Source organism: Lytechinus variegatus, chromosome 1 (assembly GCF_018143015.1).
Source record: "Lytechinus variegatus isolate NC3 chromosome 1, Lvar_3.0, whole genome shotgun sequence".
NCBI lineage: Eukaryota > Metazoa > Echinodermata > Echinoidea > Temnopleuroida > Toxopneustidae > Lytechinus > Lytechinus variegatus.
This window is the reverse complement of record NC_054740.1, coordinates 41,913,374-41,974,213: the sequence shown is the minus strand read 5'-3', so window position 1 is coordinate 41,974,213 and position 60,840 is coordinate 41,913,374. Positions and strand designations below refer to the sequence as shown.

General features: G+C 36.1%; 2 protein-coding genes and 1 pseudogene across 2 annotated transcripts; all 3 read right to left on the bottom strand.

Annotated features, from left to right (window-relative positions):
* Positions 1-3,254: 3,254 nt before the first annotated feature.
* On the bottom strand, positions 3,255-17,570 carry LOC121414310 (aqualysin-1-like). The gene is made up of 9 exons (XM_041607446.1): positions 17,466-17,570; positions 11,393-11,538; positions 9,911-10,051; positions 9,245-9,377; positions 8,388-8,500; positions 7,758-7,899; positions 6,697-6,881; positions 5,879-6,050; positions 3,255-3,449 (listed from the first exon to the last, which is right to left on the bottom strand). The coding sequence occupies exons 2-9, from the start codon at positions 11,498-11,500 to the stop codon at positions 3,319-3,321; spliced, it is 1,125 nt and encodes a 374-aa protein (XP_041463380.1). The 5' UTR covers positions 11,501-11,538; positions 17,466-17,570; the 3' UTR covers positions 3,255-3,318.
* A 5,212-nt stretch (positions 17,571-22,782) lies between these two features.
* Positions 22,783-29,661, bottom strand: LOC121414318 (annotated as a pseudogene).
* Positions 29,662-33,082: 3,421 nt separating this feature from the next.
* On the bottom strand, positions 33,083-56,858 carry LOC121414301. Its single transcript, XM_041607434.1, has 2 exons — positions 56,309-56,858; positions 33,083-37,206 (listed from the first exon to the last, which is right to left on the bottom strand). Exons 1-2 carry the CDS (start codon positions 56,491-56,493, stop codon positions 36,249-36,251), a joined length of 1,143 nt encoding a protein of 380 aa, XP_041463368.1. The 5' UTR covers positions 56,494-56,858; the 3' UTR covers positions 33,083-36,248.
* Positions 56,859-60,840: the final 3,982 nt, after the last annotated feature.

Below are 60,840 nucleotides of genomic sequence, written 5' to 3'. Positions count from 1 at the left end.
TATATTATACAATATGGTCATTGAAGAGAATAGATTACAATAGGATTAAATATTCAATAATTATACAGCATGGCATAAAACCATGCAATTTATGGAAAGGTGTATCTAACAACAACATACAGTATACAAGGCAATTTGATCACGATATATTGTTTTACTCAATGTGCTGTTATCGTTATGCAATCCTAATTGTGATCAAAGTAAACTAATCATGCCACAATTTTTCATATTTTAGACCTATATCACTACGTATTTCATTTTGTGCAAATTGAATTTAAATATGATTCAGACTTAACTTACCTCTGCAATATTGTTCTCCCAAAGTCGTCTGATAAGCCACAAAATGTATTTTATCAATAATCGTGACGAAATATAATTGGGAATGAAATCGAACGTTTTACTTGTACTTTGTTCCGCTGTGATAAAATCAATAATTTTGAGTCCCTCCTGCAAAAGATTACATGTTACTGATAACACAGTGATTATCATAATTTGTTTGGAAAGGTGAATTTGAGGTCCGATGATTAGTATGCATAAGTGACTAAGGGCATTTTCACACGTGAATCTTGAATCATTATCGTAATGTTGATCGAAAATCGTCTTTAGAATCATCGGGCCTTTCACACGTCACTTGAAAACTGTGATTTTAATTCGAATTCCCGAGCGAAGGCCGTGTTCTTGTTGACTTGTCAATCAAATCAATGCATCGCAAGTGCAAACTACGATGAGTGCATGACAGTTGTATTATAATACGGAAGTGCTTGAAAGGTCACGTAAGCTCCGACCAAAAAGATGTTTTGGAGGTCAAGCCTTTCACACGTAAAATTCGTACCGCTATTTGCGTGAAACTTAACTGGAATTCACCTTCGGAGTAGAATTTGAATTCGTGATTGTGATTAGCGTTCTTGATTCTAATCATGCTCTAATATGGTTTCGTCATGAGTCTATTTTTTCACTGGAATATTCATTCAAATTAAGATTATTTTTTACAATGTGAAAGGGCGGAATATGAATTCGTTGGCGTATATAATGTAAACCAAAGCTATATTCGAATAACGTTATGACAGAATAATATTATACTTAAGCAGTTTCAGTAGTTATTTAGGCCGGGAGGTGGCTGCCGAGGGGTGGGGGGGGGGGCTGTTATAATGATTACTCTAATATAAACTACTGTAATCGTCATAACTTGTGCATTGTAGTTATGAAAGCTGATGTTGTCTCGAGTTTAGAGCTTGCATGTATAGCCAGTTAAACAACGTCCAACATAAAAGTGCGAAATCGGGGCATCGCCAGGACGGAGGGAGGGGGGGGGGCGGGGCAAAGCGACCTAGAGGTGACGTCACTTTTCCTCAGCTAAAATGGGTATTATTAAACTGTTATTCAGCCCAGGCATCTCTCATCTGCACCATTTTTTTTCTTTCTTTCTCCCTCATTTTTTTATTCTTTAAAATAGTCATAGGGGCCATTGCTCCTGCCCCCTCCCCAAACACTGTCCCTGATGTAGAATAAATAAATCTGGTACTTACATTGAATTGGCTTATCATAGAAAATTGATAGGATTGTTTTCATGATTTCGCGATGGTTCTGGAATAGAAAGGCTCAATATAGTAACTCTCTAAACCCAACATAAATCTTACATTTTCTAAAATCTTGGAATGTTTGAATTACAAATCTAGGATTTTAAGAGTCAAGTAAGAAGTCCCTGCGAACCATATTTCTTCAGAACTCTTTCGAAAATTAACAAAAGTAACGCATCCATGACTGAAGATTAGGGGGAGGGGCGCTGTTTTTTTTTTTTACAGACAATGTGGATAATCACTACAATCACACCCAGTGTTTGGGTTTTTTCCCACACATTTCTATATTTGTTTTCTCTAATGTTGTTACCCTTCACATACCCCCGGGAGCGGGGGGGGGGGGGTGTTTCCAAGTATTCCCCACTGGAAAATTCCTACATCCATTCTGTTAATGTGATTTTACATTTTTTTTTGTTTTCAAGTAAGTATCAAGCAGTCAACTACATAGGTCAAAAATCATACACAAACAAAACTTGAAGTTACAACAAAATTAGGAATAGTGAGAGATAGGCAGATATATTTTACTCCAAGTTTTAATTTCACATGATTAATTTGTTATCTATTTTTGAGGGGCCCACATTGTACAAGCATTGCTTTTTAGTGGGTCCCTCCATTTCCATTTTAATTTAATTTCTATTGAAAAATAGTATACTTATTTAAAACCTCCAATGTGTTGCCCAAATCGTGTGAGTTTTTTTTTCACAACATATGTATTATTATTTTTGTTTCTTTGCAATGGATACAAATACTTATTTTTTATAAATATGGTATACAATTTGTTTTTGTTTGATGGAAGTGAAATAAATAAAATTGAATTGAATTGAATTGAATTTGACACTTTAATTTATTTGACAATTGCAGTGATTTAAAAGTAACAGACAGATACCCGTGAAACAAAACACCAAAAGTGCAATTCCACCTTTATCTTACTAAAAATCGAATAGAGTACAATGAATAGTGATAAAGCCTGATTCAAAATGGTAGGCATATCAAGTCCGACTTAGATCATAATTTCTGAAACAAATGATATATGGTTATCTCTTTTGGTGATTTTCAGTGTGATTATTGTCAGTTTAGATTTGATGATTCGTAGATTAAGGTTTTAAGCAAATGTATGATTCAAAGGGTAAGGTTTCATGCGAATGTAACGAACTAGATTTCGATTAATGATGCGATATGCTGACGACTGATGGAGATTTTATAGACGTTCTCATTGATTCATTGTTTGCTACAACTACATGAAATAAGCTTTAAAGATAAATTATGACACTTTGGCCGTAATCTGAAGTCAGGTTTAACTTAGACCATGGTCTAACTCTGTGCTAAAATTATGGGAAGCCAAAAGTGTCAAAATTTTTATTAAGTTGTATGTTTCTAATTTTTCACTGTGCTCTTTCCTGATTCATCGATGGTGATGACAATCATCTATTTATACTTCCTAGACAATTATGAATAATTTGAGAGCCGAATGAGCTGATTATGTTATATTTACCATTAGTGATTTATGTAGCAATTGGCTTTCCATACTTAAACCACAACTTTAAACTTGAGTTTAAATCAAACCCGACTTCAGAATACGGGCCTTTGAATACAGATTGAGCAAAGCCGCTGACATGATTGATATTCCGTTTCAACGTTAGTATATAGATGTATACAGATTGTCCCATTCTTTCTTGATACATTGAAGTATTGAATTACTGTGCATCATCTGTTCTTGCTTCCAACTTGAATATCATTTCCTTTAGTTCAGATAAAGAAGTCTATTAGGAGAGAGTTCGTTGTTGTGGATGACATTTTTAGTAGCATCTTGAAGGAGATGGGTAAGGACTTCTGTGGGAGGAACTCCATTACCGAGATGAACGGCGGCAGCACCTGATGAAAGATCAACGAAAATCACAAGAGCAAATTTACTGTAGTTCTTGTACATGTGACGGCATAATCTCACTGCGCCCTCCCTCAGAGGATATATATATATGAATAGTGTAAAACGAGTTGTCAGAGATGCGTCAGCTGTGCACAGATCACGTATGCAAGGCAATGGCTAAATAGCTTTTATGATTGCGGGGTGATGACGTGCATGCATAAGGCTTGGACGTAACATGTTATTCGCATTCATGTTTATTAACTGAGCTTTTTCATGTTATTGATCAGACTTAAAATCTGTGAAATTATTCAATATCAATATTCCAGAAGAGGTACATCACTCAGTTATTTGTTTAGCTATTCGCATCATGATCATGATGATACTGATCATTATCATCATAGCATCATCATCATAATAACATCATCATCATCATCGCCACTATCACCACCACCATCATCATCAGCAGCAGCATCATCACCATCATCATTATCACTCTCATCATCATCATCACCACCATCATCATCATCAGCATTATCATCATCGCCACTATCACCACCACCATCATCATCAGCAGCAGCATCATCACCATCATCGTCATCATTATCATTCTCATCATCATCATCACCACCATCATCATCATCAGCATTATCAACATCACCACCATCATCAGCATTATCACCATCATCATCATAAGCATCATCATCATCAGCATCATCATCATCTCATCATCATCAACATTTTAAGTCCGTTTTCCCACTTTGTGGGGTTAGACTATTTAATTCCTTGATGGCTCGCTTCCATGCTGTCCTATCATTGAGTTCAAAGTGGGTGATGTTTGGCACTTTTTTGTCTTCTTTGATAGTTAAGAATTAAGTTATTTTATTCACTTGTTCATATTTTGCAAGATTTGTTTAAACAGGACTGAGTTTATAATTAGTGTAAATTATCTGAGCATGAGAGAAGTTAAGCCAAGTGTAAGCATAAAATGGACACAATCGATGTGTTTATGGGGGTGTTGGGCTGCAACCCAAATCTGGTATTTCTTGAATAGCACGTTCGATCCATTCGGAATTTTTTCTTTTAAATGTGAGAGTCTGATAAAATTGATTTTTTTTGTCGTGATCATTAGCTCCGACACTTCTGCCATATTTCTATTATCGACTCGATGCAGGAAAGATCGAATCAATGCACACTGTGAAAAAAAGAGTAAATTTACGTTGGTCATTTTTTTGTTGGGTAATATATACGTTGGTTATTGTTTTGTTGGGCATTATGTGCCCAATACTTAGGCAAATTTTTACTCTGCCGCTGCCAAAATACAGATGTCCAATTGTTGGGCTAGTAATTGCCCTGCTGAGTGGTAAATGTTGCGAAACTTTACGATCACGAGTTGCGCTTGCAGCATGCTACACACGGTCGATAAGATATGGAGGAGCTTCTAGATGACTGGGGGCTGGGGAGCCTCGCTGAATCTTTCATAGATGAGTTGCTTAAACGTTTTTTTAATTTTTTTATTTTGGACTTTACGTTAAGCATAATTTGTAAGGAATTTGTCAGAATAGGCCTACATACATGACATATATCTGACGCTGTTTTGTTTTTGCTTCACTCACTTGAGATATGCACTTGCACTTGTATGCAGCGTTATTGTGCATGCAAAGCACTTTCGGATAAGGTCTCCGGATCGACACGGACCAGGTACACGAAGTGAGTGTAGGCCTTGCCCAGATGTTGGGTAAATAACTTTATTAAAAAGTTGGGCAAATTAATGTCCCCCAAAATGTAGTTCAAAATATTACCCAACAGTTGGGCACATTAATGCCCCAACAACGTTGGGTAAAATATTGCCCAGTAGTTGGTAGGGTTGACTATCGGCCCAACGTTGGGCAAAATATTGGGTAAAATATTGCCCAATTTTTTCACAGTGCAGGAACGAGCAAGATCCGTTGTCTGTAAATATGATTATACGTTCAATTAATAAACTTATAACTATATACTTAAAACCCCCCAAAAAACAAAAAAAAAGTGTTGTGGTTGACTTGTTGATGTATACTTTCCTTTACCCCCCCCCCATTTGTTTTCCCCTTAATTGTTTTGTATTGTACTCCGTTTGTTATTATCATTTGTTTTAGCGTCACCTGAGTCTAGGAGGCGAAAAGCGATGGTGGACCACTACACCAAGGTTTCCCCTACTCTTATACGAATATTGCAGTGGGTTCTTAACGTGCAAAGAAAAGTTAAATAAGTTTTCCATGTATTATGTACTTATTCTCTATGTCACGGTGCAATCATCACAATCTATGCTTTCTGAGTTGCTACCTCGATTGTTTTGTTCAAAGTCTTAAAAATGTATTAATGCTTTTATCGTTGGAAATAAATGTACTCTCATTAATTAATTAATTAATTCATTCATACTTGACAACATAATGACACTTACCGGCAACGTGAGGTGCAGCCATACTGGTACCACTCCATATAGCAATGGCACTATCAGAGGCAGGCGAAGAGCTGATGATGTCAACACCGGGAGCGTAAATATCTAAACAAGAGCCAAAATTAGAGAAACTCGCCCTGTGGTCAGCAATATCAGTAGCGCCAACAGTGATTGCCTGCAAAAGGGGGAAGAGAAGTAGTAACAGGAATAAATGTTTTCATCAATTCTATTCCTTCAAGCAACCCTAATTTCTCTTTCAAATTTTCTGTCTTCAGGCAAGAAGGCCATTTAAAATAATCTCTTAAAAATATTATGAGAGACTTGTCTAAGTGAGAATGAAATTACTCATCACATATATTTTTTCCTCCAGGTTTCATTATGTAGACATTTCTGTCAATCGCAATTTTTATTTTTATTTGTTTAATCTAAAGTGTTTCGTCATGTAATTAAAAAGGTATGACAATTGAGTAGACCTATAATCTGCTAAGATTTCATAAAACTGGTAACTGTAGATTTTCAAGTTGCTCTTTACTGTATACTAATCCATCTGTACTTATGATATTTAAAGCAAAAAAAAATATGTGTTTGAATATTGAACTTTTAAAACTTTTTGTTAAGCGGGCACGAACCTTTATTTGTCAAGTGAACGCCAACAGCAAGCAATCGTGGCCATAACGTAAAAGCGTGTTTTGAAAACAAACAATCACGACTTTGCATTTCCAAACGCGTTGTGAAAAGAACCAATCTGTAATAGAAGTAATAAGTTGTGGAATATTCACAACTCGTTATGGCAATACGTTATGGTCTCAAACGTCACTCACCTTAGGTTCTCCTGCAGGGGAATACAAACAGGCCTCGGTGTTGTCGTTACCAGCTGCAGCTACGGCAACGATTCCGACGTCGACGGCCCGAGCGACAGCGTCGTCAACTGCCTGATTTCTCAGAGACCCAAACGACATTGACATGACGGCGGGGTGGACTGCAGTTTCAGTTACTTCATCAATGCCTGTGACGTATAAATCATATTTAATATTTATTTCGACACTGCTACGTTGATACGTCTTAATAAATTAACTCAGTTTGTTTTGCTTAAAGCACCGCGATCTAACAGAGAGCATGCTGTTTTTTGTGGGGTCCATGTTGTTCTCATGAACAGATGCTTCGAGGTCTCTCCATTTAATTTGTGTCTCTCAAGGATGGGAATAACCAACGAAAGGTAACTTCTCGGAGATTTGCTGAAGACTGCTACCAAATCCTCAGCATGAATTCGGAACAGATAAAGCCAAAATGGCTGGTGGGAGGACCCCGACTGGGAATCAACCTCTTATGGAGGATATCAGCCTATTTCTGCAATCACTAGGCGGACGCTTTTTACCACACACCAATTCATTTGAAAAAAAAATTAAGTAAGATCACAAAGTTGAGAGGTTTTTGTCGAAAGTTGGTGGGCCGGGACAGCAAATCGTCCGAAGATTCGGACCGGGTGAAAAATTACAAAAATGTCGTTTGTCTAGAGTCTAGGACGACACCGCTGATGTGATTCACCAATTTTCGACAAAGACTGTTTTGTCTTGAAGGGCTTTTGACAATAGATTATCTTCGTTATAGAAAGCGTCTGCATAGTAATTGCGAAAATGCCCTGTTTACTCTGCATCAGATATGTATTTTGATCATCTCATCTAGCAGTCTAATTGTCTTGGACATTCATCTAAAATTACCTAATGTCCATGGGAAGACTTTGGCCTTGTTAACCATTCATACAATCGATTTTGTTATTGTTTAAACTTCTTTGATGATAAGTATTTATTCTGAAATGGCTTCATGCTATATCACCTTGTCAGAAATAATTCATAAATCTTATAAACCGCCCTCTGCGTCTCACCTGCAATCATGGCGGATGTCGAACCCCTGCCGGCGCAGTCGAACAACCTGATGGATACGATATCAGCTTTCCTGGCAATGCCATGGATACCCCCCGCTGCAGTACCTGCACAATGTGTTCCGTGTCCATGACAATCTATGTTCTTTCCAATAGAAAAAAAAGAGAAATACATTTCTATAAAGGTCTATCATTCGACACATAACTGCAGAATATGTAAATGAGAAGCACTGTAGAGATGAAATGGTGGAGTTCACTAAGTGATTTTTTTGTATTTTATTTCATTTTTTTCCTTTTGTGATTTGATTTGATTTCCATATCCTCCAAATGCAACGATGAGAAGATACTTAGGTGGGGAATCGTTGGCTTATGATGATCCTCATTTCTTTTTTAAGAAAAAAAAGTGAGAGACGAAAGCAGCAGAAAGGCAATATGAAATATATCCCGATGGACGCAATAGTGTTGCATACCTCCCATTTTGATACTTTTTTAACCTTCTTTTTTATTCCTCAATCCCCTTCTGTTTTCTTAGCTCATGGCGGGACGATTGCACCTTGCCCAGCGTAGCACCAAACTTGAAGCCCAATCTTACAAAATGTGATTTTAATCTGAGAGAGGGTGTACACTACTTACGTTCCATCCGTCTCCGACGTAATCTCCACCGTGACTCACTCGACCTCCGAACTCATCATGAGTATCTCGAACTCCAGTATCCAACACGTAAACAGTCACACCCTCACCATCACCTAGATATCATTAGGCAAATGACCTGTTGCATTAAGAGCGTTTACTTAACTAATTCGAATTCATTTTAAATAGACGCAATCACAAAAGGAAACCATAACTTCGATGTGGGCACATACAATGGTAAATTGCCAATTCGTCTACTGCCAACTCGTCAACTAACCACATGGTCTACTTTTATCTAGTCTAATGCCATTCCGTCCATCAACATTTCGTCTAACAACCATTTGGTCCAATCATCACTTCGTCTATGACCATTTCGTCTCATAACTTGTTGGTCTAATATCCATTTCATTTTCATTCATTTTGCACAATTTAACACTTAGTCCAATTAGATCAAATGGTATATGGACTAAATGGCAGACCATGTGGTGAGTGGACGAACTGATGGTAGAGTTAATGATAGTAGTCGAGTTGGCAATTGGACGAATTGGCATTAATAAACCCATACAATTACACCAACACCACAGCCATCTTCCGTACGACAATGAACAATTAAAATGCTATTAACAGCAACACCACAATCACCATTTTCATCAACAGCAAAACCACCACAAAACAACACCCCTCAATACTTTTAACAATAGTAACAATAAACTGCCATCACAACACCATAACCATAATCAACACCAACACCATCATCAACAACAGTAATTAAGGGATCATCAACATTAACAGCACGTTTTGACCACCATCAACAGCGACAATAACAATAGACCAGTGGCATTCATTTATCCCGCATGTACCTTCGATGTTGAAATTGTTATCGAGGGGAAGGTTATGCTGGTCGATGCGGTCAAGTCCCCACGACGAAGAAGCGACATCAACGATTGCGATTGAATCCTGTTCGATGTACTTTACAGCGGGTAATTCGAGTACCTATATACGGACAACAACAAAATAAATATGTAATTATTTTCCCCCGTCATGTTCGTAAAGAATCAAATTATTTGGAAAAGACAGATCTGATTGACTTACTATTAAATGATCTGTTTGTCCATCTCCTTTTCCTCCTCCTCCTCCCCTCATCGTTATCATCATCATCTCATTCTTATCATCGTCATCATCACCGTCATCTCATTATTATCATCGTCATCATCATCATCGTCATCATCATCATCATCATCATCATCTCATTACTATCATCGTCATCATCATCATCATCGTCATCATCATCTCATTTATTATCATCATCATCATCATCATCATATTATTATTATTATCATCATCATCATCATTGTCGCCATCATCATCATCTCATTATTATCATCGTCAATATCATCATCATCATCATCATCATCATCATCACCGCCATCATTATTATCATCATCATCATCATATCATCATCTATATTATTAACTAGAGTCTCCTTATTTCATTAAAAATAGTATCAACCTTTAATTCATGCCTACCCTTTGAGCGACGTCTTCTGACATCTCAACAGCGAATCCATTCAGTGCTTTGCGATATTTCCTAAACACAGAAAACTTGCCCGAGAGAGGAACCATATTTTGCTCTATTTGGTTGAGCAAAGAGTCCAATTCCTCGCCATCCTATAGAAAAGGAATATTGATCGAGAGAATAAAGAGCTAATAAGAAATTAAAGATGTCAGGCCATTTCATTGGACTTTGTTTGAGCTAAGTATATTGTATCCGAACTTGCATAAAATAATAGCCTAAACTATTTGATTGATGTCCCTGTAGACGCAGCCAAGCAAAAAAAATAAAAAAGGTCTTCAACCACAAATAAAGGACATTTCGTACCAGAAAAAAAAAATTGACAAGCAAAAAAAAATAAAAAAGGTCTTCAACCACAAATAAAGGACATTTCGTACCAGAAAAAAATTGACAAGCAAAAAAAAGGTCTTCAACTGCAAATAAAGGACACTTCGTACCAGAAAAAAAAAATGACAAGCAAAAAAAAGGTCTTCAACCGCAAATAAAGGACACTTCGTACCAGAAAAAAAAATTGACAAGGTCATCAACTTCAAAAGAGGGCCCACACGTCTGTTTTCATTGCATTTTTACAATACAAATTATTGATTTGCTTCTCAAAAGGGGGGTACGTCCCCTGGATAAGTTATGACTTGTCGGGGGGGGGGGGGGGGGCAGGGATACGTCCCCTGCATTAGTTGTGACTCGTCGGGGAGGGAGGCAGTCTGCCTCCCCTGCCCCCCCTTAGGTACGCTAGTGTGTCAGGCATATCATAAAGTGTCTGATAATACTTTCATTAATTGTATTTTGCAAACAAGGGGGGGGGGGGAGATGAAACCTTTCAAATTTAGCTAATATTAGAATATTGAAAAAGAAAATACGTTTCACAAGATAATACAATGGTTATGATTATCATGATCAGACAAAGTGGAGTAATGAGCCCAAAAATTGCGAAGATGCCAGACTTGGCGTATCGGGCAAAGTTTTTAAGTAGCTGCGAACGAGCGAAGCGAAAGAGCAATTTTTTGTTCAAACTATCTAATATAGGAAATTGATCGTGAATTATTTTCTTTGGGGATCCATAGCCCCAACGCGCCCATATCTGTACACCAGGTGGTACCACGTCATAAAACATTCTTAAGGTTGAAGCATCGTATATGTTTCTCAATCTAAAAAAAGTTAATATACTACACTCAACTGCTCAATTGCATGCATTACGCGTTATACAGAGCCGAACATCTTGTATAAAGGCCATGATTGTTCTGCTCATTTCTCAGCAATATCATTTTTTTTTCTCCAATAATTATTTGGCATACAGTTTGTGTATCTTCACATATTGGCAGTGTTGGGCATTCATTTCATTGGACTTTGTTTGAGCTAAGTATATTGTATCCGAACTTGCATAAAATAATAGCCTAAACTATTTGATTGATGTCCCTGTAGACGCAGCCATTACTTACATTGAGGACCACGATATACTTGTCGGGGATGGTCTTTAGTCTGCTATCGATACATTGGACCACGCCCATTGCCGATAAGAACAGGCCAATGGTTATCAAGATCCTCATTTTCTAGAAAATCGTCTTGAAATTAAAGAACGACAAAGCTGTAGAGCAAAGGAAAATAATTTATTGAGTGCATTGTAATAATAATGATTTAACGTTATGACTTGCGATATTCATGACGATAAAATATGGGTACCATATCAAGTATATCAAAATTGTAAAACTTGATGATTCGATGGATATGTTTGATAAATAATAATGATAACAATAATAAACATTTATAAAGCGCTTAATACGCATATATTCTAAGAGCTGGATACATAGACAAGAATAAGTACATGTACATGTAAGTTGAAGAGTTGCATAGAATTGACGAAATTTATAATAGTAACACTATAGTCCTCTAGATATAGAATAGCAAGTACAGTAAAGCAAATCAGATTAATAATAAATAATTATAATATGGATTAATACTGCGCCATCTATCTAGAAATGATCTATTCCGAGGCGCATTGTTATAATGTTTACCCCAGCTTTTGCTCAAGCAACCTTCTAGCGCTCAGTGCATTTGAAGGAATAAATCCTACCGGGTACCCATTAACCTCACCTGGGTCGAGTGCAGCACAATGTGTGTAAATTTCTTGCTGAAGGAAAACACGTCATGGCTAGGATTTGAAACCACGACCCTCTGATTGAGAGACGAGAGTTGGAACCACTTGACCACGACGCCCCCACTATGATTGATATAAACGACATACTGTAGTTTGATAAGGAACGTTTAGAATATATATAATTTTCTAGTCACTATAATAATCACGTTCAGGTGCCCAGCTAATAATGGAAAATATGAACAAGTTGGATGATACAGCGTATCTGCATATCAGATACATGTATGCCATTTCCAACCGTTTTCGTTCACGTTTCAGTTTGTCTATCGTTTTCAATGATCACTTGGGCTAATTATATATCATTTCGGTCTCATTATGTTTTTGAAGTATCCTTTTGTCCTAGCCAAAGTTTAAAATTAGTCCAATAAACTATATGACTAAGTGTGATATCATAAACTAGATATTGACGAACTGATTATTAGGCTATATATAAGCGCAGAAAAAATACAAAATGGTGAGCAATTAACTGAAGGTTTTAGATAAGTGGCCATACACTAAGCAAAAGTTTGTTTGTTTGTTTGCTTGAAATTTATTTCTGCGTTCCACATGTTCAACATAATACAACATAATCAATTATTACATAGATTTTACATATATATACATTTAGACATACGTATCATTTACAATCTCTTTCTGAATATAAAAAAGTATATGAAAAATATTATTTAACCGAATTTCAGAACGCAGGAGACCGTCGTCATGAGCGACCTGCTTGATGTTGACGACGGCCTCAAGGTAAAAAAAAAGCGACATGTAAAACTTACACTTTTTTAACAAGAGGTCATGAGGGTGTAGTGCAAGTGCAAGTGTAGTGCAAGTACATTAGAGGAGGAGGAGTCAAAATTCATCATTAAAAAAAGTACAAGTATAGTCAATGTGGCGGATTTGAATACAATGATATTAGGTTGTGTTTCATAGTGGCTTTAAAGGAATAAAGTGAGGAACACAATTTTGTAATTGCGGGTAAATTGTTCCATAAGTCAGGGCCATGGTGTCTAATTGATTTATGAGTTATTAATAACTTTGGGTTTGTTAGGTGAAAATTTCCAGAAATACGGGTAGGGTATGTGTGAATTGTACTGTTTAAATTAAATAAATTTTGAGATGAGGAGGGAAGTTGGTTGTTTTTGTATTTGAACATGCAACTTGCATGACATTCAAGTCATAAACTTTCAATGTTTTGAGCTTACAGAATAGTGGATCAGAATGAGAAAAATAAGACGATCCTGTACAGATACGAAGAGCCCGCTTTTGTGAGGTGAGAATAGGGTTGAGTTTGGTAGTTCCACAATTGGCCCAAACAATATTACAATATGTTATGTAAGGAAGTATTAGTGTATTGTATAGTAAAAACAGAGTTACTCGTGGTAACATAAACTTTAACTTATAAATAATTCCCACGCCTCGAGAAATACATAGTGTAGAATGATTTATGTGATTATTCCAAGTTAAATTCTCGTCAATAATGACACCCAGGAATTTCGAACTCTTCTTTTCTTCAATTGTATTGTTGTCAATGTTAATATTAATTGGATTATTATTCACATGGATATTGTTATGCTTGAAATGTATAAAATGGGTTTTCTGAATATTGAGAAAGTTTATTGCATTTGAACCATTTCGAAATTTTTATTAATTCGGCATTCAAGATATTTTCTAGAGACTTAAGGCTCTTATGAGAATGAAATATGTTAGTGTCATCTGCAAATAGGACAAAAGATAACAGTGATGATGTATTGATTATGTCATTGACGTATAATAAAAACAGAAGTGGACCCAGGATAGATCCCTGGGGACTACACCACATTTGATTAGAAGAGACCGTGAATTAATACCATTAAAAGTCACATACTGTTTTCGGTTGCTTAAATAACTTTTAAACCATACGAGCGCTGAGCCCCGAACACCAAAGGAATACAATTTCGAAAACAATATATCATGATAAAGAGTGTCGAATGCTTTACTAAGGCCTAAGAAAATGCCAATAATGTGTTCTTTTTTGGCCATGGCTTCTGTAATTTTATCATATATCTGAACCAGAGCTAGATCCGTGGAATGATTTTTTCTAAAACCATACTGGTTTGGATTTAATATTTTATGGAAGTTTAGAAAATTATATAATCTAGTATAAACGATTTTTTCTAAATTTTTTGATATACTAGGGAGAATGGAAATAGGACGGTAATTAGTGATTTCATGTTGGTCATTTTTTTTGAAAATTGGGGATACATTGGCTATTTTTATCAAGTCTGGGAAAATACCGGATTGTAAAGACTGGTTAAATATGTGTGTTAGTGGATCAGCAATGAACAGAAATGGATTATTTCCTTTAAAAGTGATGTATTAATTGTATCATGACCTTTGGATTTCGAAGAATTTAATGATTTAGCAATATTAATGATTTCATTCGGGTTTGTCGGTCTTAAAAATAAAGAGTCTTGAATCGGTTCTGAAAAGAATTCAGTAAAATGGCATTATTCGTAGTAGTAATTTGGGTAGCAAGTTGAGGACCAATATTAGTAAAGAAAGAATTAAAGCAATCGGCATAGTCGTTAGAACCTGTGATTTTGTTACCATTGAAAGTAAGGTTATCTTTAGGTATAGTCTCATTTTTTGTTCCCATAATTTCTTTTATAACTTTCCATGTGGCTCCTTAGTTGGATTTTACCTTTTGTAATTTGTTTGAGAAGTGTAACTTGCGAGGAAAACGAATTAACTTTGTTACTTTGTTACGATACGTTTTGTACACAACTTGTATCCGTAGGGTTCCTCAAATGTTGTTTATAAAGTCGGTTTCTTGTTTTTATAGATTTAAGTATACCTTTCGTTATCCATGGGTTTGTGGGTGTATTACGTTTACGTTTATTTCTTACAAGTGGAATGTTTTATTGTAATAGAATTGTAGCTTTGAATTAAAATTTTCATAAGCAGGATTCACATCATTTGTATTCAGGATATCATTCAATTCTTCGAATAGTAAATCTTGTGTTAACATTTCAATATTACGAGGGGTTTCTTTCCGATACATCAAATGCTGTGGTGGTTTAAAACGAGTCAGTGATTTTCCACACACAGTAAATATAGGCAAGTGATCAGATACTTCGGAATACAGCAATCCTCCAGCTATCTTTTAGTCGTGTATATTAGAAAATATGTTATCAATTAAGGTTGAGGAGTGTATGTTAATTCTCGTTGGCCTGTTGATAAAAGAATAAAATCCATATGAATTCATCAGTTGCAGAAACCTATTAGAGAGATTATTCTGACATGTCTGATGCAATGGAAGAAGGTTAACATTAAAATCACCGAGAAAATATATCTGCTTATTTTCGTCTGCTAATTTGCTAACGCATTGCTCGAAATCATCATAAAATAGATCAAAGTGAGTATCAGGAGCTCTATATATTACACCTAAAATTAAGTTTTTGCATTGAAGATTGTCAATTTCAATAAAGATACTTCTGTTTGATCAAATTTAATATAATTTCGAATTTTGAAATTTAAATGATTGGCTACATAAAATACGACGCCACCGCCTCTCTTACCTATACGATCAGCTCTGACCAAATTATAGTTAGGTAAATTAAACAATGGTGGGGAAGATTGGTGTAACCAGGTTTCACTTATTCCAATTGCAGTGAATCTAAAATGTTTTGATGAATCGAGAAGATTGTGAAGATCATCAAAATTCCTGTTTAAGCTTCTAGCATTCATATGCAATAATTTAACATCTTCTATGTCATCTTGAAATGTTTCACTGAACTTTAGTAGGAGTATAATATTTGCTCTCAAAAGGATATTCATTTATAGCAATGAAAAAAATAAAAGGATTGTTATTCATCGCCATGATAAATTATTGAAACCCCAGAAGGGAAATATAGATAAGAAAACATGTGTAGGCGTTTGTGCAGTTGCGCGCAGGTGCATATGCGAATATGAAAAGCAAATATACAGAGTTATCTGTGAATGGATAACACCTGTCATGACCCACATAGGACGAGCTTGACTGAGCGGAGCCCAACCGTTATCAACTTAAAAATAACGTAAAATGGGAATGGCTACATTCCTAAACGAGATTTTAGGAGAAAAAAGGAAAGAGTGAAACAAATAAAGGGTGAAATTCATGCATATACTTCATAACTAGCGGCATTTATTGTATGACGTTTCGAGCTTATCATGAAAGGGAAAAAGAAGAGATAAAGAGATTATCAAGAAAATAGATTTACGAGGTAAAATCAGAAAAAGAAATAACAATGCAGGAAAACATGGTCTGTCGATATTGGCGTGTGAATAAACCATCCCCGCTGTGTGTTTAAGAACAAAATAAAAGAAAACTCAGTCAGATCAGGACAAACTGAGCAATCGCGTGTGTCATAACACACACACACCATACTACACATAGGTATAGCCTATATTGAACAAAAGACCGGTTAATTAATAGGTGATTTGTCATATAGACAGACCACCTAATAATATATGAAAGTGAAATTCAGGACTGGTCATTTATGGTTTAGGAAACATAAGGGAAAAACTGCTCTCATCTAGAGGGTGGATAGATGGAATGAGTGCAATATATGTTACGGTACATGAGTGCTTATGTACGAGCGTATTATTCTGCGAGCGTTACATAATCACTGATAATAGGTATTTCTACCTGCTTGGATATTGCCAAGTTTTGCTATTAATAACATTCAAGATTGAAAAAGCGAAGTGAATGGTGAACTTGCATGAATACGTAAGGAAGGGTATTTCTGATGTATACAAGATTGAGACAATTCAATTTGTCATGAATGGTTAACGAATACATCACTGAGAAAGTAAATGTTATTTTGATTAGATTTGAATAACAAAGAGCAGCTACAAGAAAAGAGCATCCCTTGCACGTTTAAGTGTACAGTAGCTTGCTTAGTGAACCCCATTACCTAACGACATACGTAGCATTATCAATTTAATTTAATTCAGTTATTTCACTTAAAAATAATACATGCAAGTTATGGGAAAATTATTAATTGGAAAGAAGACAATGCTAAGTAAAGAAAATGTCAATACTGTTAAAATAGACGTCGAGAGTGGACTGAAATCATAGAGTTGAGAGATCTTGGTATGCGTAGAAGGGATAGTAAAGGGATACAAAATAGGACAAACAAAGAAAAACACATACAAATTGAAAACAATTCTAAATAAAATGGAAGCATCCATAGCGGTGGTTATTTTACACTGAAGTCATGTAACATAACAAAAAGAAAAAAAATTAACAATTAAAAGACATGTTCAAATATGAGTTTCATCAATAAGTTTCAGATTAAGAATGTTTACAACAAATTAAGAAATAGAAAATAATAAAATTGCTTTTTTCTTACCACGTTATGTGCACTGACCGTTTTTCTTCGGTGATTCTGATATCTGTGCTTATATCAACTATTTCCTTATGATAAAATCCCAATTAGGAGACTGTAGGAAACTGGTGGTAGATGATCTGGACTTTGCACGATATCATCTATTAGCTATTGTAGATAAGGCAAATCATCATTTAAGATAATTAGACGTGCAGATGTGACCAAAAAGTAGGACAGTTTTTTTTCTATTATAGAGTCATGATGATGATCGTACAAATATCATTTTGCCAGAGTTACGGCATGTTAGTTCGGAAGAGGCTTTAGATTCCAAAATCTTCGAGACTGTTCAGTGAAAAGCATGACCATTAAGACTTAGCCATGTCAGCAAAATCATGTCCTCTTTTCGCAGTATACTATCGGAACAAAAACTATTTAAAAATGTACCGGGTCTTAATCATCTTACCTCCAAGAAATAGGAATAGTGTCACATATATTCTATACTTCGAAATACATGACAAATATGTGTTGAAAGAACAACTCTTATAGAACAACAACAACAACAACAACAATAATAATAATAGCTGGATTTAAAAGCGCCTTTTGCCTTAGGATATATACAAGCGTTGCTATTATTATCCGGATTAAGCTTTCCTGCCATATAAATGTAAGCGCTGAGGCATTCAAGGAATTTCTTCCTACCGGGTACCCATTCACCACACCTGGGTTGAGTGCAGCACAAAGTAGGTAAATTTCTTGCAGAAGGAAAACACACCTTGGCTTGGAATCGAACCCACGTCCCTCAGACTGAAAGTCGAGAGTCATACCCACTAGACTGACGCCCTACACAGGTATGGTCTTATGCAGAAATTTTCTCATGGACGGCGGGGCGGGGGGGGGGGGCAAAAAGCGACAAAATTTTCGAAGAAACTCGGAAGCAAGGGATTGAGCTTGTTATGGAGGCGTTTTTGCAACTGCAACGATGTCGTTGTCTTAAGTCAAAAGATTCCGATGCTGTCCCGGGTAGAGTTTCATCAACATTTTTATCCGACAACTTTCCTTGCTTCTGATTGGCTGAGAAACAATATTACTATGGTAACCATCGGATAAAACAGGACTTGTCAGATAAAATATACGACAAGTCCTTTCATAAAATGCCCCCCAGGTCCACCAACTTTCAACAAAAACGTCTCTCAGCTCTCTATTGTGATTTGACGTGCGTTTTCAAAGGGATTGGTGCGTTGTAGAGAGTATATCAGTAGTAAATGCGAAAAGTCCGGACTGATGCAGACGTAACTAACACATCTGACACGTCTGACGCATTTGAATAGAAAGGAGTCATACAATAATGGTTGCATTTGCCCCAACATGAATACCGGACATCTATTGGATGAGATTATAAGAGTGTATTGATCCATTATACCCACCTACTTGATTTGACACATTTAGGTCAAGAATGAGGTACTACAGACGGAAGGTGTTCCCGACCTTTCGTTAGAGAACGCGAACGCTTTTTTACGACGGTAGTTGATTTTGAAAAAGACTTTTGGGCCCGTCGTAAAAGGCTGTCCTGTAATTTAAATTATGTGACGTGACAATTTTGTTTAGCTTTTGCATCTGCAACGGAAACATCAATCTGCGGTTCGGGTGCAAAGTACTACGGTAACAGCGACATATCCGATTTAGGACGACTTTCCAGAGCCACATTTGGTTCCTCCCAGCTCAAACTCGAGAGGACGCCCGTGGGGGGCGGGGGCACTTTCATTGATGAGTGGATACCAGGCGCGAGCACGCGTAAAAAGGGAAAGAGTGGGCAGGTACGTTACGTATAGGCCTATATGTAACGTTTAGGGTATCAAAAACGATGTTTCAAATACTGAAAAAGGGATTCATTTCCAATACAAGTATTGTAGGGTTTTACAAGCCAAATTCTTGTTAAGGGATGCGTTTTCATATTCTGGAGAAGACTTGCTTCCCTTGTTTAGGGTGCTTTTCGAAACCCCATGGTCGCGCCTGGTATCCACTCGTCAATGGAAGTGGTTCCCCCGAAAATTTGAATCTAATCACCCATTTCGGGGGAAAGTAATACATAACGCCCATCATATTGTGTGCTAGAGGCATATCGTTTGTGTAGGAGGAGCAGGGAAAGGGGAAAACCCCGGGGGGGGGGGGCACTCAGTATATAATGCATAGTGGGTATGTGCCGCGGAGGGGACCCCCATTTTTACACTCAAATTTCCGTTCCAAGGCATAGTATTCATGGTATTTTTGCTTTGTTGAGAAAAAGAACAAAGAAAGCCGCTCCAAGGCATTGCATTTTCTTCTTATCGAGAAAAAAGAAGAGAGAAATCCGCTCCAAAGCTTCGCATATTTTTCGTTACGCCGCTCCGATCGCGTTGAATGAGCTGCAATTTTGGTGAAAAGCGGCCGCAGAGCTCCCCGGCGGAGGCCGCGCTAACTGCATCATGCACGCATGACCGTTCCGTAAGGATGCATACGCTGGCGATCCGTTCCAAGGACCCCCGTTTTCACAAACATTTGTCGTTCCGAAGCCCGTTCCGAGGACCCTCCTTTTTACAATAAGCCCGCTCCAAGGCCCCCGTTTTTTGTCTCGCCCGCGGCACACCCCCACCACTTTGTGGTCGAGTGCCCCCCCCCCCCCCGGGAAAAAACGCAAAGTTGGGTGGGTTTCAGACGAAAAAGCCTAATGCGTGCTGTGTACATGGGGTACATATCAGCGCATGCGAAATGGTTCAGCTGGAGAGGTGATATGATCCATGCAATCAATTGCCAGTGATCCACCAATAATCCACATTAGATGCAACATCGATTCGATGGACCATAATGATTTCTTTCTATTAAAGTCTGAATTCAGTAAGTTTTTCCTTACTCAGTATGTACTCGATTTGTTTGAAAAAAAAAATTTCTTATCCATGTCAAAATCTACATTTCGCATGTCTCCAGCCAGCTGTCATGATAGCACAGTCCCGCCGCGAGCTCAGGCAGGCAAATGGCATGGCATGCTGGTATCGTATATTACACGACCAAGAGCACACTCTTTGATTCTTACCTTCTTCTTCTTCAAACGAGTTGTGACAAAAATAGTGCATCACTATGTTCTTGTTTAAAGGGATGGTCCAGACTGGAGACATTTATATCTCAAGAAATAAAGTAAAATTCACAAAGCAAAAGGCTGACAATTTGATCAAAGTCGGATAACAAGTAACAAAGTTATTGAATTTTAAAGATTTGCATTATTCCGGTGAAACAGTTCTAGGCATGTCTTTATGAATATTCATTAGGTAGGATGATGATGTCACATCCCCTCTTGTTCTTTTGTATTTTATGATATGAAATTAGGTTTATTCAAAAATTTTCTACCGAGAACTAAAACAATTGGGATTGTCAACGATTAAGTGCATTAGTTATTCATTGCCACAACTTTTTTCATCATTTACACATGTATGAAAAAATGAAACATTTATGATTTCATGTAATAACTTAAGAAAAAGGAAAGTGGGGATGTGACATCATCAGCCCACCTAATGAATATTCATGACGATATGCATATAACTGTTTTCACGAAATATTGACAAATTTTAAGATTCAATAACTTCGTTATTTGTTATCCGATTTTGATGAACTTTTTAGCATATTGCTCTGTGAATTTTACTCTATTTATCTAGATATAAATATTTTCAGCTCGGACCATCCCTTTAAGAAATAATTGGAAATATACACGTAATTGCTATATTATGCCGCTATGACTTTCAGTACGTTTAGGATGTATTTTTATAATAATAAATAATAATATGTGAGCAAAAAAAAAAAAAAACTGACAGCTCACTAATCCTAAATTCATGGAAGAAATATGTCATGATTACATAACTATTATACATGGCAAGAAAAAGCATGTTCTCCAAAGAATTTGATAACATAATTATGTCACGTGGGAGTGACTTTTTTAAATCATTTACTGCTGCTTGACATCAAATAAGGAATACGTAATACTGATAAATACAGTTATCAAAAGATTTAATCAAATCTCTTTTCTGTTGTTTTCTTTTGATTGGTTTCACAATAATTGTACATGAATATATACATGAATATTGATAACTAAAATATAACTAAACAATTATAGTTGACTCGAGCCCTCATCATCTCTTCTGGCTTGACATGCCCCACTCGGCCCTGGTGGTCGGTCCAGTTCTTGGCCTCTGCAGCTTGCGATGTCTCTTCCCCTCGGCCTCGGCCTCCGCAGGCTTTGACGAGTTAGTGGACGAGATCGAGCCCCCGATGATTACATGAATTGACGTAGTCCCTCAGTTTTAACTTCGACTGCCTACATGAACATCTGTGGTCTATTCTAGCTTAGGTTGAATTACTGAAATTAGCCTCCTAACATATCCTACCGTTACAAGGACTAACTGTAAAATTTCTATAAAGGAATTCAAAGAATTTCAATAACAGATGAGTGCATAAAAGCATTACATTCTTTATAACAAAAGACAATTCCTGTGCACTTGCACGAGTATATTTATTGAAGAGAACTGTTTATAACTATTTAAAACACTTGTACAAAACATGACATCCACCTGATCTTGTACGTCCCTGAAGGGGGGGGGGGTCAAACGTTTCTGACATTTGCTTTTGAAATATTTAAAACATAATGTACATTCTTGTCTATAGACCTACCCTAACCTGGACCAAGTAAATATTTTAAACACATGTTTAGACTCTTATTGAACCATGTGAAACATAACTATATAATTGTCTTAAATTTCTTTCCTGACATCATATTAGGGTGGAACGTGTAAACGCTTGGATGGTCAGGAGGTAATTTTTTTGTAAATTTTATTTTGCACCAAAGTGTGGCATGACTGTAAGATGCCAATGATGTCATAATCCTGCAAGGGTTGCTTTTAAATCCATTCCAAAATACATTTTTAATTTACATTATACTTGTTTGATAAACACTTTTTAGTATCAATTCTCACTTTAATTTCATTGAAAAGGGATTTGCAAGTATGTTTACTAACTCATGTAGGATTATGACATCACTGACATCTCGATTTATTCAATATATTAATGCCATACTTGGGCGCAAATAAAAATTTACGACACAGTAAAGAGTACCTCCTTATTATCCAAGCGTGAAGACAAACCACATAAATATGGTATCAAATTATCTGGGAGAATATACTCCCTCCAGGTGATGTGATCTACTGACGACTGATCATGATTTTATAGACTTTTTCAATGAACCATTGTTTGCTACAACTACATTAAATAAGCTTTAAAAATAATACTTGATACTTGATTTTGCGATTCCGCTGACATTCTGCTGATCGTTTGTTGATATATTCAAATACTGAATTACAGTTCTTGTTTCCAATTTGAATATCATCCCCTTTAGTTCAGATAAAGAAGTCTGTTCGGAGAGAGTTCGTTGTTGTAGATGACATTTTGAGAAGCGTCTTGAAGGAGATGGGCTAGGACTTCAGTGGGAGGAACTCCATTACCGAGATGAACGGCGGCAGCACCTGATGAAAGAACATAAAAAATCACGAAATTTTCTGTAGTTCTTATGCATGTGACGTCATAATCTCACAGTACCCTCCCTCGGAGAATACATGAATAAATAGAGTAGTCAAAATTCGGAGTGGATGGTATTATGTCGAATTTCGTGTAAATTAAACTTTCTAATTGATTTAATTAACCTCAAATGCACTTTAAAGGAACAGGAAATATATAGATATATATATTTTAAATCAAGCTACACGTTTACAGGTCTACACTGCCAATGCTTTGTTAAATATCTAAGACAAAGTTATGCCTTTTAAAAATCGTCTAAACCCTGTCAATGCAAGAAAGACCCATTGTCTAAGAACATGAATACTTGCAATGTAGCGAAATAACTTTGATACTTGGAAACCCAACAAATAAAAAAATGAGTATTGTGATTCAACTGTTGATGAATACTTGGACAAATGGACACTTACCGGCAACATGTGGTGTAGCCATACTGGTACCACTCCATATAGCAATGGCACTATCCGAGGCAGGCGAAGAGCTGATGATGTCAACACCGGGAGCGTAAATATCTAAACAAGATCCAAAATTAGAGAAACTCGCCCTGTGGTCAGCCCTATATCCGTAGCCCCAACAGTGATTGCCTATAGATTAAAAAGGATGAAGAATAGTAAAAACGTGAATGGACGTCAAAATAAATTCAAGTTTTCATCAATTTCACCCCCAAGCCTTCCGTTCTACCTTCGGGCAAGAAGGCCATATAAAATGCAAGCTCACAAAATGCATTACAATAAGAAACTTGTCTAAATCAGAATTGAATTATTAAACAAATGTTTTTTTTTTCACTCGTTCAATTTCCATTGTAATATGTAAAAAATGTCTGTCCATCGCCACATTTTTTAGTCTTTTTCCTAAAGAGTTTTCTCATGTCATTATTTTTTTAATATAGTTAACCTGTAATCTGCTAAAATTTCAATTGTACCGACGCGTGGTGGCAAAACGATACGGTCCTAATTATCATGATAAAGTGGCTCTCTACAATTAAGGACAATTACCTTTGGTTCCCGAGCAGGGGAATACAAGCAGGCGTCAGAGTTTTCGTTACCAGCTGCAGCTACGGCAACGATCCCGGCGTCGACGGCACGGGCGACGGCTGCGTCAACTGCCTGATTCCGAAGAGTCCGGAACGACATCGACATGACAGCGGGGTGCACTGCGGTTTCGGTTACTTCGTCGATACCTGTCGTATAAACCATATTTTAATTCTAACTTTTTTTTTGTTTTTTGATAATGCTACGTTGGTGAGTCATGAGAAATTAGAAAGTTTTCGTTCAGCGACGTGGAATGAATCGTACAACACAGCAAATGAATATAAAATGCGAATCAAATCACAATGAAGTCTTTGTCGAGGGTAGGTCAATTTGAGCAGCAGTTTCGTCCAACGTTTCATAGCTGTCTAAAAAATCGCAAATATGTCCTTTGTCCAGAGTTACGGGTTACACTGTTCTTTGGATTCACCGACCCTCGAAAAGGCTTTCATTGTCATGAAGGGCATTTGACAGTAAATTTTCTGCGTTTCAGAAAGCGCCAGCTTAGCTTTTGCGAATACTCCCTGCTACCTACTTTGCGTTTACGGCATACAAGGTCGTAGCGCACTAGCGCTGCACCTCCTATCCCAGTGAAAGGCGCCATTTTGGGGGTAAATATATTCCGTCTCACGAATAGTATATGTCTTGCAACAGTAGTGGAGTTTGGGCATGCGCAGCGCCTCGCATTGTGTTTCTAATAGACCAGTTAATACTCCTCCGAATTAGTGCGCAAATTATGAACAAAATGCGAAGTATTACCGAGGAAGCATTTCAAGAGCCGTTAATGTCCGTGGTAAGACGGGGTCTGACGTTAATGAAACATCGAACAACCTTCTTACGTTTTCGGATTAGTTATTTTCATCTTCATGGTGTGATTATTTTTCATCATGAAACGGCTTCATGAATTCACACTGTGTCAGAAAAAATAACAATAATAATGATTGAATATAATCATTTAAACGCAGAAATAAAAGCAAACAATCATAACAAAACAAAATAAATTACAATCTCATAAGACGCCCTCTACGTCTCACCTCCGATCATGGCTGATGCTGTACCGCTGCCAGCGCAGTTGAACATCCTGATGGATACGATATCAGCTTTCCTGGCAATGCCATGGATACCTCCCGCTGCAGTACCTGCACAATGTGTCCCGTGTCCATGACAATCTATGCTCTTCAAACATTAAAAGAAAGAAAAATGCCGTTTTGTTATTATTTTGGTAATATCATAATCAAGATCTGTCAATTGAGACTCGGCACCCCCTTAAAAACGCTCCAAGGCCCCGTTTATGGTACATGATCTGTACATGGGAAGAACCACGGGGATGCATTCCTGGATTTGATTTGATTTGATTCTTATACCCTTTAATTACAGTGACAATAAGATAATTTGAGGGGAATCGTTGGATCGGGATGATAACATAACCACTACTTTGGCGGTAATCTATTGAAGCTTAAAAGTGCCACCAAGATGTTCGGATGATCATCTCGTCATGTCTGCACCTCTTAGGGGAAGAAAAATGAGAAGATTATGTCATCTGATCATATCCGTTACAAGATGCAGACATATATTTATTTAAGAGACGTAAACACAACGGGGAGTTCTTGCCTTGTGTTAAAGTCAATGGCAGAAATCAGAATAACCTTAGTTTTCAGTTTTTACCAGAGTTTTCTCAGGTACAAAGTTTTATGCAACAGACGTACCCTTGATGGCACTTTTAAGCTTCCATAGTAATCTCAAAGCCAATATTCACATTTCTTCGAAAATGATTTCATAAAATAATTTATTTACCATAACTGGTCGGCAAAGCTATATAAAAAAGCATACATTAAACTACATCGTCTTGTTAATCTTTGTGTTTTTGCCGGGCGGGAGGGGGTCATAGTATTGGTTTTTAGGTTGAGAATGGGTATAATCTTACGTTCCAATCGTCTTCGACGTAATCTCCACCGTGCCTCAGTCGGCCTCCAAACTCATCATGAGTTTCTCGAGCCCCAGTATCCAACACATACACCGTCACACCCTCGCCGTCACCTAAGTATCGTTATGATAACAATAAATAATGCTACGTTTAGCGCTTAATTCAAATTCATTCTAAACAGACACAACTTAAACATTACACGCTGAAGATGATGAAGGCAAAATGAACGCAACATAAACGCAGCCCCAACTATCTCCCTTCAGTGGCGTACCTGGGATTTTCCACAGGGGGGGGGGCGAAACCGGTCGAAAAATTTGACAAGCAAAATAAAAAAAGTTTTCAAGCTCGTCAGGGGGGGGGGCAGGGATATGTCTTTTGTATGGGTTGTGACTCGTCAGGAGGGGCAGACTGCCCCCCCCCGTAGGTACGCTAGTGTCTCCCTTACGTCCATGAACAACAACTAGCCACCACCACCAACAAAAACACCACTATCATGACTATCATCATCAAGAACTGCACCGACAACACCTCCCTCATCATTATTAAATAAGCAACAAGTAGCCGCCACCGAAGCCATCATTATCGCCCCCCAGAAAAAAATTACCATCAATAACCCTATCATCACCACCAAAAACAGAAAACACCAATCAACAATCGTCCCCAGTCAATGAGTAGTCTCTATAAAGCCAGAAAAAATACCTTCGATGTCGAAATCGTTATCGAGGGGGAGGTCGTGCTGGTCGATGCGGTCAAGTCCCCACGATGAAGAAGCGACATCAACGATAGCGATAGAATCCTGTTCGATATACTTCACAGCAGGTAATTCGAGTACCTATATGAACAAAAGCAAAAAAAAAATGCAATTATTTTTATTTCGTCATGTTCGTTAGATTCTTAATTATTTGGAAAAGACAGATCTGATTGCTTTATTATTCTATGATCTGCTTTTAGTCATCCTCCGTCTCATCTTTATTGCCACCACCACCAACACCACTACCACCATCATCATCATCATCATCACCATCGTCATCATCGTCATCATCATCATCATCGTCATCATCATCATCATCATCACTGTCATCATCATCATCACTGGCGGCGGAAGTCAAAAATTTTAGGAGGGGACAACCAAAAATTTTTTGACAAGCAAAAAAAAAAAGTTCTCAACCCAAACATTTTAGGTGGGATGTAGGAAAAAAAAGGGTCATCAACAACAAATTTAGGGGGGGGGGTGGACCGTCCCCCCTCCTCAAATTTAGGGGGGACACGTCCCCCCCGTCCCCCCATTCCCCGCTTCCGCCGCCTATGATCATCATCCTTCTCCTTTATGCCTACCCTTTGAGCGACGTCTTCCGACATCTCAACAGCGAATCCATTAAGTGCTTTGCGATATTTCCTAAACACAGAAAACTTGCCCGAGAGAGGAACCATATTTTGCTCTATTCGGTTGAGTAACGAGTCCACCACCTCGCCATCCTAGAAAATGAGAAGTAAATGAGATGATTAAACGCTAAGATTTCGCATATAAACAATAATTTAATAAGTTTTTCAAGAATTTGAAGATGTTAAGCATGTTATCAAATTGTTATGAGTTGATAATAATTTCTTAAATTGTATTGTTCCAGTTAAAAAAAAACAAATGATGAAACATTTCTATTTCACTGTTAATTAGAATATTAAAAGTAAAAAAGAAGAACTTTACTATAGACATAATCAGTTATTATGGTTAGATAAGACAGGTTAAGCTCCGCAACCGTTTCTCAATCACAAACAGAGCTGTATTACATTCAATAATGCATTGTGTGTTAGGCATACACAATATCTTGCAGGAATGCCATACTTATTTTGCTCATTTCTTACCAATATCAATTTTGTCTCCAAGGCTTATTTGGCACATATTGTTTTGTATCTTCGAATAGGCAGAGTTGGGCAGTCATTTTCTTGGGGTTTGTTTGAACTAATTTTGAGATTGTTGCAACAACTAGCATCTATGTATATAGTATCCGAACTTTTTCAAATTGCATAAAGTATTTGACTGTCGTCACTTTAGCCATGACATGGCTAAAATTTGTATCACTCAATCTAAAAAAATCGAGTAAAAAATTATCAAATATTGGGTAGAAATGGAACACGCATGTTTGCTGGGTATTTTCTCCAGGGTATTTTTCCTCCAATATTGGGCAAAATGAATGTTTTTAGGGTAAATTCCAACGCAACACTGCGTAAAATTTAAAAAAGTATCTCTTTAGCCAACAAGCTTGTTATCCTAAATTGGGGATTCTTTTTTTAAGAGGGTACAACGATATAGCTATGTAAGTAGATAATGTTTATCGATTGGAAATAAATTGAATTCAAGTACGTTGTAACGATCATGCCTGCTCCGAAAGTGGGAGTGTCCCTTTATCACCATAGCAACTGTACTTACATTGAGGACCACGATGTACTTGTCGGGGATGGTCTTTAGTCTGCTATCGATACAATGGACCACGCCCATTGCCGATAAGAACAGACCAATGGTTATCAAGATCTTCATTCTCTAAGAGATTGTCTTGAACTAAAGGAACGTCAAAGCTGTAAATAATGATTTGATGTTACGATATATGATATTCATAATAAACATATAAAATATATCAAACTTGTAAAATTTAATTATTCGATGACTATGTTAGGTAGTGGTAATACAACTCCTCATTATGCAGAATAGCAAATCAGATGAATATATCCGATATCATTTGATAAGGAACGTTTATAATTTCTAAGATTTTCTGATAACTATTCCTTCATAAACAACCGATTTTTTTTCTAAGATTTTCTAATAACTATTCCTTTATAAACACGTTCAGGTGCACAGCTAATTGCGAAATATGACCGAGTTGAATGATGCAGCGTTCTCAGAACGGTTTCCGACTGCATGTCAGATATGCTATTTTTAACCATTCACGGTTCAGTTTGTCTATCGTTTTTACTAATCACTTGGGCTAATTATTTATCATTTGGTCTCATTATTAATTTGTCGAAGTATCCTATCGTCCTAGCCAAATTTTAAAATTAGTCAAATAATCTGTGACTACATGGAGATTCATAAACTGATTATTAGGCTAAGTACAAAAAGACGACTTGGTGACTAGACGAACTGGTCATAGTCAACTGAATTTTTTTATATTTAGAAAAGTGGTCTTACACTAAGCAGCAGGTAATGAACAAAATGTTTATAAAATATATCTAAATCTAAGCTTCTAACGAAGGCAAATTTTTAGTTTGCCACTAAGCATTATGCATATTAGGTCTATATATTCTTTATTGATGAATATCGAAATTAACACAATCAATTCGAATCAAACTGTCATTATCATATTGCTTCCTCTATCGACACATTTGTATGCAAAATAGAAATAATCAACGCAGACATGGCAGAGGTTGTTTTTCACTGCAGGCATGGGACATAATGAAATAAAATGACAATTGATAGACTTGTGAAAAAAGGAGTACAGTGCATTTTACTGATCAACAAACGTAATAAATATGAACAAAAAAGTGAAATATACGACATCAATACGAATAAAAAATAGAAAATTGTTATTTTCTCACCACGGTGTGTGGACTGGCCGTTCGGCTTTGATAATTCTGATATTTGTGATTATACCCACTATACAATCACAATAATGAGACTGTAGGAGACTGGTGGTAGGTGATCATAATACTGGACTTTGCACGATATCATCTATAAAGCTAATATTGAGGCTGTTTAAGATAACGCAAGCCTTCATTTAAGATAATTAGCCTATGTGATCAAAACAGTTGGACTGTTTTTATGGAGTCATGATGATCATGCAAATATTAATTTTACAAAAGTTATGGGTAGCGGCATAGATGGCATGTGGGTTTAGAAGAGGCTTTAAGTTCCACAGTCTTCCTAGTTCGTTCAGTAAAAGTCCTTGATGACTTAGCCATGTTAGCAATTCAATATTGTGTTATCTTTTTCTCAGTGTTCAGTACAATATCGGAACAAAAAGTGCTTTAAGTTTAAATACTATACATGGCTTTATAAAAAAAACCTAACCGGATCTTAGGTCGCTTATCTCCCAGAAAACGTCAAGATTATTAAAGTAATATTGTCGCATTATTTCTATACTTTGAAAAAACATTAATATGTTTATAATGCAATCTAGGTTCTAGAAGAATGATACATGGCATTAATTAACGGGGGTGGGGGGGGGGCAAGACGCGAAAATTTTTCGAAGAAACTTGAAAGGATGGGAGTGAAGCGACCGAGCTTGTCATGGGGGCGTTTTTGCGTTTTCTAAATGAAAATTAAAGCATTTCGTGCTCTTATTGGGTGATTTAAAAAATATAGGTCTTCAACATTTCTGGGGCAACTGTTCCCCTGCGCAATTGGGCCTGACCCATTACTGACGCAGACGTGACTCATCTGAAATGTCTGACGCATTTCAATAGTAACGAATCGCACAATAAGGATGCACCCCCCCCCCCGACATCAATACTGGTAATAAATTGGATTGGTGTATTGAAGAATTGTACTCAGGCAAGAATGAATATTGATCGACTGGACTGTTCGTCGACTTGAATGACGAATTTGACACATAAATTAAATTACAGGAGTAACACGACCGAGACCACTTTTGAATACTCACTTTCACTTTTTCTTGTTTTCACTTCTTAAAAAAATTAAGGGGTGAATCGACGCCCTTTGCTCCCCATAGCACCGCCCTTGCGTTTGGATATGCGGTTCCAAACTTACGCATTTCATCGTCACATGTCGGACCAATTATTGCTCGAATACATGATTTCATTTACATTAACAATTCAAATATCAAGTGTGTTTCCAGCTAAAATTCATAAATTTTTAATTCATTTACATCTTATGACTAAAATTATCAAATTTTAAGATGGTTATGATAAGAATAAGGGCACCATTGGTTGTTTCAGAAATAATTGGTTTTTTGAACAGTTGAATGTAATTTTTTATCATTTTCATGTCGTTTCGGAAGCATTTTTGGTATTTTGTTCGTTTATTTGTTTGTGTACTACTTTGCACTTGAATCTTAGGCGCAGTATTCTGAAACTTTAAAGGACAAGTCCTCCCCAACATAAAGTTAATTTTAATAAAAAGATAAAAATCCAACAAGCATAACCCTGAAAATTTCGTCAAAATCGGATGTAAAATATGAAAGTTATGATGTTTTTAAGTTTCGCTTGATTTCATAAAACAGTTATATGCACATCCTGGTCGGTATGCAAATGAGGGAGCTGATGACATCACTCACTCACTATTTCTTTTGTATTTTATTATATGAATTATGAAATATTCAAATTTTCTGCTCATTGTCCTGTGAAACAAAGCTTTATTTCTCCCTGAACATGCAGGAATGGCTATTGTTTAATATTTTATGATTCAGTCAAGGCGGTCCTTATCGTCAAATCTGTAAAAATTGAAAAATTGTATTATTTAAACAATAAAAATCAAAAGAAATAATGAATGATGGACATTCGATTTTCTCATTTGCATGTGACTAAATTGTGCATATAATTATTTTGTAAAAAATAAGCGAAAACTTCAAAATGTCGTAACTTTCTTATTTTGCATCCAATATTGATGATATTTTCCAGCATTATGCTTGTCTGGTTCTTCTCTATTTATTCAAATCAACATTTTTCTAAGGTGGACTTGACCTTTAAGATCATTACCTGCAATCGCATCCGACGCCAATCCCTCGACGTCACAGCCGAAAAGCCGGAACTGCCTCCACGTCGAGCAAAAAAATGAATAGCGCCAGCTGCCGTCCGCACACAGTAAGTGTCATACCCAAAGGCAATCCTTTCCTTGTTCATGTTGTCATGGACCTATTATTGTAATAGCTCAATGATATTGTTAAGGAAAACCTGAAATGGGCTGAATTTGGGTATGTCAATTTTAAGTCTCTTAATCTGTGAAGTATTTACGAAGATCAGCTGCCCGGCTCACCAATTTTCGACAAAGGCCTCTCTTGACAAAGACCTCTCAGCTGTTCATTGTGATTTGGCGGGTATTTTATAATAGATTAACTATGTTGCAGAATCTGTCCACGATGCAATTGCGAAAACTCGCTAATCTATTTCTTATCTATTCGACGTGTAGATGGGGGAGGGGGGGGGGTAAACAAGAACAGGGGTATTCTGTGACGTCGGCCCGAAAATTAGTTAACATAATTGTAGAGACTAAAAAAAATCCAAAATAACAAATGGCATTTAGAACCTGTTGAAAGTGTGCGTTTATGAGCACCAAGTTATTCGTTTCAGTTGCAGGCTTGTGTTGTATTGTTTTGTATTTCCTCTTGCCAAGTGGGCCTGTAGGGAAGGCGGGGTGGATAAACATCGATTTGTCACTTTCTTGATTGATTCTTTTCTTGGGGGAGCAGGGGTGGCTGCCCCCGCGCTTCCGGTGCTTATAAAAACATAAAGATTGCATGATGCCCTGCGTTAAGCTACCTACAGTATATCCGTCTTGTTCAAGGCCTATCTATCTATCTATCTATCTATCTCTCACATTCTTGTTTTTCTTCTTTTCTCTTTATACTTCCTTCCCTCTTTCTCTTCCTTCTTTCTCGATCTTAAATCTTTCTATATTCTACTCTCCCAGTTCACTCTCTCTGCATGTCGCCCCTTTGTCTCTCCCCTTCTATCTCTTTCTTCTCTCCCCTCTCTCTCTCTCTCCCTCTATGTACCTGTCCCCCTCTCATCAACCACTCTCCTCAGTTTTATGTACCCCTCATACAAGCTTCTTTCACACAAGTACAGTAGCGTATGCAGAGGGGGGGGGGTCTTAAATTTGTTTGATACCCACCCCCCCCTCCCCCAGAATTCAACCCCTCCCCCTAAAAAAAAATAAAGACCTTATTTTTCCTTGTCCAATTTTACTGTGTCACGAAACGACCTAAAATTTCAGGCGAAGACCTTTTTTTTGGTTGCTAACATTTCATTCAGCTTGAACCCCCCCCCCCGCCCTTTCAAAATCCTGCATACGATACTGCACAAGCATCAACCACCAACACGCCCTTAGATTCCTTTTAAAATGAATGAATATTTCTTGCAGCCTGCAATCATATGTTTCAATCGATTTTATTATCAAACATCAAAAGTGTAATAAACAAGATGGCAAAGATCTGAATAGGTGGTGGTGGGGGGGGGGGTAAATGTTTGGCATTTAAAGAGAGCTGTCGACCGTGTTGATACACATATATGAAAGGGGGACAGATAAAGAAATAGATAGATTGACAAATCTAGAGGGGGAGGGAGATGGGGAAAGGATGGGGGGGGGGGTAAGAGAAAGTGAAAGGGTGTATCTTCTGGTTGCTAGTTTGGTGCATGCATGCATGCATGTAATTTCCGACAGAATGAAGAGAATAATTACAATAAATGGTACAAAATCCTTTACAGAAACTTTTCATACAAAAGGATGAACGCTCCAATAATATGAAAACTCTTATCTGTTCTAAAATGAAAATGGTGAAAAGGAAATAACTTTATAGCATAAACTGTATATGAACATTGAAAGCAATTCTATCTGAGTAAGGCAGATTGAGTTTTAAATACCTAACGTAACACTGAGAAAAACTGTAAATAAAATGAAAGAGAACCTTGAATTACAAAAGCAAGAAACTGCATCTTAAATAATTATCAGGAAAAACATAAATGACGTATTAAAACATATCACTGGCAAAGGTAATGAATTCGATATACCAACGAATGGTAATAAAATGGTAAATAAACTGAAAGAGAATTTGAAAAGTTAAGAAAAGACGAATACAATAAGTCTTTAGTAGATTACTAGGGTGTAAAATTGAAAGGTCAAGCCTACAGTATCAAAGACATAATTTGAATAAAGAAAAAAAACAAATGTAACACTGAAAAAATCTAATAGAATATGCATGTAAATCGGAAGTCAAATAAGATTTGAAAAAATGATATTTTGTTTCGCTTTTCATTATTTTTTTTTCTTTTTTTTTACAAAACAGTATACACAAATCCTCCAATCATGGGAATGCTTCTTATGAAATTTCTTGTCAGACATATTTATCCGACAGTCACCATGGGAACCATGCTTCTTAACCAATCAAAAACAAAGAAAGCTGACAGACCTGATAAAATGTCAGACAAAATTTTCGATGGAGGCTCGATTCAAGGGAGCCGGTGATACATACATACTCCATTTTTTCTTTTGAATTCGATTATATCTGTTAATTATGTATTTTTATTGGATTTTTTTAAATAAAGATTTTTCTTTTCATCAATACATCTGAAATTAGCGTCAGGGGGCGGGCGAGTCCTCCTCTCACTAAAATGCACTACTTTTCTTTAAAAATTGGCATATATTTCCACAGTTGATCTCATACAATGAGGCTATCAAACGGAAATTGCATTGCAATCACCATGCAGTTACACTAAAAGCATACTAAACACGGAAAAGTGCTATATAATAAACATATATAAACAATGCAATAGAGATTCCGCCATTCGGGAATTGAAAAGTTTGGTGATGCTCTTATAGTACATTTGTTTTAAGGCCAGCCTCAGTTCTCGTATCAATTCTTCAGAGCAGAAGACATACAAGTGCTTAAAATGATATATTGCATAATTATGTTTGTTAATAATAATGATACAATAACAATCCTCCATGTTTTGTAAACCGAATTTGATTCTATTATGAGAAACCGAATCCGTGCTGGAGAGAATACAGTATCCTTCATTGAATTCTACAGTGTGTTCATAGTATGTTCACAGTGTGGACCACAGTATGTGCACAGCGTGGATCACAGTATGATCATAGTGTGGAGCACAGTATGCTACAAAGTGTGTTCCACAATATGTTCAGAGTGTGTTCAAACTGTGGTACAGTGTTCCACAGTGTATCACACGGTATTTTCCATAGAATATTCCACAGTATGTTCCACAGTTTGTCACACAGTGTGCTCCACAGCGTATTCCACAGTATGTTTCACAGTGTGGAACCACAGTATGTTAATGGTATGGAGCACAGTATGTTAATAGTGTGGACCATAGTATGTTCATAATATGTTCACCGTGTGTTCCAGTGTTCCACAGCGTATCCCTTGGTATTTTCCACAGAGTATTCCACAGTATGTTCCAAAGTTTGTTACACAGTGTGCTCCACAATGTATTCCATAGTATCTTCCACAGTTTGTTCTACCGTGTGTTCACAGTGTGGATAACAATGTGTTCATAGTGTGGAGCACAGTATGATTCACAGTGTGTAGCACAGTATGTTTCACATTACATTACACAGTGTGTTCCACAGTGTGTTCACATTTTGGAGCACAGTGTGAGATCATCCTGGTCATTCGGACAGTGTGAATCTCATCTTCACATAGTCCACAATGTGAACACATTGGGAATACTCACACTATTGAGGTCTTCACAGTGTGGAACTGTCTTCATCATTTTAGATTTGAATATTTTACAGAGGAAATCGTATCATCAAACCGTCAACTATGTGAACACGCTGTAAATTATGTAAACACATTGTAAGGCACCGTGTGATTTCTAGAGGGAAAGACAAACATATTTTACCTAGTTTCATTTGCAGTGTTTGCATACTTCATAGGGGGCAGCAACATTTCAGTTATCCTGTTTTAGCTCCACTAAGATGTCCTTCCTAATTGATGAATATTCAAGAATTATCAATAAATTATCAAAGAAATTCTTGACACGTTATTGTGCTCTACATAATATTCCACATGTTATTTCCCTGAAATATTTTGTTCGGTGTGATAAAGCTTTGTAGCTTTCCCATCGGTTATCTCTTGATAGAATTGTCTCCATTTCTAATGCTATCACTTCGTTTGTCTTTTGTGCGCAGTTTGTTTTCAGTAGCCACGATCTAATTAGATTATTTGAAACCAACAAACTGAATGCATTGAAGCTGGGTCAGGAAAGATTCGTCTAATGATAAAAAAGCTTCACATTTCAGTACTGGTTGATATTAAAAGATTTCAAAAAAAAAAGATTGAAGTGATTGTTTCTGTATCCAATCAATACAGTACTTCCGTTTAACATGCACGCGCTTGCATGATCCATGATGATACACTTCACATTACCACAGCGAGCTATACGAAATCAACATCTTCACGACTTTCGTGGTCGATTGCGAATTTCAAATGCTGGTCAAAAATTGCAAGATAGTTCCTTCTTATACGTACTCCTCTTTCACAATACAACAATAAATAAATAATGGGCTTTTTCACACATTGCTCATGCTAGAGAGCTTAGTTCAGTATCTGTGGTCATCACCGAATCTCTTTGCCTGTCGAAGTCTGAAGCTCTTAACCCGTATGTTGAAAAGTTCATCATGTCCGAGGTATCACTGTTTCCTGCAGCAAGAGCAACATGTATTAGGGAATCATTTATAAAGTCATCTGCCATTGGATTTGTAAAGGTGAGACCAGAGGCAGTTAGGTCTTCTGAGGCAGCCGGAGAAGCAGTCGTGGTGGCATCTTCAGCAGCAAAGACGTCGTTGTAGGATGGTGGCATTTCGATGTTGGCACTGATGGACGAAGCCATTTCGTCTGGTTTAGGTCCTGAGCTGTTGCCCCGCTCGTCGGACATGCTGGCGTAAGGAACCACCTCGATGATCCTTTCCTCCTTCCGGCAAATGCGGGCTATAGCTGAATTGATCCTCCAGGTATTGATGGCTCCACATGCGACAAGCCCGACGAAGAACACTGTCGTCGCTGAGATTGACATTTTCAAGGGACTTCCCTCCAGAAGAGCCATTGCAAGGTATCCAAGAGGAATGAGAGCTCGGGACAGGACGGTCGCAAAGGCTCCTACGTATATAATGACACGGTACCTCCTGGTGCCCTTGAGACGAATGACCTTGTGAAGCTTTCCAACGTTCGCAAACAGCATGTCTGTCTCACTCACCAGCAAGATCATGCCCATCGGAGCATCCTCCTTGGTAATAAGAACTGCCACAATCGTCAGGATCACCATGAACTGCATCAACATGATGGTGTATTTCACGATGCAGCTATTGCCGAGAAATGCCACTCTGAAGAAGGCCACGACATGGAATCCCAAGGATGCTGCAAGAAGGAATTGAGCGGGACGAGGTAACTGGGTCTCGAAGGAAAGAACAGTCTCGTGACAGATCAATGTTATGATGATGGCTGCTATACCTTGGGCAGAATAGAAGACACTCTCAAGGTAACTGTAAAGATTGAAAACAAAATTGAGAGTGAAAATTACTTTTATGTTTGAGGGTTTAGTGTTATTTTAATTGTGTTTTATTCAATCAAAAACAATCAGGAATTACGAAAATTGTGACAACTATCACAAAGTAAAAGTAATAACAACAGCAACACATCAAAGCAATATTAACTCTATAAGAATTATCTTCTTTAAAGTAGAAAATTATAGAAGATAATTGTTCCGAAATGTTCGTATAGAGTGTGAATGACTCTGAATGCAGTATGTTTGGTGACGGTTTGATTGAAATCATTATTAGCGACAGTTAGTATCCTAGCAACCCTGACATTGGAATAGCAATTTCCAGAATTTTAACTCTCATGAACATATATCCTTGGTATAATCAAATTGTAATATTTCATGTCAAGTTATGTCCATGTTCATATTATCATTATTATTATTATTATTATCATTATTATTATTATCATTATCATCATCATCATCATCATTATTATCATCATCATTATTATTATTATCATTATTATTATTATTATCATTATCGTCATCATCATTATTATCATCATCATTATTATTATTATTATTATTATTATAATCATCAGCATCATCATCATCATCATTATTATTATTATTATTATTTACTTGATAATTAATAGATTGCAGTTTGAAGTTGATACCGACGAGATGGGTAATATGATCAACCAACTGCCATAGAGGATGTGCTTTATATTATTATGGGTATGTCCAAGGAGATATCACCTCTGATATCTCCTTGGTATGTCCATTCCCCCAAAAGGTCGGTTCGCCTACATAGAAAAAAGGGCACTGTCCTCCTAATTGTAGGGTCTTGTTCGGAAATAAAGGGGTGACTCCATTGTTTTAGATTTTTCTTCTTTTCATTTGGTAATCACACATTCATTCCATTTATTACTTACCCATTATAGATTTGAACTTTAACATCGAGAAGATTCCGCATATTCGTTTTAAAGATAAATACAAAAGGGGTAATTCAATTCATTCAGTTAATCCAACATCCATTAACAAAACAAGATAAAAATTTTAACAAAGTAACACCCCCCCAAAAAAAAATACACAGATGGCTCGGAGACTCTAGAGAAGTAAATGAAGGCTCATGAAGAGGGGCCACCATAATTCGTTCATACATTCAAACAGAATAGAAATAACACTATTTTAGAATAAAGACATAACAAAACGAAATATGATTAGATCAAATTATTACAAAGTTTGACAAGTCTAAATTTATAAAAATTAAATACGAAGTTTGAAATTTATGATGAGAAGAGAAAAAATGAGAAGTCAGAAGGATGAAAGAGAGAAGGAAGGGGGAGGGCTAACGGACAGTGGATACAAATTGGTAGTAAGATTCTGAGTGTCAGCGAGAGTACAGTGTATGCGTTAAAAAGTTGTTTTCTCTCTCTAAAAAAAAGAACCACTAACGATTTCGATTTGGTCGGGGGAAAATTATCAAAAGATATTCTCTAACAACGTGCCATTAAACAATGAAAAAATGATAATCTGCAACATTTCAATTGTCATAATGGAGATAAAGCTTGAGGCGTTGGAAAATTGCTTTATCCTGTAACCGGTGAGAGGCACGGTTTTCCCATCACAACACTGAAGGGAATATAGGAAACGCCCGAGTCATGCTAGTGTAATACCAATCAACCGCTACTATTAAAAGATTAACCTCAGCAATCGTTCATTAAAGGGATGCTCCGGGCTGAAAATATCTATGTCTAAAGAAATAGAGTAAAATTCACAAAGCAAAAAGCTGAAAATTTCATCAAAATCTGATAACATATAGCGATATTTATAAGACGGGCTGAAGATGTCACATCCCCACTTTTCTTTTTTCTTGAAAAAGGAGAGTAATGAAATTATCATTTTTAAAATTTTTACTGAAAGGTCTGAATGATATGTTTCCCTCGTAATAAAACAAAGTGCAGCAATAAATATATATAAAGCACTTAATCGGTTGTCATTCAAATATTTTTGGTTCTTTGTATAAACCTAATTTCATATAGTAAAATACAAAATAACAAGTGGGGATATGATATCATCAGTTGCTCATTGAATATTCATGAAGACATGCCTAGAACTGTTCCACCGGAAAATGCAACTCTTTAAAATGCCATAAATTTGCTATTCCTTGCCCGATTTTGATCAAATTTTCAGTGTTTTGTTTGTCTGATTTTTCTTGATGTGTTGAAATCAAATTATTTTCAGCCTGAAGTATCCCTTTAATATTGCCAAGCAAACTGAATACCTCAGTCACTCTAACAAAACCGACTCAAAGCTGACCGATCATAAAAACACCATTACACTCTATATAACAGGGATTTAGAATCTGTGGAATGTAGATAGGGATCAATCGAATTTGGGATTTACTTTCAATCCTAAAAGATTATTTTCAATTCTCACTGGATTAAGATTTGAATCCTTTGAGATTTAAAAATAAATCTTCAGGATTAAAACTTAATCCTGAATTTGATTGGTCCATAACTACAGTCCACCTGGGTTTATTTTTAAATCCCTGCAAAGAGTGTAGATATAACTTAACTGCTTTGATTGGTCTGGAGTCAGGACGGGCGCTTGCGTTTACTGTTCTTATGTATCTAAATAGAGATGAGTATCAGCAATCCATATGCCACATTTTCTTAACAAGTTGTCGTAGTGACCCTAATGCATGTAGTTAAAAGTGAAATGATATTTATGCGAGAAAGAGAAGTGTGACTTACAGGTCTATACAATTATCAAAGCCGATATGCCACAATCATATCATAGAGCGCCATCTTGTGATCTAAACTATCCTCACATGGACCATGACCTTGATCAAGGATGCCACAAGGTATCATGTAGTCTAATACTCTAATATGACATATACCCACTATAATGATGAATGATTTCTTTCTAATCTATGCAACATTAATACCACAACATTTGACAAATAACATGCATTGAATAAACATCACTCTTTTTTCATGTTTTTCAATAGAGATTAATGATCGTAATTTTCGAACAGGACATTTTTTTTTCTGATGGTTTGATGGAAGGTTCAGGACTGACCTAATGTCCAATGGTTTAATACACCACACACACAATGTGCAATATTTTTAGAGACTACTGGACAGCAAGAGAGAGAAGGGAGGGAGGGGGCAGTCCGGGAATTTCCCCACATAGAAGCATTTTCCATAGGAGGCTTTACTCCGTGCGTCCAAGTCTTGTTACTTTCCCTGATATTTGTCACGATCATTATATTTATAATGATGTCACGTGGGGAATATTACGTACGACATGGTCGTGTCGCCGACGAGTCTGGGTTTCAGGATATTCATGTTAAAACATATCGCGCCCATTACTGAAAGTCCTTTCAATAAAGCTCATACAAACCGTGTTCACACAATTTGACTATACTCTGATGGCCGTGTTGATATTGGCACCAAGAGTTAATTTCTTAAAACCATCGTAAATCTGACTTCGGGACAGGGGCTGACTAAAGCCGGGACTTTCTCGACCCGTGCACAAGCTTAGACAGAAATGTGCATTAATATCTTTAAGTGCCCACGTTTGGCAAGAAAACAGTCCACCTCCCACCCTTTTTTTATAGAAAGGATGATATGCAGGAATCTCCCCCGTTCGCTCTGCCTGTCAGAGAATTACTAATTTTGGTCAAAGCAAAGCTGCCCTTTCCACTTTTTTTTAAAGATTAAGAGACTTTGCGTTAAGAAATCATAGAGTGTCGTTAGACCCTATACTTTTAAACTCCTTGATCCACCCGTTTGCCGATATTCATATTAATCGTGTTGGTCTGCAGGTACAGACCGTGATTGAAGCTTTGATCAGCAAGTTTGTCTCCATACAAAGACTAGCACGTACAAAACTTGCTTTTCCTGAGCGAGGGGGCCTTCAGTACACAGGACATGAGTAGGCTGCACATTCAGACCCTTAACTCAAGTGAAGGGTTTGCACAGCTGCAGACTACAATCGTTTTGCATTGAATCGAGCCGTTCTCAGATGTTATGTCGGGGGGGGGGGAGTTGCCTAAAATTTGACATGATATACATTAACTTTCACTCAGGTCATATTGGTACCTTAAACATAAAGACGGGTAGCTCAAACTTAAGTAAAATGTATCAATAAATGTTTTTTTATGAATACGATACCGGTAAAGTACCAGTATTTATGATTTTAATTGATACATGGAAACACGAGACGCGACGAATGAAGCACTTCACTTTTACTTATCGCTAATCCTTGCATGCCGTGTGTTACCCTAATTGCTCCCGATCAATTTTTCCTTCGACACACCTGGATTTCTCAATATTCGCCTTGTCCGCATCTAACTCACTAATTATGAAAATGCTAAGAATAAACCACGAATTCTATCAGAAGAACGCAATTAATGGAAGTGTGTTGATTGAAAAGTGTAGGAGGGAGTATTTCTGTACTAACGTCAGTGTGAAACCTGTTTAAAGTCGATGTGCATATTTAGTAAGGATTGATGACGTCAAAATGAACAAGCTTATCGGACCACACTCGTTTCGCTTCCACGGCGCATGACAAATTCAAGAACACAGAAGATTGGCAAATGCACTTCATGACAATGAACAACCAATAAGGCTTTGTCGAAAATCGGTGAAGCAGAATAAATTATTCGTCCTGAACTGAGCTCCGAATCTCAAGGACAAAATTGCTGTTCAGATTCATTAATTTTCGACAAAGACCTCCCAACTGTTCATTGTAATATGACGGGCATTTTCAATACATTAACTGTGTTCTTAAATCCATCTTGCGCCCCATAGCGAAAACACCTATCGGCTTATACACTGTAAAAACACCGGTGTTAATCTAACACCAGCCTGATATCGATATTGGTCCACACCAGAGAAGCGTTGACACAACACCAGCTAAGAATCAAACCGACATTGGTTTGACACTAATTGGTGTTGGCCTAACGCCAAACCGGTGTTGTTTCAACACCTATCTGGTGTGGACCGATATAGATACCAGGCTGGTGTCAAATTAACACCGGCGTTTTTGCAGTGTAAAATGCATATAACAATATATTCAAGTGTATGGTGCTTCGTTTTATTTGACACATTCCGTGAGTAACGTACATGTAGGTTCAACCAAATCTAAAACAAAATGGCGCAACGATGTATCAAAATAATAATCATCTTATGCTGCTATATATACGCCATTGATTTTTTTTTGGCTTAGTTCACCTAGATGGAGATGCAATTAGGATATCGGCAACTTTTGCGGAGTTGGTGTTTAAAATGCACGTTTTACATATCCGATGCATTTGCGAGTTTTCGCATCGCTACACAGAACGAATTTTAGAACATGGTAAATGTATTGAAAATGCCTGTCAAATGGAAGTCTTTTGTGAATAGAAACATCAGTTCATCCTCAGTTTTGGAGCTCAGTATTGAAAAATCGCAGGTCGTTTGTCCAAGACGAAACTGCTATTTTGATTCATCAATTTTCGACAACGACTTCTTGGTTGCTTATTGTCATGAATATAGCAGTGACAATGCATTTTCTATGTTCTCGAAAGCGTTATGCGTAGCGCTGCAAAATCTCGCTATAGTTGCCGTTTGAAAAACGAAAAAAATACTGCACTCGAATAACCATATGTCATGTATGCGCCATCATTGTGTACGTCCAGCTGTAGCCCTATAATACATTGTGGATAATTTATGAAAAGGAAAGTTTGATTAGCATTTTTACTTTTACAAACAGACAAAGTCATTATCTACAGGAAATCAACGATGTCTGACATTGTCTGTAATTACCTTCATTACGGAAGCCATTCAAAGACAATGGATTAGTTAGTAAATTTCGAGTTATAATTAGTTTCGAGCGAGGACCTTATGATCAAACTGTTTTGACACGAACCGCCCATAATTACCCCCAATCTGGTTCGAATTGCTATTTTTATACTTTTGGCCATGTTGGAGGGTTACTATAATCGTCCTTTTCAGTTTATGTAAATTTGTATTGTTACGTAGTGTGCGATTTTGTTTACGTTTTGACTAAATACCCTTTGTACTTTTGACGGTTTCTTGTAATTGTTACTTATGCCTAATGGTTGTTGACTGGAAAAGATACTTTGAATATATATTTTTATAGTAACCCGTCTCTGCTTATAATGATTTGATATTAAAGTTTCTAGATACAGACGTCCGTTCACCTTGTTTTGATTAACCAGAACATATATTCATTCATCATTCAGATATAATTAATCATTAATCATTAGGGGAAGTGGGTAATTTGCGTTTATATACTCATCATGCTAATCGGTCAATAAACATCGTATACACGTGCGAGGGCTGTATAGTATCAAATGTACATGACAGTCATGTTTGTCACGATTATAATTTATGGCTGGCTGCGGGCGTGGAGCTCTTTAAGATGCAAGGGGGGGGGGGGCTGACAGTAATACAGTAATTCCCCATCCCCCCGACCAAGTCCCAAGAACCAAGAAAAGAAAGAAGGGAAAGAAAGAAAAGGAAAGGAAATGAGTGAAATACTCTTTATATCATTTCTTAATAACATGCCAAAATCTATAGGTTTAAAGGAAAAGTTCACCCCAACAAAAACTTGATTTTAATAAAAAGAGAAAGATTCAACAAGCATGACACTGAAAGTTTCATCAAAATCGGATGTAAAATAAGAAAGTTATGGCATTTTAAAGTTTCGCTTCATTTCACAAAACAGTTATATGCACATCTCCGTCGGTATGCAAATGAGGAACTGATCACTCACTATTTCTTTTTTATTTTTTAATATACAATATATTTTCATTTTCTCGTCATTGTCATGTAAAATGAAGTTTCATTCCTCCCTGAACACGTGAAATTCCAGTATTTTAACATTTTGCGCTTCAGAAAAGGAGGTCCTAATCGTCAAATTCGTAAAAATTGAAATACTGTATAATTCAAACAATAAAAACAAAAGAAATAATGAGTGAGTCACATCATCAACTCTCTCATTTGGATGTAACTGGCTCGTTCATATAACTTTTTTGTTAAAAATAAGCGAAACTTTGAAATGTCATGATTTTCTTATTTTACATCCGATTTTGATGAAATTTTCAGTGATATGTTTGTTGGATTTTTCTCTTTTTATTCAAATCAAGTTTTTGTTGGGGTGGACTTGTCCTTTAAAAAGAAGATTTTTTGCTTACAACAGGTCAAATTTTAAAAGCAGAATATTGTGTTTACAATTGGTACCCCATTATCATGATTGTTTCGAAACATCCACTATTTCCTGGACCGAACACAGCAAAAACTGTGGTGTTAACCGGTGTACATAGAGGATCACACCAGTTATTTTACACCGGTGTTAAATTGGTGGTGTTAGTTTTACACCTATATGTGCTATTACAACACCTTTGGTTGTTACATTTACACTCTTTGGTGTTATGTTCAATCTTTAGGGTGTAATTTTAACACCTCAGGGTGTGGTCCTCTATCAACACCAGTTGGAGTCAGTTTTAACACCACAGTTTTTACAGTGTATGGTATATATTTCGAACCATGCCCTTCTGTGTGTGTTTTGGTGAGTCAGGGTTTTATCGCTTTGATATGGTTTTATGTCGAAAATCTAATATGCATAGTTCAGTGCCGTACATCCCCCTAAGTATCCCCCAAATATTTATTTGAATTCCACTCTCGAATAGAATGTGAATGTCTAAAAATTCCACTCTATAGGCCTATATAGAGAATCTCTTCCATAGCGACAGTTAAATTTGAAGTTTGGAGATATGATGGTTAGGGTGGCTGATATAGGGAAGCAAACAGATGCACGCATGTAGCACGAACAAGATAAGATTATGCGACGTGTTGCCGATTTGATCCCATCCCTGATTCTCCCTCCCGCCTCCGGCTACTATGGTTACCAACTAGCCAGACTTTATTACCTATAAAGCACGTGTGAAGAATGATAACAAAATTTATAAAAGGATCTGGAAAACGGTATGAACTAAAAAATGACTCGTTTTCTGAACTCGGGTTGAATTCAAACTCTGTAGTACATTTATCTCTCTCTAGTACATTTATGGATAACACATAATAATGTGAAACAAACTGATAACGGTACAAGTTCAGTTAATCAGCTTATTTGACCAACATTTATCCATCAGTGAGGAATGAAAAGATAAGAAATGACCAAAACTTTTGACATATTCATGAGTCTCATATTTCAAGGCATTTTTTAGTTACACCATACTCATGATGCAGAATGCGGGCCATGGAGGTCAAAGATGCGCTACCTTGACATTATTTGTACCCTGGCATCTTGCCTTTTAATGGGGAGACATAAAGAAAAGATCAGGTGATGAGATATTAATGATTCAACTTGTCCAATGGTCCTTTGTCACCTGAATGGAGGAATGTATATTTATTTGTTTTATTCGTCATTCCCCATCCAACTTAGGCCAAGGTAAATGCCCTATATTTTAATTTGAAATTCTCATACGGATATTGCAGCTGTTTGCTGATAAGTAGCATCATCATTGCAAATGGAATAAATCACGAGTTTGTTCTTCATTTCATTCATCTGTATCAAGAGATGAAAATACCTTGAACTCGGAAAAGAGGGCCATATATCAAATGCAGGTATTGTTTTAAAGGAAATAGAACACAACAAAAATATTCGTCGCACTTAATTGTGCAGAACTTTCGTTCGAATTTTATCATGTTTAACACTATTTTTTCTTTGTGCAAATCAATGCCAAAGTTTGCTGTTAACTATGATCAATGAATAAGGCGTAACAACTCATTATTTTCAAAGTACTGAATTATTTTTTTAGAGGAATGGGCTAGCTCGAACAGAAGAAATATTTTAAATATGAATAAAATATTCATTTCGCAAGCCTCTGTTTCGCAAGAATTTCCGTGTTAATCTGAAAATACACGATCAAAATGTTTAACTCATTAGTTTTAGTTCAGAGGGCAGGCGACAAGTTGCAACAACGGTATCGGTTGCGCTATCGGATATATCGAGGTTTTAGTCTATGGTGTTTTTTTATGATGGCTAAAGTCCACTGAATTAGTCATTGAGGTGGCGTGAATCAGTTTAAGATAAAAAGAAACCGAGGACATAACCATGTAAATAACCCTAACAACAATCATTTTAATTGTTTCCGACTACATTGCTTTGTAAATAAAAATACACCATCCTATCAATGATTCGATTGATTTCGAATGACAAGTACGTAAACAGAATGCAGTCAATGACGAAATATTTCCTGAAAAAGTGGGATATTCATTCCACCTCTGGGTGACTCAAGTTCATACGTAGGTGTTTTATTGTGTTTGCAAATTCATACACTTTTATCATACAACAGGCATCATGAGTTCTTGAGCAAGGTGGTGTATGATAACATAACTGATACATGCGACGTACGTCAGGAGCGGTGAATCATGTGCCATGCGTGCCTTCTTGTGAATGTCCGTGTACATGTGTGGACATGGGGGCTTTGATATGCTTTCCCCCACCAAGGGCTCCCCAAAATAAACACCAACCCAGACCGAAAATACTGGCTAAATATAAGTTAGAAAGACTTCAGGGATAAAAAGGTGGAGCGGAAAACGCCCAAGTTCCCGTAAAGGTCCTTGATGTCATAAAGTCATTATCATAATAATGCCATATACAATGTCGGAGGACAGAAAATAGAATTCAAGGAGGGGAAATCAAATAATTGTGATTTCTAAAAGCGTCAACGAGATAGCCTAATCAAACCATTCGATCAATTCATCATTGGTTTATCGTTTATCACATTTTGTTTATTTTATTGAAAAAAAGGACATGCTATCTTTTGCCCTCGTTGCACTGCAATTCATCATTGTCAAAAATATATCAGAAACAATGAAGTCATGTGCAATGTGTAATCTTGAAATTCAAGAACATCTTGTCGACCTGTTCTAATTTTGGTTGAAATTGCACCACAAAATGTCAGGGATGGTTCTGGAAAATGAAAAAAAAATCATCCTAAAAAGAATTGCAAAATGTCGAGAAGGTGACATTCTGAATTTTCCAAAATGTGTATATTTCAAAACAATGTGAATCGTTGACGTAAAAGATTTCTAAATGTGCTAAGAGAATTTCATTAACATGATAAATATTATTGTATGATTTCTTTTTATAACCATATTTCCAAAACAGTTTTTTCCTTTCAAAATTTATTTGAAACTGGATTTGTTGGAGTAATTCCATTTTTGTTTAATCAAACAGTGTCCTGATCTTGTTATCCTGTTTAAGGAATGAATAAATAAATAAAAATATAATCAAAATTGAATGCGACTGATAAGCGAACGGCATATACCTCCTTAGAATAATAAATCAGTTTGCGATGATTGATGAATTTACCGAAAATACTAGTCATCAAGTAACATACAACATGCACATTCAAACGCACGAATACCTCCCTGCATTCGTCCATCTTTAATGAACTTCATCTAGAAAGTTAAGTGATCTTTCATCGGGAAGCCGCTTTCTCATGTCACATGACAAACTTGTAATTGGCGGGAAATGAAATGGAATTTACCTCCGTGGAGACGCATGTTGCATGCGATGGAGGAAAAGCCAGGAATAGGGGAGTGTATGAAGCGTCACGGTCATGGCTCCTTTAGGCGCAATCAGAGGGAAAACATGTCTTTATCTACACTAATCATCTTTCTCTCCTGTATATCATCGTGCTTAAGGAATCAGGGTGGCATTTACCCCTACATCTTCGATGTTTAAAACTGTTGGGTGATGTTGAAACATTGTACATAATAAAAATCTGGAAAAAGTTGGCAATTCTCTTCTTCTTTGTTTTTTATTTTGTCCATAAATTTATTTTCTAATGTTTGACAAATTATACATCAAGGTAAAAAGTAACCATGATTAATTACCATGATTATGGAGATTTTTCGTTTACGGTGGTACTGTTTTGAAATTGTTGATCTCATTATCAGTTCTAGAATAAAGACCAGCGATTGAAATTAGAAAATACAATAATTTAAATAAATATTTTTTAAAATATATATTTTACCTCAAAGCTCTCACAATATTTTTTCTTGGATATCATTCACGAGCGGATGAGGTCTTTCTAGAAAAGTGGTATGTGTTCATTTCATTCTTATTTTCAAAAGATGATCGTAGTAGCCTCATATCAGCAAACTCTTCTGACGAGCGTAATAGGATGGTTGAATAAAACGGGTCGTTTCAATTCAAGAACAGGCTTCGATGTATGGAAAATATCAAAATATACATATATATTAAACGAGAACTGACATGATGGCAAATCAGTGATAAAATTAATGAATGCGTTAGTATGTACTGTATACTTATGTAAATTATCCGGCTCTACTCCTATTATTATATTCATCTTCATCATTTGCACCCTGTTATAAGTTCAATTTTTGTATTCGTATAATTATGTTCAAAACCATGTGCGATCGTGCTTTAATCTGCTTTAATCTGTTCATTGTATTTAAAAGCGTCCCCATATTGTTTTGAAATGAAGGACCCCAGCAAAAAATAAGCATGTTCGTTGATTGGACTGAGCCTTTTAACACGTGCCAAAAGATCATGAAAGTGCATGATTAAAATGCGTTGTGATGACAAAGTGCTAATAGCACATACACTTAAGAATCTATACTTAAGACAAACCCCCAAATATTACCACCCCCAAAGAAAAAACACAGAAAGAGGGATGTTATCAACCAGGTTCATAAAATGAACTTAAAGGTCAAGTCCACCTCAGAAATATGTTGATTTGAATCAATAGAGAAAAATCAGACAAGCACAATGCAGAAAATTTCATCAAAATTGGATGTAAAATAAGAAAGTTATGACATTTCAAAGTTTCGCTTGTTTTTAACAAAATTGTTTTTAACAAAATAGTTATGAACGAGCCAGTTACATCCAAATGAGAGTGTCGATGATGTCATTCACTCACTATTTCTTTTGTTTTTATTGTTTGAATTTTACAAAATTTCAATTTTTATGAATTTGACGATTAGGACCTCCTTGCCTGAAGCACAAAATGTTAAAATAATGGAATTCCACATGTTCAGGAAGGAATGAAACTTAATTTCTAATTTTACATCCGATTTTGATAAAATTTTCAGTGTTATGCTTGTTGAATTTTTCTCTTTTTATTCAAATCAAGTTTTTGTTGGAGTGGACTTGTCCTTTAAGAAAGAAATTAGAAGCACAGGTAATTAATTCAGACTTTGTCCTGTTAGTATTTTACAACATATATAATACAAATGTGACATTTAAATACCAATTGTAAAGAAACGTTTTTTACTGTATGTGACAAAATATGGATTAAAACTAAAAGTTCAACTTTGGTGACGTGAAAGATGTAACGATTTAAGGTGTGCCGCGGCATGAAAACTTTTGACTTTGAACCTTGGAAACCTTGGAACTTTCGAAAGGTTAAAGATGATACATCAATGGGGTACAATATTACCCCTCTGCTGACTCTAAATCTTTTAGATGCATCCTATTGGGTTAGGATTGCACCCATAAAAGTGAGACTCAAGGGACAAATTAAAAATGAACTTCGGCTGCATGGGTGGGTTCGACTAGGTAGTTTCAAACCAATGTGGACATCACTTGCAGTAGAATGATTCTAATAATATAATTAAGGGCGGCGAGCGGGGGGAGGGGGTCTTATTGACATCGATCCAATACCCCTGGAAGCCTGTGAGACCTCAAAGAATTATATCATCTGTCATGAGGGGGAAAGAGAAGGAGAAATAAAAATTAGCATCCTGCCGAAGTGGAAATCCCCGCGTCAGCATCATAAACCACAAGAGTATGGGCAAGATTAGTTATCCCCGCTCAGCTAATTTACCTCGTTATGAAAAATCATAGCTGTGAGCCAGAAGTTTTATGTGGTCTTTTAAGGTTGAGTGTTAATCCGATGTTTAACATGCTTGGGGGAACGAAACACGACTTTTCAAGTCCTGATATTTTGGGTTATGAATAAATTATGATTGATAGCCCCTCGGTATATTGGAGCGTGGAGCAGTGGTCTCGTAAAAACAAACCCCGAGGTCCTGGGTTCGAAACCAAATCGATACGCTCTGCAACTTATCAATCCCCCATCGCTTATAAAATGCTCAAATGATAGTGAATCCTCCAGTGAATTTCTGTTGTGCCATCAAATCAGATTATCATTATTCTTGTATAGGCTCGGCTGTTTTGTTGCTGCTTTTGTTTACTTTATTAATGTTTATCATATTATTGATTTCTACTTAAAATGTGTGAAATTAATCAGTATGTTATTTTACTCACATCACTCGTTTTTTCTTCTTTTTAATGTATTTTCCTATAATTATGTTGTTATATGTTTTTTAATGTCAATACATGACCGTGTAGGAAAACAGTAACAGTGAATCTGAATGTGTTATCCAATAAAAGATAAAATAATGAGTAAATGAATACATAATTTATCTTCATATGTTATTAAAAAAAAATTGTCCATCGATCAGTTGGTATTAAAACATTTCTTCTTGATCTTTTACAATGCAGATTTAAATGTGTTAGTCAGAGTATATCAAATAAAACTGTATTTTTCTCGATAATTTTTGCGGGGTGCAAAATATCTGCGTATTTATTTTCTTGATCATGTTGATAGCATTTCTCAAGCATGGGGTGGGTTAAAGATTTCAAGACATATGGTAATCTATGTCCGTTACTTTCTTATTTCAAATCAGGAAATCTGTGAAATCGACGTGTGTATCTATTATTAAACCGTTTTACCGTCTTTACCACAGCTATATATTTATACGTGATAGATTTAACCATATCTAGGTAGAGTGTTATCACTATTACTGCTCTTGTGTTGGAACTTTACTTTAAAATGCGTTTGTTTACCCGTTTTCAATAATCAATTCAATCGGGGCGTCTCGGGAAGGTATTCACAGATTTCGATGTATTTTTTGTTTGTTCATCTGTCCACAAAACTAGAACAAGGTGATCTCTTTCTAATGTACACAGGTTACATAAGAAATAGTTCACAAACTATTTTGTTAAGTCCTCATAAAACCTATATAAAATCATTAAGGCAGATCGTCAATCGATTTAAGAGTGATCCTGCATGCACCCTCAATGAAATACGACCTTTAAGGGAAGGCACTTTTTTGTAAAATATATGAATGTATGGACGCCAGTTTATTATATAAAAACAACAACAACCAACAACAACGTGTAATGTATGACGATCGAGAAATACTGAATGTTCCTGATCCATAAAGTCGGTACTAGTCCATATTTATATCCGACATTTTATAAAACATCACCCCTTCTCTAAGGACCCTCACCTCTATCAAAGCGTTACATTTTTTTTCAATTTTAAGGGGTGCACGGTTGGTGTACTTTAGACAGATTTTTAAAAAGATTTCGGAATACGAATGAATATGATTTTGTTTTTATGCAAGAATCGATGGTGAAAATCATTCCTTAGTTCAAATATAAAAAAACACAGATTATTTTTTTGGAGAATTAAATTATGACATTATAAAGGTGTCGTCATACTTCCTCGTTTTAGTTCCGATATCTGATTATTCGGTACTTGTTCAAATTGGACAGGGCCTTTAATGCGTTTAAATACGAAACATTGCTAACTATACTAACTGCAAACTTGCAAAGTGTAATCTATCCATGACAGCACTACAGAAACATATCCGATTGGTCATCAATGATCATGACAATCAAATTATTTTAATCTTGTTTTTTAAAGAGACATGCCATTCAAGATTTCCCCAAAGCACTGTCAATTAAATTGATAAAGACAGTTCAATCAACTCCGAAATACGTGCAGATTAATGTTTCAATGTGTTTTCATGCCAGAGACGGCATTTGGGCGGCCATAAAAAAATGTCAGATTTCCGATATGATACGAAGTATTCAAAACAGAAACAAACATTTCCTGTATTCACCATAATGTTTTCCCTTCATTTTATGACCTACCTGTACATTCCAATGTATTTGTTATCATTCTCCATATGCCCATAGAAACAATTATACATCTAAATATAAAGACTACTTAATAGCACATATCAATTTTGGCAATCATTTTAAATCATATAGATTTCTTATCAGCAAATTCAATGAGAAATAGTTTTGCTATTTTCAGTACAATCTTACTGGCAAGATCATAGCTCATATTCAAAAGTTAATTGGAGATGATATTGGTCAGTAAAAACTTTTACGCATTGGTTAGAAGATTAAAAAACCTATGATTTCAAAAACACTTCGTTGAACGGTTGTTAGGTTTCATGTATTGATGCTCATGCAGGTATGAATAAAACACGCCTTATACCAATATCAATTAGCAAGTCTGCAATGAATGCAATGTTTATTTTAAACTTATTTGTGTATTATCAATAATATAATATGTGTTTTATTAGTTAACGAATCATTCATTATCTTGCTTCTCATGTGGAAAAAAGTAGATAAATGACTCTACAAAATTTTCTATATTTTCATAAAGTTATAGGACTAATGTTGTTTGGGTGTCTAGTCTTGGATTAGTCTCGGTCATGCACATTTTTTAATATGGAATTCGAAGTCAATCACATAGCAAGCATTACGAAAGACATGAAAGAGAAAGGGGAATAGGGTGCAGATTAAAAAAATCACTTCAAAGGAAGGGGGACCTATTACACGTCTTGGGGTGATAATTTGGTTCAAAAAGGGAGATGTGCCTACTGCCCCCCCCCCTCCGCCCCTTAAAAATGTCAGCATGGCAGTGGGTCTTTACTTGAAGAACATAACAGGAAAGTAGACTAAAGGATAGACGCGTGGGTTACGGCATGAATGACCTCGCTTTGATCAAGTATAGACTGACATCAATCCGGTCTCGAACACAAAATTTGATCAATAAAATGAGAAAGACTCTGATTACATTATGAGCATGGTGAAATATTTACATGTCTAACAAATCATATCATGAAATTGAATTAATGATTAGCATCTTGCACGAGTCATGAGATATGCTAGGGTTATTACTATATGATTACTGGATGTTGAATTTATTGAACTGATAGTAACGATCATTATTGTTAATTGTTGATATACTATATTCGAAGTATAGATGCATGACTATAAGAAACTATTTCATTTAAAGTAAACGTTTGTTTTTCATATAGCATCGTAACGAAAAAACACACCTGATTATTTTTTAACGATCTTTTAAATGAAAGACATTTGATTTTCAATTTGTTGAAAAATATCTGCCATCAGAACTATGAAACTAAAATAATTAGAAAAATATACATACATATGTATTTAAATGTGTTAAAAATAGATATAAATATATTTGTAGAGCTTCGAGATGTGTCCTTCTCATTGCCCCCCCCCCCCCTTACCGGTGATATTTTCTGCCTGCTTTGATTTTTTTAAAGCAACATTAATGTTAAACTTCCTCTTTGCAAAACAGAACCTCGGTGAATTAAAACCCATTCCTCCGTGAGTAGGATGACATCGGCAAAAACAAGGGGAAAAGAAATAGACATGCTACAGATGTTTTCCGTTCAACAAAATCATGACAGATTATACCTGACGATAGATTAATTGATCATTAGCTCTTTAATACCCTGCAAATTGGCGCCTCCATTCTATGACTTTTCAAATATTATCCAGTCACATATCCAATGGATGTGTAAAATAAATCGTTATTTATTTTGTTGCAATGTTTGCGATCTTTAAATCGTACACTCTAAACATTCTTTACATTACACCAGGTTTTGATTTTTTTTGTTTTGAGCAGAATATTTTTCATGATAAATATGACTTTTCAAATATTATCCAGTCACATATCCAATGGATGTGTAAAATAAATCGTTATTTATATTGTTGCAATGTTTGCGATCTTTAAATCGTACACTCTAAACATTCTTTACATTACACCAGGTTTTCTATGAATGAATAGTGTGAATTTTTTGTTTTGAGCAGAATATTTTTCATGATAAATATGACTTGTTAAAGCCAGACCATGTTAAGAAATGAGATATCATCAATGCATCTTTCATTGTGGAGAGGTGTGAAACATAAAATGCACAAGACATTCCCCATAGACATGGTTAAATCTCTATTGTACACGTCCTTCATTTTGGTATGTCTAACCATAACAATTAAGTTTTGTAGTGAGCTACAATTGGTTGAAAAAAATGTAAAAGGCACCTTTCTTTATAGTGCCCTTTCACTCTGAGCGAGATCCTTTACACTCAAGAAGCTATAGATCTAGCTTGCTCATCGACAAATAAACTAATAGATTACTCTTCATTTTTCCATAGAAAATAATCTTTGATAATAGTTCAGTCCTCAAATTGTGTGTGTGTGTGTTGTGTGTGTATAGCTTATAACCTCGTAATATCATGATCCAAACTTGGTAATAAAAAAAACTTGCATGAAAGTAGAATATATGACAAAATTATGGATATCCGACAAGGAATTTAGAAATATTGATAATTGAAAAATGGCTTTTAGCAGTCAGTTGATACGAATAACTCTCCCACTTGTCACGTGAATATAATATATCAGACAATATAACAGTTGGGTAAAACTAAAAAAAATAGAAATTTTGTAGATTGGAGAGGATCGAGGAGTTGTCCTTATAAAAAATATATGTTTATTACTTACCCACAGTCAGTCAAATTTCACATAATTACAAATTTGAATAATAAATTGATTTCTCGTCTTTTGTCTGGTTTTGTTCAAACATTCACCAATATACTAATCTATACTGCTCAGATTTTTTTTTTCATCATGTAGAAGCAAGATGAGCTTGAATTCCTTTAGCAACAGTCTTTATATATTTTATGTTATTCTACTTTTTACTTTATCACCCTGGTCGCATATCTATAGTCATATCCACTTTTAAAGGATCTCTCTTCTGTTTTTATCAATTAAGTTTTGAATGGAATTATGAATAGAGGTATAAGATAAATGGAGTAATTGAATAAATACATCAAATGATATCATGACTAACGAATTAATAGATAAACGAATAACATCACTGCATATTATATCATATTAAACAAAATAGATCGGTTAATAAACAATACCCCCCCCAAAAAAAAAAATCAAAGGAATGACATCAGAAGATAATTATAAATATTACTGTATAATGATCTGATGATTATACGTGTTACTAAAATTGCCATATTTTCGGAGCTCATTTAACTCAATATGTAATCTATTTAAGTTATGATTATCAGTCATCATTTTAGTAATAAAACACACATTTAAAATAAACATCTCTTAATAGTTCAGTCTCACGTGACTAAACAATGATGATTGCCGGATGGGAAAATAAATAAACAACCGCATGTTGTCTCACAATAAAAAATTGACTTTTCGGTTTTTGCGGACACATAAGGAGCAATGAACGGTTTCCGTTTCTGCATTCACAACACTGTCTGGTAGACAGATTAAAAGATTTGAGACGTTATTAACACTCAATATGTTTCATGTTGCCTTAATGTTAACATATACATGTATGAAGCTGGATATTATAAACATGACAAAGACGATGAGCGGGCGGGACAGCTGACGGCAAGCTTTTTTTGTCAATGCTGAACCCTTTCATTTTTGAAGCACTTCCATAGATATAGTGTATATTTTGTTAGTTTGGAATACATATAGACTGATTTTACGATATACTTTGGTACATGCTCTATAGTAGGTCGTGAATATTTCAAGAGGGTTATATAAAAATTTCGCTCTGTGAATTATAGAAAGACCTAAAGAAACTAAAACTATCAAATACAAATAGCCAACTGATTTAAATAATCTGATGAAATAGCAACCGAATATAGATGGATGAATGACCGAAGACATAACATGAACAGAAAGGACCAGTTTAAAAATAGCGTTTTAACTAGTATCATCCTGATGCATGTATAATGAATTGGTGCGACAAAGATCAAATTTAAACAGCTGTTCGTATTTGGAAACCATTATTTACTTAGGCAGAAGTTATAACAGGTGGGTTTCCGCCTTGTTACACTAAAGGAACAAGTTATCTTCTTCTTTCCTCCTAAAATTATGTTAAAGATTGTGCATGAACTTACAAATTCCGCATGAACTCCGTGCAATGTTTATGGGCCAAGTACATTCTAGATGTTGGCGAGTGGCAAGTTTTCACGAATAAATCCGCTAGAGCGAAGATGAAAAAGTAGCAAAACACTGAAAAATTAATCGCGACACTGGTACACATAAAGATATCCATTAGATTGCCCATAGTAACTCCCTCCATGGCTGAAATAAAGTTATTCTGCTCGATACAGAGAGAAAAAATTCTGAAAATCCAGCGCTAAACCGACCGGATTGCTCGACTGATCCGAAAGCAGACGATATAGCGAAAAGGACGCTGTGTCTAGCGGGTAACCCAAGCTATTTCTGAACTCTTGTTTCCTTAGGTTAAGGAAGTCGTACTAATAAGACTACATCCGTATCCATCTGGCGCTTTTATACTGCTAATCGTTGTTTACTTTTCGAATATTGATACATGTGTCTCGCAACTGTTCCCTCAATGCTGTGCATTACCAGATCTGCCCATCACACAGTCCCACGTGCGCTCCATGGCGATGGGGAAACACGGACGATTTTGAATGAGAAAAAAAAACGAGTGTGATTATCTTTGTCAAGGTTCAAACCCCGCCCGCATGAGCCCCAACAGACAAAGAGGGAGCATGCGCACAGAACTTGTTGAACGTACCAAGTATCTGATTGGTCACTTCCACCATTGTCTACCGACCATTGTCTTCGTATCTTTTCGAGCTTTGTGGCATAAAAGCAGCTGGAGGTATAGTAATCAACTTGAACACGAGGGATTGGCAAAAAAGGCTACAAATATTACTAACGTATGTTAAAATAAAAATATCTTGTTTTTGCATTTATTTTACAATTAAACCAGGGAATTTGGAGTAACTAAATGACTAAAATATATAGACAGTAACTTTTTTTCAAGAAAACATTTTGTGTGCTTTTTCTTTCATTCAATTCATTTATAAAGCAAACATATACAAAGACATAATAATATCGACAATATACAGTATAATTCAAATTATTAAGACATTAATAGTTAGCTAAACGATACAAAAAAAGCAAGAGTAGAAAAATTACTTTACTCGGATAGAAATGAAAGTATAATGAGTGGCAGAAAGGCTGAGCTTTACATGAAAGCCAAGCTCCAAACATGATTATAAACCAAAGTATGTATTACCGATTTAAATGGATTGGGCTATGGCTGACCTCTAGAAAGAAAAAAGATAAACAGAAGCAACAAAATTTAGCACCAGCTATCTAAAAGGGTCAATAGTGCTAGGTTCCCACTGCCCATCTGAGGAACTCGATCAAGCCCGACGAAGCCAAAACACCAATTTTATCCCGACCATTCCCGACCAAGTGCTTGATCGTGTATCAACACGATCACTTTCAGATCCACTGGTCGATCTTTTACGACCTCCATACGATGATTCACGATCCGTCAAGTACTAGTCCTCGACAAACACATCGACCAATACTCGACAAACTCGATCTCCATACGATCACCAGACGATTACTACTCGACAGTTCTCGACACACCAGGCATCTACACGATTTCTACAAGTTTTTGAACAGTTTGAGATGTTCAAACGGTACCCGTATTCATTTAAATGTAATAGGGGACGTGCAGGCCGGCTAAGAGTTTCTTTTTTTTGGGGGGGGGGGCTTCTGTGGGCCTGAGAAATTTTCGACGTTGGTCTATTCAATACAATGAAAATGACCTATTGTGGGTACACTGCAAAAACTCTGGTGTTGATTTAACACCAGTCTGGAATCTATGCATGTCCACACCAGAGAGGTGTGTAACAACATCAGTTTGGTTTTGGTCTATAACACCAGATAAGTGTTTATGCAACGCCAATAAGTATTAAAACAGCATCGGTTTGACATAGATTCCGGGCTGGTGTTAAGTCAACACCTGAGTTTTGGAAGCGCACTACCTATCTAAAAGGGTCAATTATGATACTCTCAGTGGCGGAACATGGCGGGCGCAAGGGGCCCACTGAATACAATTCATATCAATTTTCATCTGCGCCCCTACTTTCAATTTTGCTATTCATACTATTTCAAAGCCTGGTCTCGCCACTATTAACTAGTCAAAAGAGTATGATACAGAGGTATTTTCTTTCCAATTGATATTTTTTTTCTGTTGAATTTTTCGACTGATGTGCATCTCGCGTCTTCTCTCCATAATGATAGTATTTTTATTCAAAATTGCCCTATAGGCACATTACATACATAATAATTTAGTGATTGGATACAGAAAAGATAGACAACAGACCCTCCCCCCCAATAATTCATTTTGATTGGACATCCGATCAAAATGAGTTTCCAATTCACTTCAATTTAATTCAGTTCAAATCAATTCAATTCAGTTCAAATCAATTCAATTTAATTCAAACCAATTAAATTCAATTCAACTTAATTCAATTCAAATCAAATCGATTCTCAATTCAATTCAAATCAATTCAATTCAACTTAATTCAATTCATATCAATTCACTTCGATTCTGGTTTTATTGTTAGAAATGAATACATGACAAAAAAAGTCCGGAGAATCATATCATCATAATCATGATAATGGCAAAGTGAATCCACAGTGCTAAACTATTAACCTAGATATATCATACTATGCAACTTTTCATTCTGGCAAGTTACAAAAGACTGCAATTCATCGAAGAAAGACTAAAATCATAAAATCGTAAAAACTGTAAAAATAAAATCGACAAAATTTGGAAATTTTACCCCAAAACACATTAAACGTATCTATCTCATAGTTATTATTTACTTCATAATTGTTTTAGGGCATACACATTTACATAATAAGGTAATATATTTGAACAGATATTCACATATTAGTGGGGGATTCACGGTTACTAAAAATACAGTAAACTGATAAAATGACCGATTAAATCAATTAATCAATAAAAACTGCTCCTATTTAATCTATTATTTCGAAACAAAATGCGAAATGGGGAAAATCACGTGTTCTTATGAAACAGATGTGTGCATTATTGCTAAACGTGATAAAGAAAAGATTTTATGAAGCAAACTGGAATAGCTGTGACGCAAACATTGCCGAAACTGAAAGCTGTGATTTCTTTATTTGCGCTTTATCTACAGGCAATTCAATTCAGCTCGGCAGCTCGAAGTTTAAGTCACTCAGGAGCATAATTATGTTGAACAACTTAAAGTTCGTCATGAGAGCATATTTCCCGTCGTTATGAAACTATTTTTGATTAGATGAATATGTACTTCGGCAGTGAAATTCGGAGTCGTTATCTCTAAACCGCATACCAGTAGAAATTCAGTTTGTTCTCAAGAATTTACTAACTAAACTATGTTAACATTTTTTAGTGTTGGTTTCTCATATATTTTATACATGATTTGTTAATCAAAATGACAATATCCCAGTTCTTAATTTTGATATTTTAAGGACAAGGTCAACTTTGCATGGGGCACAAAAGAAATATACTAATCCTAAATATTTATTATTTATTTATAATCTACAAAACTGATAGCTTGATCTAACATTCGGTTTTGTATTATGCTTCATTTGCCAATTTGTAAGGTAATTACGGTGAGGTAAGATAGTGTTAATAATTATGAATTACTGAAAAAAATTGAATCTATAACTTTCGTTAGCTAATAATTGAATCTACAAATACAAACTACAACTAGAATTGAATTGAATTGAGCTGAGCTTACGATGCTGTAGCGGTTCAGGGTTTATTTCCAATTCGTCTAATACCAATTCGTCCGATCGCCAACTCGTCTACTGTCATTTGATCTACCATCAGTTCGTCCACTCACCACACGGTCTACTTTCATTTAGTCTAATGCTATTCCGTCTAATAACAGTTGTTCCAATTGACATTTAGTCCATATACCATTTGGTCTAATCGGACTAAGTGTTGTGCAAAATGAATGAAAATAAAATGGATATTAGACCAACTGGTTATGAGACGAAATGGTGATGAGACAAAGTGATGATTAGACAAAATGGTCAATGGACAATGGTTGTTAGACGAAATGTTGATGGACGGAATGGCATAAGACTAAATGAAAGTAGACCAGTGTGGTGAGTGTACGAGTTGGCAGTATAGACGAATTGGAAATTTACCGATTTCAGTACCTGTAGCGTTGTTACATCTCGTTTATTGTTACCTTAATTCGTTTCATGCATACTATTGACAGCTTTAAACGGTAAAATAAGAACTTATGCGGTAAAATTGTATTTTTTCCTGCTTGTATGATAACGCTTAGTACATATTTTATCAGAAGTTTCTGAGCGCTCTATACAGCGTGTCCCACAAATATGCTAATGACACTCTAGACGGGTATAATATAAAATCACATATTTACACCCTCTACAAGTCTAGAGTGTCATTAGCATATTACTAATTACAGTTTACCAGTTATAAACTGTAATTAGTTTTCTACAACTGGATGAAATGGTTTGTTATATCGCAACGATATCCCAGATAAAGTAGTATGTGTAATCTTTCACCTTGTGTGATATACGAGCCAGCAAAGTATTTTGAATTTCTTATTGA

Coding starts and splice junctions, on each gene's coding strand:
- LOC121414310 (XM_041607446.1), bottom strand. CDS start 11,500: ATGAGGATCTTGATAACCATTGGCCTGTTCTTATCGGCAATGGGCGTG. Junction 10,052..11,392: donor AGTATATCGTGGTCCTCAAT/GTAAGTAATGGC, acceptor CCTTTTCTATAG/GATGGCGAGGAATTGGACTC. Junction 6,882..7,757: donor GACATCCGCCATGATTGCAG/GTGAGACGCAGA, acceptor TATACGTCACAG/GCATTGATGAAGTAACTGAA.
- LOC121414301 (XM_041607434.1), bottom strand. CDS start 56,493: ATGGAGGGAGTTACTATGGGCAATCTAATGGATATCTTTATGTGTACC. Junction 37,207..56,308: donor ACGGAGTTCATGCGGAATTT/GTAAGTTCATGC, acceptor CAATCTTTACAG/TTACCTTGAGAGTGTCTTCT.